The sequence below is a fragment of the Cryptomeria japonica genome, chromosome 8 (genome assembly GCF_030272615.1).
Source record: "Cryptomeria japonica chromosome 8, Sugi_1.0, whole genome shotgun sequence".
Lineage (NCBI taxonomy): Eukaryota > Viridiplantae > Streptophyta > Pinopsida > Cupressales > Cupressaceae > Cryptomeria > Cryptomeria japonica.
Genome location: NC_081412.1, coordinates 286,454,244 through 286,526,332, shown reverse-complemented (window position 1 = coordinate 286,526,332; position 72,089 = coordinate 286,454,244). Strand labels below are relative to the sequence as shown.

At 35.4% G+C, this 72,089-nt stretch overlaps 1 protein-coding gene across 1 annotated transcript; it reads left to right on the top strand.

Moving 5' to 3' along the window:
* Positions 1 to 15,922: 15,922 nt before the first annotated feature.
* On the top strand, positions 15,923 to 68,099 carry LOC131035858 (signal peptide peptidase). Its single transcript, XM_057967600.2, has 12 exons — positions 15,923 to 16,110; positions 47,745 to 47,860; positions 48,580 to 48,731; positions 48,818 to 48,903; positions 59,141 to 59,268; positions 64,186 to 64,236; positions 64,623 to 64,709; positions 64,848 to 64,917; positions 66,748 to 66,884; positions 67,032 to 67,109; positions 67,213 to 67,348; positions 67,530 to 68,099. Exons 1-11 carry the CDS (start codon positions 16,071 to 16,073, stop codon positions 67,315 to 67,317), a joined length of 1,050 nt encoding a protein of 349 aa, XP_057823583.1. The 5' UTR covers positions 15,923 to 16,070; the 3' UTR covers positions 67,318 to 67,348; positions 67,530 to 68,099.
* Positions 68,100 to 72,089: the final 3,990 nt, after the last annotated feature.

Here is a 72,089-nt window from a genome sequence, read left to right as displayed (position 1 = left end):
TTTAAACGAATTTTTCTCAAGAACAGCCAAACCCCAAAATTTGGTTTTAATTTTTTTGAGAATCCATTTATACAAACAAAATTGACATCTGGAGGTTTGGAAAGGAAGCAAGGAGGATTTAAGATCCATAGATTCAAACTACATCTCCTCCATTTCCCAAAAGCATAAGATCTTTCAAACTTCCCAAACAGATTTCTTCAAAATCAAAACAATTTCTGATAAACAAAGAAACCAAAAAAATATAAACCAGAATCTTACCTCATATAGCATTCCTGGAAAGGATCTGATGAAGAGCCCCAACCTGCAGCTCAAGAAATTTCTCCTCCTCCAAAACCCCCAAATTCTCCTCCAAAATATTTTTCCCCAAAAAATTCAATCCCCAATATTTTCCAAAAGTCTAGGTTAAATGGGAGAAGTTGACCAAAATTTATTTTTGGAATTAAAATTTTTATTTAAAATAATTCCTCAAAAATCATTATTTTCCAACTATATCAATAAAATAAATTTGCTTTTCAATTAAAAATTGATTTTTCCAAATAACTCAATTTAACCTTTCTATTTCCAAAATGCCAAGAAGATAAAATTAATTCTATTTCAATTAAAATTAAATCTTTCTTTTCATAGGCATAAACATAATACATTTAATATTTAGATTTAACCATTTAATTGAACTTGCTCTCAATTTAAACAAGCAATTCAAATTAATGATAAATCACATAAAGAAGTCCTATTTAATGTAGTCCATTAACCTTTAATGCACGAACACATATTTAATCAAATTAAATATTAAGGACTAATTACTTAATTTAACCATACACACCAAACACGCAAACCAAGAACTCCAAACAAACAGACGACCCGCAAACCCAACCAAAGGGAATACCGACGATGATTGACGATGCTCTCTTGAGCACGACTATGGTCGAGGGTCTTACGACCACCTAATCCAACTCTAAGGATTAAAGAGGTACACTCAAACCTGCAATCCAGGTGAAGACGAACCTCGCACTCATGCGGTACTGTACCTAAAATCTCCTGCAACCAAGAGTCATACATGCATACATATATAAATTTAATGAACACGTTAGCCCGAGATAATAACACGAAATAGGAACACTAAACAACTTGCATACAACTGGTGCAAAAACCACATTAACAGATATGCACTAAAATCAAAATATTCGACTATAATCATTATATTATGATAAACTAACCAAGGTCAAACCGAGATTAGGAATTGATTAGGGCAGGGGTACTACACACATCATGAGAAAGCAAGGAAAGAGGGGAATGATGGGCATTCGTATACCATTGTTTCATGCAACAAGTTGTCAATGATGGAAACTCTTAAAGCGTATCATCTCTACCTAGTCGTTGTTCATTTCAAAATATCTCGTCCTCTTTCTAGCCATGTCATTATGTTATCGAGAAATAGCATAGGGATGATGAACATTGTGTGCATATGGATGGTGCTAGATTTTCAAATCCTACGTCCAGTCCCAAGAATTTATGGAAGGCGTATAAATGCAATAAGATGTCACTGAGGGGATCAATACAAAGGAAGAGTGGTATGGATAAAAATGCACATGGTAGTACCAAAAACATCAAACAGAAGCATATGGAAACCCCTAGGCAAGGTAGGACTCGATGGACAATATGTGCACATTTGTATTACTCAGAGGAGAGGTTATCCATATTGCAACAATGAAGGTTATGAGATGAGGCTTTCTTGTCGATACAATCACAAGCTTTATGGTTTTCCTTTAATGTTGAGCTTTGTCTGTATGTGTTCAATGATGAAGCAAATGGAGAGTAGAGCCCGATTAGGTGATAAAGGAAAATGCAGACATAACCTTTTTATATGTGATATGTATTCAAGAAAAGCTTCACAATAGGTAGGGTTGTGGTGCCTTAAGAGAGGAGGTCAATATGCTGAGTAATGCCATTCATCGCACCTTGTGTGGTTCAAGTGTATAGACTTTCAAGTAGAATTCAAAGCTCCGGGCTCCAGTTTGAAATAAGTTAGAAGAAATCTCTATGAACATACAATGATCAATGCCATACATGGCAAGGCTTGCTTCTTATTATTTCAGAACATTGATTAGGGGTTGAGCTCATGGTGCGCATTTTTATTTGCTCATAATGGGAGTATGAGGTGAAATGCTCTTCTCAAAGGTAAAACTGGTAAAATATTTTTACCAAGTGGTTATTGTGTGAGCAAGAGAGGGTAAAGGCTCATCAAGGAATTTTGTTAAGGCATAAGTATAAATGTTTAATATAAAATCAAGAGTCTGGAGTAAATGTTATATTTCATGAAAATGTAGGTAAAGAGGGTCAAATTGCAATATTCACCCAAAGGGGTAAAGTGATGCACAGGTATTTCATCTATGCTCTGTGGGTAAAAAATTGTTAGAACATAATGGCCAATTGAGTAGATATCTTGTGGGGTATTGTTTTAAAAGAGAATTATTGGAGACGTGGGTACTCTCAGACTATGTTATAAGGAGGTGAATATTTTCATCAATTGAAAATCATTCACAAACATTGGAAAGTAAAATCTTTATAAGGGGCCAAATCGGGTTACTTTTCACGGTTCGTGAACTTGAAAAATTCTTACGTAGGGGAGAATATTCTCATTTGAAATTTTAAAATGTTTCTATTTCAAGAAGATGAAATATTCTTCATGGCAAGTAATGTTCAACTCATGTGACTATTCTAAGTATGTAAACGGTAGTGTGATCACATTGAAGGTGTGTTTCTCATCAAAGGGAGAAATACAAGAAAATACGAAAAAATGAAAATGACCAAGCACTTTCAACCACATAGGGGAAATTTTTCTATTTTATAACCCAAGAGAAAATCCACAGTGAAAGTTAACACTTTTTCAGCTAAGGAGGGTAAGTTTTTATTATTTGAATCTGAGTGAAAAGTGGGCTAACGACAGAGATAGACAATGAGCTACAAAAAGGAAATTTTTGGTCAAAGAGCAAAGGTTGAATGTGACAATTGGTCCTCTATAACTAAATATTTTTTTTAAAAATATCTATTATATTAGTTGTATACACCTAAAAATGGTCTGAAGACAATTAATTGAATAAGCAATTATTTAATTAATCCCCCTCCCAAATTTAATTGAATTCATCAACAACTTGATTAAATTCTCCCTTTTCATCTACTTATTAATAAATCTAAGGATTTATTTAACAGGTTCATTTCAATAGTCCCTTTTATGATCGAATAAAACATCACTTTATTTAAAACAGCCATGCTTACATGGTACTTTACGATCGAATAAAACATGCCCTCGAATGACAAAACTTCCACCATGTGAAGAACGACTTGCATCAATTCGACAGACAATTGGAAAACCACATTGTGCACAGAGTCAAAATTAAAGTTGGGGCTCTCATGGTGATCCTGGAAATAGAAAACGTTGATCCCTGTTTGTCAATTTCGCAATCGGTGGAAAGGGGACGGGCTACAGATAGGGTGCCAAACCTCAACGCACCGGTGCAGGATGAAGCCATGGGATGGACTACCTCCTTTCTGGCCTCCTTCGATGCCCTTGTAATTCAAACTCAGGAGGACGCCGCCATGGACGAGTAAAGTTATTTTGGCTTTGTTTTTTGCTACTTAAAATATGCTCCTTTTTTACAGGTGGAAAATTTGATGGCAATCGTTATGACCCCAAAAAAATTGACTGCCCCTTGTTTACCGGTGTTGGTTTATGCGTTTATTTCCATTGGTATATCAGAACCGACAACGGAGCCATCTTCTTAGCCTGTCGACTAGCACCGGTAATGGAGACTTTTCTTTTATGAACTGGTCACGAGGACAACATACCGGTATCAAAGTTCTGGTACGACACAACCGAAAACCGATCGTGGCAGCTCTTCAGTGTTCCGACAACCAGATTTCCGCTTCCCAGTCTTCATGATAACCAGTTGTGGGGGTCGGTTTTTTAAGGTTTCTTTCGATCTCGTCCCGACCTGCTACTCTAAATTTTGTCTCCAAGAGGCTCATTCTATGGGCAGGTCCTACCCATCTCTCCAGATCTTTAGGGGGCTTCTACTCATAGCATCCTTTCCTCTTTTTCATTGTATTTGAGCAAGGATATAGGGTTTTCTTCCTGATTCTTTCCCTATTGAGCTCTTGAATCAGCTTTCTTATATATATATCAGTGGCTTGCGACTTTTGCCAAAAAAAATAGTCCCCTTTGATTAATTAATTCAAATTAATTAATCCTTCCCCATTTAAAACATTTCTTCTAATCTTCTAATTAATTAAAACAAATAAATTTATGAGTTGTTGAGAATTAATTAGTCTTTTCCTATTATTTGAATTTTTAAATTCAAATTACCCACATGCCTCCTAACTTCTAACCACCTAACCTAACCACTTCTAAACCTTACCCATTCCATCTAACCCTGGGCTTAATTAAACCTACCTTAGCTTGCACATCCTAACCTCCTATGGTGTGGATACTCTCCCCTTGAGACACATGGCATTCTTGGGCCACATGTCCCCTCTCTTGGAAGCCTCTTGACACTTGCCTCCTCAATGGGTATCCAACATAAACCAGATAAAAGTATCAAAATATGCACAAACTTCAGAGATCTTAATAACGCATGTCCAAAGGATGATTTTCCTTTGCCTAACATCGACATCATTGTAGATTTAACTGCTAGACACTCCATGTTTTCTTTAATGGATGGTTTCTCCGGATACAATCAGATCAAAATAGCACCCGAAGATCAAGAAAAGATAGCTTTCACATGTCCATGGGGTAATTTCTGCTAGAACGTCATGCCTTTTGGATTAAAGAATGCGAGTGCTACATATCAAAGAGCTATGACAACTATATTTCATGACATGATGCATACATTCATGGAAGACTATGTGGATGACATATTGGCTAAATCATACAACAGAGAAGAACATATAGAACTACTAGAAAATATCTTTGACAGGTTAGAACAATACAACCTATGGCTAAACCCTAAGAAATGTGCTTTTGGTGTCACTTCCGGAAAGCTGTTGGGATACCTTGTTTCAGCTAGAGGTATCGAAGTAGATCCAGCTAAGGTTAAAGCAATCATGGAAATAACATCTCCCAAGACTATCAGTCAACTAAGATCACTCCAAGGAAGACTCCAGTCAATCAGAAGATTTGTTGCTCAACTAGCAGATAAATGTTAACCATTTACTCATCTATTGCACAAAAATGTTCATTTCAAGTGGGACCATCAATGTGAGGACACATTCAACAAGATCACGGAATATCTCATGCAACCACCCATCCTAATGTCACCAATTCTAGGAAAACCATTGTTACTTTATGTATCAACCACCGAAGCATCATTAGGAGTTTTGCTTGCACATCAGGATAATGAAGGAAAAGAATGAGCTATCTACTACATCACCAGAACACTAGTAAGATACGAGATCAACTATTCACCAACTGAAAAAGCATGCTTGGCAGTAGTTTTTGCTTCTCAAAAATTACGACACTATCTACTATCTCACTCCATCAAGTTGATAGCTAAAATCGATCCATTAAAATATTTACTCAGCAAGGCAACATTAACAGGATGACTAGCAAAATGGATCACGATTCTAAGCGAGTTTGATATTGAGTATGTTGACAGAAAATCTATAAAAGGACAAGTCATTGCAGACCAACTAGCAGAGGCACCCCTTCAAGATAATTATCCTTTACAGATTGAGTTTCCTGATGCTGATATCCTAACAGTCACCACAAAAACATGGCAATTATACTTTGATGGTTCATATACACAACATGGATCAGGAGCAGGTATTCTATTCATCACACCACAAGGTCATACAATCCCCAAAGCATACAAATTAAGCTTTCCATGCACCAACAACGCAACAAAATATGAAGCTTTGGTAACAAGTATCAAAATGGCTATAAAATGGAACATTACACAACTACAAGTCTTTGGAGACTCTCAGCTCGTCATTAATCAAATCAATGATGACTATCAAACAAAGGACGAAAAATTGATGCCTTATAAAAAGATGGTTGATGATATCAAGAAATACTTTGTAGAAATAAATTTCCAACAGATTCCAAGAAATGAAAACAAAGCAGCAGATGCCATGGCTACACTTGCTTCTCTCCTTCAGACACAGGAAAACCAACAACGTTATGAATTCCTGGTGGAAGAGTTGTTTTACCCTGCTCATGATTGTCCTGATTCCCAAACTATCTGTCACCTCGTGGGGCATGATTCCTCATGCTATGGCCAAACTTACACATACCTAAAAGATAACACCTTACCTCCCGACTTATTGAAAAATCAAAAGAGAAACTTTATTCGCCAATCCTCCCATTTTACTCTTGTCGCGGATACCCTATTTAAACAAGGTCTAGACGGTACTCTTTTAAGATTTCTCGAACAAGAAGAATATGAGAAGGCCTTACATGAAGTCCATAACGACATTTGTGGAACTCATTCAAGTGGTCTTACCCTTTCGAAAAAACTCATACGCTTGGGCTATTACTAGCCAACTATGGAACGAGATTGTTTTCAGATAGCTATAACATGCAAACAATGTTAGATCCATGGGAATTTGATTCATCCACCAGCATAAGAACTTCATGCTTTAGAAACATCTTGGCCTTTTTGCCAATGGGGTCTTGATCTAGTAGGAAATATAAATCCTTCTTCATCTAATGGTCATAAATTCATCCTTGTAGCTACAAAATATCAAAAAATACTTTGCAGAAATAACTTTCCAGTAGATTCCAAGAAATGACAACAAAGCAGCAGATGCCATGGCTACACTTGCTTCTCTCCTTCAGACACATGAAAATCAACAACGTTATGAATTCCTAGTGGAAGAGTTGTTTTACCCTGCTCATAATTGTCTTGATTCCCAAACTATATGTTACCTTGTGGGGCATGATTCCTCGCGCTATGGCCAAACTTAGACATACTTGAAAGATAACACCTTACCTCCCAACTTATCGAAAAATTAAAAGAGAAACTTTATTCGCCAATCCTCCCATTTTACTCTTGTCGCAGATACCTTGTTTAAACGAGGTCTAGACAGTGCTCTTTTAAGATATCTCGAACAAGAAGAATCTGAGAAGGCCTTACATGAAGTCCATGACAAAATTTGTGGCACTCATTCAAGTGGTCTTACCCTTTCAAAAAAACTCATACGCTTGGGCTATTATTGGCCGACTATGGAACGAGATTCTTTTCAGAAAGCTAGAACATGCAAACAATGTCAGATCCATGGGAATTTGATTCATGCACCAGCACAAGAACTTCATGCTTTAGCAACATCTTGGCCTTTTTGCCAATGGGGTCTTGATCTAGTAGGAAAGATAAATCCTTCTTCATCTAATGGTCACAAATTCATCCTTGCAGCTACAGAATATTTGACAAAATGGATTGAGGCAGTACCTCTCACAAACATCACAGGAAAACAAATTGTTGCATTTATCTTGAATTACATCATCTGTCGCTATGGAATACCAATGACCATTATCACTAATAATGGACGACCATTCAAGAATCAAGATGTACAAGAGCTATGTGAGAAATTCAAGATCCAACATAAATTCTCCACACCCTACTATCCACAGAGAAATGGGCAAGAAGAAGCATCAAACAAAACTATTATGAAAATCCTCAAAAAGACAGTGAATGATGCTGGAAGAGATTGACATATTCAATTAAACCCTGCTCTATGGGCCTACCATACCAGTATCCACACACCAACAGGTGCCACACCTTTCTCTCTTGTTTATGGATTAGAAGCAATGCTGCCAATAGAAGTAGAGATACCTTCTCTACGAGTATCATTAAAGGGTCTCATCCCAGATGAAGAACAATGAGTATCTAGATTACAAGAGTTATAATTGATTCATGAATGAAGACAAAATGCCTTTGATCATTTAAAGGTATATTAGCAAAGAATGTGTCGGAGTTATAATCACAGGGTCAAACCACATGTCTTTCAAGTTGGGGAACTAGTACTAAAAGAAAATCCACGCAACCAGGCAGATCGAGAAAAGAAAGGAAAGTTTGAACCAAACTGGTTAGGTCCGTTTGTGGTCACAACAGTATTTGGATCAGGATCATATCAGTTATCAACATAGGACGAAGATCTGCTCGACGAACCCATCAATAACATGCATCTGAAGAAATTTTATGTATGAAAAAGCAAAAAAAAAGTAAAAAAAAGAAGTGAAAAAGCAGAAAATCTAAACAAAAAAATCAAATATGAGAAAAAGTGCAATAAAAACAGATGGTGAAAACCTGGCAAACAAGCGCTATCTGTCCGCTGGCTCTTCCATCTATTAGTTCATGCATCTTTTCACTTGCTTTTATTTTCCATCAGCGTTGTTCATTATCCATCATGAAGCCTTTGTACATACATAGGCATCCTAGCTAATCTCTTGCCATGGTTTGGATCACTGAGTATATCATAACAACTTTGTTCCCAGGCTTGGGGCAAAATCCTGCACTTAGCTGGGGGAAAACTTCTTGATCATTTTGAGCTTAATCAAACAGGTAGAACAACATTTAGACAACTTTTAACAAGCAAAAACTAAGACACATCCAACATTGAACACGAGATCAAATTATCAACCATCAAACTATCACAAAGTCAGTATAAGCACATTCACACACCTTTTCAATGGATGATATCTTTTGGATAATGATTTTAACATGATTGTTCAACTTTTTTTTATCTTGATTTTCGCTATCATTGTTTCTGAGTGACTCCAGGATGTCTTTGACTAGAGGAACAAGGAAGGAACATGATATTTTTCTTGTCTGTTGTCTGGAAATTAATCATTCATATGTGCAAATTTGTCTCGGGACATGATCATCAGAGTATCATCGAAGACATTTCCAATTTGCATATTGAAATGATTAATACTGTCTATTTTACGCAAGCAACACTCAGATCATCTTGGTTCAATTATACCTTGATGCTTGTGCTAACTCGCCATATCAAAAACCAGGAAAGAAGTGCTCAGGTCATCATGGTTTAATTATACCATCAATGTTTGCATTCACTTCCCACATTTCAAAAGCTCAATGATGACAAAACACAATAATCCATTGACTGGTCCGATCGTAGCTTTGCATTGGCATTTGCATTTAGCTGGCATTTCATTCTTGCATGGGATCCTGCATGCTCATTTTATCCAAGGTTAAATCTATCACAGGAATCACCAAGGTATCATCACAAGTGTATACTCAATTAGACTGATGATTCATATCTCTCTAGATATTGTCGACCCAACGAAAATCTTATGCTACCCTCTCAACAAAATCAACATCAGCATATCCGAATCTTTCTGCAACTTGATATCAACAAACTGCCAGTTCTTTATCTAATCAACCTTATCAATTCTATAAATCAAACTTAATCAATTCTATCTTTGTCTTATACAGGATGTATCTTTCCCGAAACCAGACGTTCTGATCTATGTCTTATACGGGATATATCGTTCCTAAAACCAGACGCCTTGATCATCTTTGTCTTATACATGAGGTATCATTCTTGAAACTAGACTGAATCTTGATCTTATCAATCTAACCAATCAAGCTTTATCAATAATCAAGAACCACATCACCATGATTGTAGAACTCACACTTTCATCAACCACAGTTGCAGGATTCATTCAATAATCTATCGGGAAATCAATTTCGCAAAGATCCAAATACTCCAAAGATCAATTATCTCAATTGATCTCCTGAGGGGGCATCATCGTATTGTAATTTATCAATCAAGAGCTGGGGCATCCTATCGAACCAATATCATCATCAAAATGAGATTATTCTTTGAATCAATGCGTCATCACACCTCGCTTCAAAGAGGGGCAAAATGTATACACCTAAAAATGGTCTGGAGATAATTAATTGAATAAGCAATTATTTAATTAACCCCCCTCCCCAATTTAATTGAATTCATCAACAATTTGATTAAATTCTCCCTTTTCATCTACTTATTGATAAATCTAAGGATTTATTTAATAGGTTCATTTCAATAGTCCCCTTTGATTAATTAATTCAAATCAATTAATCCCTCCCCATTTAAAATCATTTCTTCTAATCTTCTAATTAATTAAAACAAATAAATTTGTGAGTTGTTGAGAATTAATTAGTCTTTTCCTATCATTTGAATTTTTAAATTCAAATTACCCACATGCCTCCTAACTTCTAACCACCTAACCTAACCACTTATGAACCTAACCCATTCCATCTAACCCTGGGTTTAATTAAACCTACCTTAGCTTGCACATCCTAACCTCCTTATCCTAACCTCCTATGGCATGGATACTCTCCCCTTGAGACACATGACATTCTTGGGCCACATTTCCCCTCTCTTGGAAGCCTCTTGACACTTGTCACCATAGAGATGACAAATGTTCTCTTTCATCCAACCTCTCTTGGAAGCCTCTTGACACTTGTCACCATAGAGATGACAAATGTTCCCTTTTATTCAACCTCTTATCCAACCTCCTCCAATTTCACCATTGATACCTTCAGACTCAATCTTGACCGTTGATTCCTACCACCTCACCCCTGGCCTTGGAAATCCTATAAATAGACCCCATTTTGGAGCAATAATCACCCCATCTCATTTGCATCTTATGCATTGTTACTATAGGCATAATATCTCTTAGCATGTCATTTGAGCATTGTTATTATAGGCAATTGCATTCTTAGATCTAGCTTATTTTCTAGCATAATTGTTGAATCATGTAGCTTAATCATTATCTTTTCTAGCTTAATTGCATCATTATCATTTCAAATCCTCCATCTACGTGTAGTCAAGTCACTGGAATTTGCTTATCTAGATCTGAGAGCAAATCTACACTCGCATTTATTAGGAGGCAATAGATCGATTAGCCATGGTTTTATCTTTATTTGTTTTAATTTTGCTAACCATGCTTGTAATGATCTATTGAGTGTTTTGTGTTGCAGCTACAGGTATACACTCCATAGGCACGACATTAGCTAATGCCTATCTCGCAATTAATTAAATTATAAATATTTTTTAATTTTCTCTTTCCCACGATAAATAAATAAAATTAGTATTTTATGTATTTCTTCTATTCATTTTATCCCTTCCATCTCATCAATATATGTGCTAATTTTAGGTCATACCCTCTCTCATTTTTTTCATCCATTGGTCTTTTTAATTAATCTCCACCATTAATCAAATGTTAAGTGAAGCATATAAATAAAACTTTTCACTCTTCATTTCAACTAGGTTGCATTGTTCCCAAGAGATTACATTATCTTCAAGTGATCATTATCATCTACAAGAAACCATCAAGTCTCCATTATCAAGCATCGAGTCTCCATTATCAAGTATCAAACTATCATCTTATCATGTTGATATCAAAGTTATGCTACAATTTTAAGAGAAAGCATTAATCATTTGAAAATAAATTTTGAGAGAAAGAATTCAAACAAGTGTCAAGTAAACAATTGAGAAATCTAAGGCTTTGATGTGGTATTATTGTTTAGCATTTAATTTTATGCATAGATCTCAGGCTTTATTAAGTATGAATGTGATTTTGGATCTCACATTGCATTATTTTCCAATTGTTTTGATTCACATTTTCATCCTTTAAACTTCATTTTGGCTCCATTGTATCCATTCAAAGATTCCTTGTGATGCATCATAATACACATCATAATTTGATCAACAAGTATAAATTCCTCTTATAACTCTCTTATACGTATGAACACTCTTACATTTTTTATGTGAGAAGCCCAACTTCAAGAGGCCATAAATTTTTATTTAGGAAGTCAGTTGAGACCCCCTTTATATATATATATATCTCAAAGAGATCCATGTTGTTGCAACTATCTTACTTTGGTTAAAGCTCATTTCAAATTTTTTTTTGGGACAAAATCAACCTCTAGAGCATTTTTTTCTTTTTGTGTTTTTCTTTTTGTTTTGTCTTGTTTTTTTTTGTGTGTGTTTTCTAGCCTATAAACTATTTTTTTTGTTCTTAATACTAGGATGCAATGTTGATACATATTTCTTAACATTGAAGATGGATACAAAAAATGTAAGAGCATTTGTAGAGTGCCCTACACCAATAAATATTTGAATGGTAATATTTTTTGGTGGGTTAGCTAGTTTCTACGAGAAGTTCATTAGAAATTTTAGTGGCATTTGTGCACCAATAACTAAGATTATGATGGGATATAAGAATGGATTTAAGTGGATATTACAAACAAATAGACACTTTTAGTTACTAAACAATATGGTGACAAAACAACCATGATTAATGCTACTAAATTTTAGCAAAGTATTCAAATTCAATTATGATGCAAGTGAAAGTGTAACACAAGCAATATCGAGTCAAGAAAGTAGTTTAATAACTTATTTTAGTGAGAAATTGAATGATGTAAGAAGAAAATACACAATGTAGGATAAGGAATTTTATGCTACAACTAGACAATGAAGAAAAAAAGGCATTACTTGTTGCTAAAAGAATTTATGTTGAATACAAGCTATCATGCATTAAAACATTTAAATAACTAGGGTAAATTAAACTAGAGACATGTAAGATAGGTAGAATTCATGCAAATATATTTTTATGTTGAAATGGAGAAGAAGAAAATTAAACAAGGTTGCAAATGTACTAAATAGAAGGAAGCATAAATAACATGTATGAGGGTAAACGTAGTAGGATTTGATGAATTGAAGCTTTTATACAATATTAGCATTGATTTTGTAGAAGAATGGAATTAACTAGTAAGTACAAACATAAGTAAAGCACTTTCTTATTTGATTTGTAGTGGTATGTTGTTTTAAGGGATTTAGTTGTACATTCTAAGAAACTTAAATAGGGAAGATTTGATCAAGAAGAAACATAACAATGCATTAGTTAGACATTTTAGAGTAGACAAGATAGTGGGCTTCGTAAGTGAAAACTATTTTTGGCCAAAATTATATAAGATGTTGAGTATATTTAGAGTTATAAGATTTGCCAAGTTGCAAAAGAAAATAATTAGAACGTTACATTGTAAAAACCATTACTAGTCCCAAAGAAACCTTGGGAAGAATTAAGTATGGATTTTGTGTTGGGTTTTCCAAGGACTCAAAGAGCTCACAATTCTATATTTTTAGTAGTTGAGAGATTTTCTAAGATGACATATTCAATAGTAGGTAAAAAGATAAATAATATAGTACATATAGGAGTTTTATTTGTTAGGGAGATTATAAGGTTCTATATGTTGCCAAAAAGTACAATTTCAAACACATATGCTAAGTTTGTTGGATACTTAATTTGAAAAACATAATGGAGAAGATAAAGATAAAGTTACGATTTAGTTTAGCATACCACCCACAGACAAATGGACTAACATAACTAGCAAATACAAGTTTGGGCAATTTGTTGAGATGTTTAGTAAGGGAGACGATAGGAAAGTGGGATTTTTCATTAATGCAAATAGAGTTTGCATATACCAATCTAGTGACTAGGGGTATAAGGAAAACACCATTTGTAATATCATATAGAATTAATCCAAATATGTAGAGTTGAGAGATATTAATAATGATAGAAGAGGATTACACGACTAGAAGAATTTGAAATTTATATGAAGATAGTACATGGGGGTTAATGAACCAATTAAAATGATGAATTTTAGATATAAGAAGGTTGATGATAATAGGATACAAGAGGAGTTTGTGTTAGGAGATGAAGTAATGGTATGTTTTAGAAAGGAAAGATTTATAGTTGGAACATACTTGAAGTTGAAGATGAAGAAATTTGGACCTTGCATAGTTATTAAAAAAACGATTCTAGTAATTCTCACAAGGTAGAGTTTCTTAAAGGTTTGGACATATCACCAATGTTTAATATTATAGTATCGTGAAGTAGAATTGGAGGAAGATAGACCAAAAAGAGAAAGGAGTGGATATGTTTCACAATAATAAAAATGATATAAATAATATTTAGCAAAATAGAAAGGAAGGACAATTGGAGATTCATCATCAATTTCTACAACCAAGGTACATTATTTTGGTTTCTCTTTGGTCACTAAAAAGTGAGGGTCTCATCATTATATTATATGAAGTGTTTGGTGCAAAATCATCTAGGGTGTAAGAACAATGACTTGGGGAGGGAAAAGAATTGCAATATTCATCTATAAGCAACATGAGCCCCTCATGTAAAACAAGGTTATTATGGTTCTTCATGTAATCCTTTATGCTAGCATTCAACAAGGAGAAAAGATACAATGAGAAATAAATTCTAATTTTGTGCCTAAAATGGTTGAGCAAAACAAAATGGTGACCATAAATTATAGCAACGTGATCATCCGGGAAAAAATATTGCATTAGTACCTTCAAAACCGTTGCCCAAATCGGCTTGATGGAATAATCATCATGCTCACCATTGGGATTCTTCACAAGTATTTTATTTTCCTTACCCTTGGGAAATTTCTTGATGGCCACCTCAGAATGATTCCTATCCTTGTAAATTTTGTTGTCATCCATTGACAAACCTGCAACTTGGGAAATGACCTCCTCAGTAATGTCGAAACTCTGGCCGAAGAGGGTAATGTGGCCATTCTTCCAACCCTTAGCAAACAAGGTAATGAATTTAGGGTCAAAGCCATGGAACCTATCCAAAAAGGGCATAACAACCCCTTTGTACAAAATGCTCCATATAGTCACATCCTACTTCATCTCATAGTAGTTTATGGGTTCCAAGCACTTTCAATCTCCTCCCATGGTCTGAACCTTGCTCAACTCCTCCGCCAGTCTCAAAAAACATAGAGGCACAACAATAAAGGCCAAGATGAAAATAGCTTAGAAAGTGTGTGAATAAACATACAAATTATTACAACACACCTCCAAACACTTCCACCTCATCATATTTAAGAAACTCTGTAGGACCAACATATAAATCAATGACATCAACCTCATTGAAATTTAGTGAGATCCATATTTCACACATGTATCCTGTCAAAGACAATCAATTTCCCAACACCCTTTGGAAAATGGCCATCCTCTTTCCAATACAAAATATTATCACTCTTAATCCCATAGTTTGCAAAAAAATTGACAACGCCATTCCCTTCTCTATAGGCATGGGAAATATATTTTTTTTCAAAAGATTTTATGATTTCCATGGAATCCTTAATCTAATTACATATATGGTGTAAGAAGGTTTTTAAATACCCTTAAGACATTGGATAATATTGTTTTAGTCTCCCTCAATTCAAACAAATTTGTTGTTCAAATGTCTAGCAAGACATAAATAATGGAGGCCGCAATAGCTTCTGCCAGGTGCTTGGCCTAATTTCCCAAGGGTAATTTAATCTACGTTGATTAGTACTTAATTACTTGGTTCAATTAATTAACCTTTTATTTGTTGGAAGGTTTTATATCAAACTCACACAATCATTTAGCTACTTGATATGGGAGCACAAGCCTTGGGTTGAAACCTCTTTGGTTGAGAGTTAAGGATTGAGGGATATCTATTCCATCAAAGTCAATCGAGGCACAATCTTGAGCATGTCTCTTATGATGTTCAAGACTTGCACTTAACAAGACATGCTCCTTAATGAGCTCATTCATAACCAATCAACTTCATAGATCGAAGACCTATTGACAATTAATTAAGCTTAATTATTCATAAGGACATATTATCAAAATGTACCCTTAATTTATAAAATTTAAATTGTATACTCATTAAATTTACATTATTTGTGTTCTTGATATCTAAGAGATTTGTCCATCTAATATTTAGAGCCAGTAAAAATATATTTCAAAAAGTTTATAGTCCAATTAAAGGAAATATCAAATTAATTCTTTGACCTAGTATAATAATAATAATAATAATAATAATAATAATCGAAATTCCTCATTTAGTAACAAAAGGTTTCACTAGGCTAATCTGCGAAGCCTTTTCTTTAATAAAGAAATTTCGAAACATCGATCTTATCGGTTGGATTTTTCCATATCAAACTCGAGAAAAATTCACGTCTTGCTATTTGTTGAAAACTAGGAACAGGGGATTAGAATTCCATTCTCGCAGAGCCATGAAGATCACCGAAAAGCTAGCAAATCTCGCTTTAGCAGGTATGTACAGCTCCGCTACAGATCTCGGTTATTCCTATTTTGTGTTGGGTGACTTCTCATTTGCATGCTCTTAACAGGAAATTCGCGAGACTCCGAATTTATTAATTGTTTGGATCGTAATATTTGATAGATCATTTTTGAAGCATATTATTGTTTCTTTGGATCCTCTGCTATTTGATGCAGCTTGGATCTCTCCTTGATCCAATTTGAAATACTGTCGTGGATGTTATTTTGCAAGGGTTTATATCCATTTCTATTTCTTGTTGTGGTTGTGTGATTACGCCCATTTAGTTTTATTATTTAGCCTATCCCTGATATTTCGTTGTGCGTTTTTTTGCGGTGCGAGGGAAGACTGGTTTTCCCCAGAAGTTGGAGAATTACGAGTTAGGGTTTCCAAACAACAAGATCAATATAATTCCTTGACTAACAGACAATAGTATGGATCCAGTTCTTGTGGAACTTCAGTCTATTTTGCATGTTATGACAAAAATATGGATAGAGATTTAATGCATGTGTTGTAAAGATTGACTGTTTAACAAAGTAAAGCAAATAGAACAACACACTTAATCTTTGTTATATGGTAGTGTCAAAGAAGCCTGTCATATTCTGGAATGTGGTATAGCTGCAAATCGGAGGGAGATTCTCATTGGCACTTGTGGGCTGAGAATCTGAGCATGTGGGTTTAACCCTTCACTGCCAAGGAAAAGGGGTTCACCAAACCAAGAAAACTATAAAATATAGAACACTTGAAGAAGTTTGCAAAAGTCAAGTGCTCTTTGACTAATATGTTAATACTTGCAAACTAGCAGAGAGGTGATATAAATTTGTAGGCTAATGGAATATTAACAAGTTTGGATTGACATCTTTTGAACTCTGACCAAAGAGACAAGACCAGGCACATGTTCCAAGTAGATATTGGTAAAATAGAAATCCCTCTTTTTGGATAGAGAGAATGAGAACAATTCTGTGTATGGGGTGTGTTTTAAAGAAATTTTTTATGGTTCTTTTCCTTTGGCGTTCTATGCTCGATGGATCACAATTGCAGATAATTTCTTTGGGTATATGCTGAAAGAAATCCCTATGCATCTAAAATTTTGAAATTTTGAAATATCTGAAGACTACTATTGGGTGTTTACAAGAGTAGCTCTCATCCAACCCATGGACTAATTTCGTAACATCAATCTTATCAGTTGGATTTTTCCATAGCAAACTCGAGAAAACTTCATGTGTTTTTTATTTGTTGAAAAGTGGGAATAGGGGATTAGAATTTCATTCTCACAGAGCCATGAAGATCTCCGAAAAGCTAGTGAATTTTGCTCTAGCAGGTATGGACATCTCTGCTACAGATCTCGGCTATGCCTAGTTTGTGCTGGGTGACTTCTCATTTCAATGCTTTTAACAGAAAATCTGTGAGACTGTTGAATTTATTAATTGTTTCGATCATAATATTTGATGGATCATCTTTGAAGAATGTTATTATTTCTTTGGATCTTCATCTATTTGATGCAACTTGGAGATCTTCTTGATCCAATTTGAAATACTGTTGTGGATGTCTTTTAGCAAGGGATTATATTTATTTCTATTTCTCGCGTTGTTTGTGTGATTACGCCCATTAGTTTTATTATTTAGCTTATCTCTGGATTTTTGTTGTGCTTTTTTTCGGGGGGCAAGGGAAGATTGGTTTTTCCCAGAAGTTGGAGAATTATGAGTTAGGGTTTCCAAACAACAAGATCAACATAATTCCTTGACTAACAGAGTTCCACAAGGAGTAGTATGGATCTACTCCTTGTGGAACTCCGTAAGGCTCTAGTTTATTTTGCATTTTATGACAAAAATATAGATAGAGATTTAATGCATGTGTTGTGAAGATTGACTATGTAACAAAAGTAAAGCAAATAGAACAACACTCTTAATCCTTGTCACATGGTAGTGTCAAAGAAGCCTGTCATATCCTGAGCTGCAGTATAGCTGCAAATTGGAGGAAGATACTCATTGGCACTTGTGGGCTGAGAATCTCACAAGTTTTGGGTCCAATCCCTCCTGGTCAATAAAAAGTGGTTCACCAAACCAAGAAAAATATAAACCAAAAGCACAGTCAAAGAAGGCTGCAAAAGTCAAAGTCCCTTTGACTGATATGTTAATACTTGCTAACTAGCAGAGAGGTGAATATAAATTTGTAGGCTAATGGACTAAGTTACCGATTCGGGTATGGGTACGGATTTGGCAAATTTTTTTTCCTCGGGTACAGGTACGGGTACGGGTACGTTCACGTTCGTGTGTATATATATATATATGTTTTGATGCATTTCATGCATCATAAGGGGCGAAATTAGGGTTTAGATGTTAAAAAATTATATTAAAAAAGGTGTTTTTTAATTGTTTTTTGTATTTTTATGACCCGTGGGCCCCATTTTTTGGAACCCACGGGCCTTGGTTCTCTTGGGTCCGCCCGGGTTTTCCCTGGGTTCCACCCAGGTCCTGGTTGGGTTCTGTGTGGGGCCAAAAGCACAGTCAAAAGAAGGCTGCAAAAGTCAAAGTTCCTTTGACTGATATGTTAATACTTGCTAACTAGCAGAGAGGTGAATATAAATTTGTAGGCTAATGGACTAAGTTACCGATTCGAGTATGGGTACGGATTCGGCAAATTTTTTTTTTTCTTGGGTACGGGTACATTTGTGTATATATATATATATATGTTTTGATTGATATATGTTTTGATGCATTTCATGCATCAGAAGGGGCGAAATTAGGGCTTAGATGTTAAAAAAATATTAAAAAAGGTGTTTTTTTATTGTTTTTTGTGTTTTTATGATCCGTGGGTCCCATTTTTTGGAACCCACAGGCCTTGGTTCTCCTGGGTCTGCCCGGGTTTTCCCTGGGTTCCACCCGGGTCCTGCCCAAGTGGCTGGGTTCTCTGTGGGGTCCCACAGAGAACCCAGCCACCTGGGCAGGACCCGGGTGGAACACAGAGAGAACCCGGGGAGAACCAGGACCGGGCAGGCCCCACAGAGAACCCAGCCACCTGGGCAGGACCCGGGTGGAACACAGAGAGAACCCGGGGAGAACCAGGACCGGGCAAGAACCGGGACCCGGACCCAGCCCATTTTGCCAAGAACCGGTATCTTAGCTAATGGAATATGAACAAGTTTCAACCTGCTCAGGATTGACATCTTTTGACATCTGGCCAAAGGGACAAGACCAGGCACATGTTCCGAACAGATTTTGGTAAAATAGAAGCTCCTCTTATCGGATAAAGAGAATGAGAACAATTCTGTGTATGGGGCATGTTCAAAAGAAAAGTTTCATGGTTCTTTTCCTGTGGCTTTATATGCTTGATGGGCCACAATTTCAGATAGTTTTTCTGGGTATAAGCTTAAAGAAATTCTTATGCATTTAAACCTTTGATATTTTTAAATATTTGAAGACTCTTATCGGATATTTACAAGAGTAGCTCTCATCCAAACCATGAACTAATTTATTTTTCAAGTATTATTTATGTCTAAATCTTGAGATCCACTATTTGGCATTTATGATTGCTTGCCAACCTCAGCTCTTATGTTTAACATAATAGGTTCGTTTTTCTAATTTTGTTTAGGAGCCAGCACTTGTTCTAATGAATACTTTTTCAAATAGTTTCTGCCTTTTTTTTTAAATCCCAGAAGGCATGCCATAGTTTTGATTAGTGTTCCATGGGGTCTGGGTGAGGTCCAAGACGTACTGAGAATTTGCCATCTTAAAGGGAATGTATCCTTTTCCCTTCTTCCAGAACTGCACAGTCTGCTCCTTTTGGTGCATAAAAATAAAACAAAGGCAGCTTATTAAGGAAAAAAATGCTAAGAGCCCCTACAAATATTAAAGGGGGAGGAGGAAAGCCATTGCAAATTCAGCACATTGTATTTACTTTTTAAAGTTTCAGCTGTTTTTAATTTGTTTATAACTGTCCCTTGCTGTCCCCCAAATTTGACAAAACTTTTTGCTAGCCCTAAAATTGTGGCCCCACGTCACCTGTCTTGGAAAGTTGTAGAAACACTGGTTTTATCTTATATGTATCACACATCCATTTTCATTTGTATTTTAATTTCTTGTAATCTATTTAAAGCAAACATCTTGGAATGATACTTCTCCTGCATGTTTGTTCTGAGACAGAGGCACATTTCATTTCACAAACTACCTTACATCATCACTGAATTCTTAAACATGTCATTGAAGTCTTGTAATTTTGTTATTTTGCACAGTTTTTTGCATTCATTATAGGAAGAGAAAACACATAGGAAAGTCAATTTTTACACCACAATTGCACATAAATGAGAAATAATTTATTATCAAATATTCAGGTGTTACACATGATTTCTAATATGGCTTGTAAAGACATTTGCTTCAACCAAATATCTCAACCACCCATAACATGTGGAAACACCCCAATTTGAATTCTTATGAATTATATGGTTTTTTTTTGTATTTTTCTGAATTCTGGAAACAAAATGAAATTAAAACAGTTAACTGATATTAAAGTGAATTAAACCCTCATATGCTGATATGAACCCTCAAATGTATCACAACTGTAGATCTAGCATGTAGATGTTCAATTCCAACCAATGTGTTTGTTGATTGTGCATAAACAATGATTATGAACCATCAGATCTGAAAACACACAAAACCTTCCAATAAATATGGTATGGCAGCGGTGGCACTTGGAGGTATGGTGGAGGTGTATGGTGGCGATGTGTGATAGCCACAAACTCTGAATAAAGTCTGATTATTATAATGATAGGAGCAAATAATGATTATCCTCAATTTGGCACTCCGAATAATAAATATTGATGATGAACAACAGCTACTTATGTTGATAAATGTTGAAAATTAGCAACAATGATTTTAAAAAAGTATAATTCAGCCGATTATTTACAAGTTGAAATTTTCAACAATTTTCTGTAGCGGCACTGTAGCAAGCTGAAAATGACATCATTTCTTTGTGCACAAATGTGATCTTTGAGTGGAATCACCTCTCATGGACAAAAGGGTCTTCATCCTCCTATCAAACCTTGGAAATTAAGAGAGTTTTCATCCTTCAAGATCTCTGAAATTTTAAGAGCTTTTGTCCTTGGATGAAAAGATGAGCACGGAGCTCAATCTTTGGAAAGGATTCAAAATTGCAAATTGACAAGTGATGATTTGATGTGAGCTTCAATTTTATAGGCACTTAAATTTGGCCCCTCTATTTTATTGTATTATTATTTGTTTTGCATTTTCCTTCCAAGTACTTTTAATAACATCTAAAATCTCTAAAAGCTCCTGTTTGAATTAAATTTTGAATAATGTAGAAAGCACGTTTGAAATATTACATAGCCAGGCTAGAGATCTTCTCTACGAATCTAATCCTAATAAAGGGACATGACAATCGACCCTTTGTAGAATTGCTTGCCCTCAAGCAATTGCAAACTTGGATGCTCAAGCATTATTGTGTCAACACTATGAATTGTGCTGTAATGTCCATAGAGTCTAGATCCTATTACTATGAAGTGAAGCAACCCTTGCTAAAAAGCACTATGCAAACTCAGATGTTCATGTATTATCATGCCAACTTTATGAATTATGCTATATCTCCATAGAGTCTAAATCCTACTTTTGTCAAGCAAAGCAATTTTTGCCAAAAAATCACTATGAGATCGACTATCTCCATCATGCACAACACTATTGTGCAACTCATTCAATTTGATCACTTCTTTGAAGAATGATTTGATAACTCAAGGAGAAATAACAAAGAATTGTATAGGATTAGTTAGTTTATCAACAACATGAATGAAAACCTTGGGGAGGTGGGTGATGTGATCACAACATTAGTTAATAAATTTACTGTCTTAGTTTGATGGCTCATCACAATGGTATTGCCCCTTAATTGTTTATGCCACTATTTAAATTGCTCTTTGTATTATTGCAGGTTCAGGTTGCAAAAAGAAGCTGTACGGCGATCCCTTATTTAGTTTCTCCAATTGGGGACTTGACATCTATGATTGAGTTCCCTTCGAATTTTTTCCAATAATCAGCCCTGGCTGAGGTTGGTAGGGAAGTCACAATAGGGTGTCTGGAGCATCCTTCCCTTCTAAGCCCAAGGGTGGGGCATTCCTTGCATCCGCTTGGCCTCATGGGAGTATCCGTCACCACCATGAGGTGGTGTGCTTAGAAGAGGACCTAATAACAGTTTTTTCCCTCCTTGTACTCCCTTCCTAACCTCATAGTTAGTTGCAGCAAATTGACAGAGAAATTGGAAATCTAGTCATTTCAAATTTTCACATAATTGCCTATTTTAATTTATTAAGGAATATATTAAATACATCATTACACATATATTATAGCCTGTACATCGAGCATTTGTGCATACCACAATTGAATAGTAATGCTACAGCTTGCAACAAACAATGATTTACTGATCCAAGTGCTTATATGTATGCTAGGGGTCAATTTGCTCTTGTAGGTGCTGCTGCTTGATCAATCTACTTTCCTTGCCTTGTCTTCCTTTCTCTTATTCAATGCCTTTCATTCCAATGAGGGTCTGCCTTATGTATCACTTCTATCTCAATGAAGTTTCGTGTCTTTTCCCCATGTACACAACATTCTTCAAGGCTGTGTCTCTTCACAACTATTTGTGCCTCTTGTTTAGGCTTTGTTAATGTGCTTAAGCCAGTTTCTTAATTGGCTTAGACAAATCACCAAATACATGAAGATAATTTGCTTAGACAAATCGCTGATCAGAATTTGATTTGATTAGCTGTTCTTAAACGTTCCTATCCCCCTCTTGGAAGACATCTTAGTTGTTTGACGTGGGGAGTTAATGCTTATAGGCTCTTCCTTAGAAAGTTGTGAAGTTTTATTTAATAAAACATTTTCTGAATGTGTAGATATATCTCATTTATTTATTATTAATTTGTTTTCATTTAAGGCAGGTTGTGAGGAGTGTCATGGCGAGGGGCATGACATGTGTGGCTGTATATGACTCATAACAGAGTTCAAAATCAGGAAATTTATGTTGGAGTGATCAACCTCCCAGGAGCACAAACAATGGATTTACCTTCACAAAGAGAGAAATGATAAATCATCAGCCAGATAAACTGTATTGAGATGATATGAAATGTACAAGTGCCTTGCTTGTAAAGGCAAGAGCGAGGATGCGAGCACTAATGAGGTGCAAGGGTAAGTAGGAAAGGTACAACCAACAGAGACAAATAATTATGCACTTAGGAAATATCAAATTATGATAACTAATACCTAAGTGGAATTTAAGTATATGAGTAAATACTTAAGTGCAACTTAGGGAGTACATGATTATGCAAAGATGCAATATGGGTCCCAGCTACAAGACCATTTTAGCTACCCATATACAATGCAAATGCAATTAATCTCTTACAAATGGAGAAAAGGAGAAAGTCTCATGGGACAAAAATCCTCTCCAAAAAAGAGAATAGAAACAAGATGCATGGATGGAGGACTTATTTACACCCCCAAAAGACTACATACATCATGTATATGCAATCAAGAATCTCCCTGTAGGAAGGCAAAAAGTAGACCAAATAGCCTCTCCATAATAAAGAATGTCTTGTGGAAATGGTGAGTGCTTGATGGCAAAACATATGTGATGTCCCCATCCATATGCTAGAACTCTAGAACCAAACAACTAAAGGAAAGCTCCTTGTATTATCTTTATAGATAATACAAGGCACAAATGAACTCTTACAAAGTTATATGAAGAAGGAAACAATTAAGATAGGCTCATTAAAGATTTAATGAGACGATGATTGATAAAGATTATAGATTTAAAGACAACACATATTTCAAAGATAATACAAGGCACAAATGAACTCTTACAAAGTTTTATGAAGAAGGAAACAATTAAGATAGGCTCATTAAAGATTTAATGAGACTATGATTGATAAAGATTATAGATTTAAAGACAACACATATTTCAAATTGCCCAAGAATTATACAAACTAATGAAAGGGAAGGAAACACTTAATAAGGAGCAGTGATTAATATATAAAGAGAAGCGATTAAGGTGAAATGATAAGCAGCGATAATTATGATGAAGAGCCATTGATCAGATCAGATCAGATCAGAACTGTTCCTTAGTTCCAAGCAGTAACATCATTGTTCTTGGTGATATGCATGGGGGATGTGCTTGATATGTATGCTTATTATATGAAGCCTAATAATGTTCTTATACACAATTTAATAGTAATATAGTCTGCAATATGTATCATAGTTATACTTAATTACGTAATCAGAAGATGTCACAGTGACCAGTCAGCAATCATGATAAGCGATAAAGTTCTACAGGGAGATTAGGTTGGTGATAACCGACCAATATAATTGTCGAGCGCAAACATTATGGCGAGCCATGTTAACATCGTGAGGGGATTATTTCCTTTCCTACTTCTCTTCCATACTTGGATTGCTCTATCAAGCAGTGGCCTTCTCAAGGTAATTCAGTTGTCTACATCTAAACAACGAATCTCTGAGAGCAACAAACAAAATAAAATAAGGAACGATTCATTACAAGGCAAGGCAACGATCAACAGGGAAACAATTACGGTGATAGTGATCATTAGCAGTGGTCACAACTGGAAGCAACACCTTATGTAAGTAATAGAGATTAATTGTAAAATAAAGACGTAAGTATATTAAGACAGTGACTAAGATAAGATGCAATGAAGACAAGAGATTAGTTCAATCACCTTCCTCTATGCTGATTGTCAACAACAGCATGACAGTAAGACTATCGCACCTAGTACCACGTGATTTGAGTGATTCCATGTCTCCATCAAGCAATATAAGTCAGCGGTCATTGTATATACTGCGAAGCCTCCAAATCAGCAATGAGCTTACAAGACAATCGATTAACACTACTTAGCAATCAACATAATATCATTAGTAGATCACCGCCTTGAAGACGTGTTATAGATTAATTAATAACGGAGGTGTGATTAATGTTGAGGAGCCCAAGACTATATAATGCGATTTACTTTGGTAAGGAGGATTAAAAGGCTGCTCTATATTACACTACCAATATACAAAGGGTGCGATGTGAATTAAGAGCTTGAGAAAGGTGCGGTGTCACATAAGGGAAGGGCACGATTGTTATAGATATTAATCATTCTTATAACAAGTGTGATTATAGTTTTAAGAAAATGTTTTTAAAAAGAAATCACAACCATTCGGTGGTTGTTAAAGGAACGTGACTTTTGTGAAAGGACACATGCGATATAAAGGAGATTAAGTTCAATGATATTTTTATCTTAGTTTCTTATTCAAATTTGGAATAGTTCAGAGTGAGCAAGGCCGTAGGCTTAAAAATCAGAAGCCTTTTATCTCCTTTATCCATATTTGGATCTGCTCTTTGAGCACTTGCCATATTGGTTATTATTGGTCACATATCTACAAAAAGGAAGATCAGAAACAACACCTTGTTGCAAGAGTTAATTGACTACATCAGACGTAGCAGTATCATTCTAAATTGCACAATCATATCAACATAATAGACACAGCAGTTATTGCTATAAGCAGGTTACAAGCACATAATTCTACCTCAGATACAGCACCACTGATATATATATCAGAATCAGCATCAGGCTAACATTGCAAGGATCATGTATTGTATATCTGAATATCTAAGATATCCATTGCATAAACATCAACATTCTTCAAATTAGGAGATAAGTCCTATCCTTTGAACTATTCTCAGAATTTTAAGTTAAATATCATAATAAAATGTCTTCAGTTTGGGTAAATTTTGTATTACAGTTCTCACTTTAAGTTGGACTTGTTGTTTCAGGATTAAATTAAGGAAATTCCCAGATGGGGACATTATAACATAGTCCAATGCCTACAAACAACATTTCTCCCCTTGGGAAGAAGATAAACTAAGTACAAATGCAAGAATGCTTCCCATTCTGGATAGGAATTAGGAATTGGAATCCAAATGTAGAATGATGATGTCTTTGGAATCTGTTCATATGTCGCCAATACCTTGGAAGATGATGCCACAAACTAATTAAGTACATACCCAATCATAAGAGAAGATGACAAACAAGATTTGACAATAGTCATATCATAAACATCATCAAATAGGAGAGAGAAACCCTCAAATGTGTCCTCCAAATCTGAAAACTCCTCAAACAATGAACCAATGTCTAGTAAATAGGAATCCCAATCAAGAAGACAACAATAATCCTATGAATTAGGAAAGATGGAAGTCTCTAGTGAAGGTGGATCAACTACCTTTGACGAAAAATCATGAACCTCTGAAGCATCTGTAACCCCCAAAGGATCACAAATATGGGTTATCTGTTATGAAGAATGAATGGGCACATGAGAATCGGGAAGAGGATCATTAGGGAATGGTTGAAGATCATGATTGCCATATAACTCCCAAATGCGAGTTCAAAGAGCATGGGCACTCAAAATGAATAAGTGACTCCAAAATGTCATAAGCCATATTTTCAAAAATAACTCTAAAGACTTTAGCCCTAGAGCCTTTCCAAATACTAATCTCACAAGATGTGCTAGTAATGGGAACTTCATTGTACAATTACGACAATAGATGGTGCTCACTAAGATGAGTGAGGATGAAATCACTCCATTGCCTATAGTTCCCCTACTCCAAGATAAATGAAACACCCATTTTCAATAATGATTCTTCAAAAAATGAAACATAGTTCCATCACTAATATAGAAACCTCCAAAAAAGATAAAAATTGATCTGTAGCAAAACATGGGGCCCTTTAAGGGTGACGAATGATGAATTGGCAATTACACATGCCAAGTCAGTTCCAAATCAATGCTATGAGTGAGTCACAAGGCCACTCCATTGATCTCCACAAGTCACTATGCAAAGTGAAGACCTTCCATGACCACATGAGTCTTTTACATGCACTAAGAAAGTGGACACATGGCTATAAAAGGCCCAAAAGCTTCTCCCACTTAGTGCATATGGGACTTTAGTGAATTCACATCAAAATTGTGAAAGGGGTCCACCTACTATTGAAAATAGTGATTTGTGCCAACCCTATGGTACCTTTGTTGAATCAAATTGAAGCTCCTGTGCTGAACCAAGAAACATTGACTTTAAAAACGCCAACATGAGCTAGGCAAGGGAGAATTTGATCTACAAATAAAGCGAGGGCTTGTCAACATGGGCAAACCATACATTGTAACACAAATAGATAAAAGGCAAATAATTCAAGGAAACCTCGTGTTGATTGCTTCTGCTAATGGAAATGATCACTGGCAAAATATGGGCCAATGAAGAATGGCAATCGATCATAGACTAGAAATCAGAAAGGAAAATGTGAGCCGAACAAATGCCCACCAAACAATGACAGTTGTCCCGTCCAAGCAATAAGGTACCAAACCATGCAAGAGAAACCCACAAAATCAAACAATTGCTGATGAGAAAGGATCAAGGAAGATCTGCCACACCCTATTTTGGGATCTCCACTACACGGGCCAATAGAAAGGAAGGCTGGGAAACGAAACAATGTGGTCAAAGCAAACAAAGACCACTAGTAGTTACGGCTTGATCTAAATCTCAATCACCTATGGATGGTGATTGGATTTGCTGATGCAATGAAGGATTCCCTGATTTGATAGAGGTACTGGTTAAAGAATGCTCAAAATACGGGTCCAATGCTTAAAAAGATTGCTGAAGTTCATTGGCAAAATGAGAACACAGGGAAAAAATGAGTACTAGATTTCTCGCCATCCATGATATGGTATCCAAACATTTAATGTGCCAATAACAAAGTTTGCCTCATGGGTGAGCAATACGTCGGCCAACACAAAGTGCTCAAGCTTAGCAACTGTTTTACCCACAGATCATAAAATATGTCAATTTGATAGTCATACAACCAAAATAATCGATCGACCAACTTGCCAAAACATAAAGCCACCTCCAACAATAAAAAGCATAGGCTAAGTATTGAGCTTAAACAAGGAGTGCCATTGATTGTATGCATTTGTTTGCGAATAAGGGAAGGGCTGGCCTTCTGCCAAGGCAAGTATGCCAGGTTCGATCGGTACAAACTTCAGCCAATCCGCAATGAGAAGAGAGTTGCAAACACTATAATGAATTCGCTTGTCCAATATGGATGAAGCTGGCAAGCAAAGGACAGATTAATACAAGGGCCGACTAATAGAAGCCGATCCAAGCAGAGAAGGGTCACTTGATAAAGAATTTGATCCAGATATGTCTAGAAAATCTCCCAAAAAAATATGGATCGATTTAGGGCAAATTTTGAGAACAATGAAACGGCTATAGGTCGCCAATAAACAATGCTCTTGATCAATAAATTTTTGCTAATAGATGTAGCCGTTATGCCAACCACAAACAAAAACAGTCGATGTGCAAACAATAAATCGGCTCCAATTGAAAATGCAAGTAGGTGAAATAGTTTCAAATGCCGACAATTGAAATCACCAGGAAAGAAATATTGGATCTGCAATTAATTTGGGGCAAAATACCTCAACTGCAATCAAAACTTTTCTGAAATTGATCTCAAAAAGAATGTTGATTAAGATTCTCAAAGGAGATGTTGCAAGTAGGCTTTGATACCATGTTGGAGTGATCAACCTCTCAGGAGCACAAACAACATATTCACCTTCACAAAGAGAGAAATGATAAATCAACAGCAAGATGAAATGTATTGAGATGATATGAAATGTATAAGTGCCTTGCTTTTAAAGGCAAGAGCGAGGATGTGAGCACCAATGAGGTGTGAGGGTAGGTACTGTTGTGACCATTTCACACATCGCCCCATCAAAATAGGGACCCCTTTTTTTTCTTTGGTCCTAGCCTCTTAGTTTAGTCTCTCTCCTTTTTGCAGGTGAAATGAGTGAGTTTATAGGGTTTGCGTGCTATGTCAGTTAATCAAGAGTCTAGCTTAGGAGTTGAATAAGATTGCTAGTAGCGACAATCCAAGAGTTCAAGGTTGCGGTTATCTTTGGTCGAGGTTGTTTCCAATAGCTTTCATCTCACAAGACTGAAGCGAGAAAATGAGCCAAGGAGATATGCAAATGAGCAATTTTAAGATGTTAAATCACCGTAGTCTCCAAGCTTCAAAACCACATTTCATGTTGAGTGATAGATGAGGGGATTTTCCCTTAGAGTGTATTGTTTGAGAATTAGTTAAGTATGAGTTATTCCAAGGGTGAATCTTTGTGCAATGAAATGATCGATAAGCTCATTTGTAATCTGCCTCATCTCTAAGTCTTCTCTAGGTTTTAACTTCATGACTACACAACTTGAAGCGAACTTCATAAGTGAGAGGTTTGGAGCGAACTTTGTGTTTGAAGGATATGGAGCGAAATTCATGAATAAGGAGATTGGAGCGAATTTCACTTTCAAGCATTCATAGACAAGGTTGGCAATAAAGGAACGAAGTGAAGGATTTGAGAGCACCTACTTCACGAGTTCACCTTTTGGAGCGAATTTCCTACTTCATGAGTTGCACTTTTGGAGCGAGATTCCTACTTCAAGAGTAGCACTTTTGGAGCGAACTTCATGAGTTGGGGTATTTGAGCGAATTTCACCTTCAAGGCTTCACAAGCGAAATGGAAGATAAAGAGATGAAGGGAATTTGGAACCACTCACTTCATGTTCAAGAATTCACAAGCGAACTTCAGGAGTTAGCATCTTGGAGCGAACTTCATGAGTTGCCATCTTGGAGCGAACTTCATGACTTGCACTTTTGGAGTGAACTTCATTTATTGCCATCTTGGAGCGAACTTCATGACCTCACCTCTTGGAGCAAATTTCATCAATGAGCATGCATAAGCAAGCCTACATGAGCAAAGTTGAAAGAGAAATGAAAGATACTTACGATCTCAATCATCATCATCGACTCCTATGTGACAACTACAAAGAAATCAATCGACTCCTATGTGACAATATTGAGGCACGCTATCAACAGTTTGCATGCTTTCACCACTGGTTGGGAGGACGCTTGCAAAAGTCGTGGAATTGTATTTGTTCTTGCAAAAATGTTTTTAAAACCTTTTTAATAAACTCACATTGTGTATATACCTACGGTAATCACGAGATCGCCTTCCTTTTAGATAGTTTGTTTGTAGTTCGCATTTCGAAGGCATGTCCGCTGTTTTATTTTTAATATCATTTCTTATTTAAGCCTACATGAGCAAAGTCGAAAGAGAAATGAAAGATGTTTGATAGTAATTGCCTTGAATGGATTCAATGCCAAGTGAACGTCATGAGTTGCCATCTTGGAGCGAACTTCATGAGTTGCCATTTTGGATCGAATTCATGACTTTGCATTTTGGAGCGAATTTCCAACTTCATGAGTTGCAAGTTTGGAGGGAACTTCATGACTTTGCATTTTGGAGCGAATTTCCAACTTCATGAGTTGCAAGTTTGGAGCGAATTAAATTATTCTGCATTTTCGAGCGAATTTCATACTTCATGAGTTCACCTTTTGGAGCAAATTCCTTAGTTCATGAACTCAACATTTGGAGTGACTTCATGAGTTAAGAAATTGGAGCGAACTTTGGGTTTGAGAGATTTGGAGCGAACTTTAGGTTTGAGAGATTTGGAGCGAAATTTATGTTTGAAAGAGACAAGCAAGCTTAGCAAGCAAGGCGATTGAAATAAGACTTCATGTGCACACCACTTAGAGCAAATTTCAAACACACTTCATGAGTTGATGATCTCAAATTCATTTCATGAGTTGACAAGTTGGAGCGAATTTCATGTTGGAGACATATGAAGCTAACTTCATACTTCATGAATCAACAAATTGAAGCGAATTTCATGCTTCATGAGTTAAGAGTTTGAGGTGAACTTCAGGTGTAAAGAAACAAGATCTAACTTCATGAGTTTCAAAATTGGAGCGACTTCATGAATCAAGAAAGTGGAGCGAAATTCATGCAAAGCCGAACTTCATGAGCTAACAATTTGGAGCGAAATTCATTATCAAAGATAGAGAATCATGAATGCACTTCACGAATTTAGATATTAAAGCGAATTTCATGAGTGGTGATTAGGAGCGAATTTCACATAAAATGCATTTCATGAGTTGACATAATGGAGTGAAGTTCATATGATGTATTAAAATTAACTAATGCATGACATAAGCGCCCAAAACAAATTTGAAATTAATCAAAAGGTAAATCGACATCACAAGGCAAGTTCTTGGTTTAATTTAATTCATGGCAAAGTCGGTCTTCATGGGGAAGGACACTTCTCACCTTGATCGCCTATAAAGGTAAGTTTGAAATAATAATTTCAACATCAAATCAAACAAGTCATTTCTTCTCTCTTGAGCTAATTTCATCAGCAAGCAATCTGTAGTGAACTTCATCAACAATCGGCAAATTTTAGAGTGCAGATCAGCGAAACTCATTAGGAAAGGGCGAATTCTATCATTGTCAACAACAAAAGATCAATAACATCTTCACAAGGGCAAATTTAGGCAGGTTGGAGGGCTAATTTCATCCTTCAGTAGCAGAAGATTAAGGAGCAACTTCGAAACCAAACAAGACTCTCTCTCGACAAGCGCTCATCAAGGAAGATTTGAAGGGAAGTGCATTTCAAAGCAGGGTCACGTCACATTGGAGCAAAGTTGGAGACACTAATCTTGGGAAGTTCGACACCAAGAAGTTCTGCCACCTATCATACATCAACGAACCTATAGCTACATCCAAGAAGATGATCAAAAGTGCAACAAGCTCATTGTAGAATGTGCTCAACACTATGATGCCTCAAGGAGAATCGTGGTGAAGGATGGGACAATACTCGCATATCTCTTAGAGACAACAATCAGCGAGACATTCCATCTACTCGAGCCCAAAGACACGATCTACATAAGCTTGGAAGGAGCTAAATCAGCCTACAATGATGATCTAGATGCTTGTGCGAAGATCATCGACAAATTTTGGTTAAAGAAGAGCAGAGGTGGAAGAAGCAGATGGCCCAATAGACTGCATAGGATAGATTTCAACGATGAATACAAAGACTTCATTACCTTACTCCATCGATTGGTTGGTGCACTTGAGGCTTCATACTTTGAGGATTGGATGTTCTACTTCATTGAGACTGTTACCCGTGACAAGAAGGCAATCAATTGGGCGAGGCTCATTAGCAATAGCATTGATAAGCAGTTATGGAGGCTAATGCGTACCAAAATGTTCTATATGAGCTCCTATGTCGTATACTCTATTGCGAGAAATTTTGAGTATCTAGGACTCATGTACACAGGCGTAGTAGGAAGGAGACTTGGAGAGATCACGGTATATGATTGTTATCCACAGCTTAAACATCCACCTAAACAACATTACAGGAGGGTAAATGGTGTATTTGCTATGCATATCATGAGGTAACTTCAAGGTGGGTTGCAATAGAGACTCTCCAGAAGTGCAGGCATTGGTAGAACAACATGGTGTGTGGTTTATCCTGTTTCCGAAGTTCACCTATATTAGAGTTCAAGGATCTCCTGTTCTTCCCTATGTGTTGCCACGCTACCCAATGAATAGAGTGGTACTACTTGAGGTGGTGAGACAGTTATTGGCATATATCAAGGCATATAGGCATAAGCATGGAGTCGGTGTTTCGTTTCCTATCACACTTGGAGATTCCATTGAATCAACCCCATCCATTCATGCAACAGAAGATGCCAAACAAGAACTAACACTACATTCACTCTAGCCATTCACAATTAGAGATTACTTTGACCCATATGGCAAAGTGAAGGAAGTTTTGGGAAGAAAGAATAGACATTGGTGGCATCTTGAAGATTATTGGATGAACATTCAAAATAATGTGGAGGTAAAAAAGATGTATTCCAGACTATCCCTTGACTTCATCAGGGAAGGCAAATTGTTTCATGTAGCCGATCAAGTTCAAGATAGTGGCAAATACCTTCAAGCAACATACGCCAAGGAAGACAAAGAAGTCAAATTCAAATGGGCAGATGTGGAGATTGACGACTTGAAGGAGTTAATGAAGCCAGTCTTGAAGTACACTCGCATATGGATAGATGTGCAACACCAAAAGTTGAAAGAGCAAAATATAGCACCGACTTTCCACTTAGAAGAAAGAGTAGATGATGAAGTTGAAGATAGTGCAAGTGGGAGCGCACCTCAACCATCTCAGTCAAGAAGATCAAAGAGAAAGGAAGATCATGGTGAAAGGGAAACATCGAGGAAGAAGCATAAATCAAGTACGAGTCATCCTTCCTCCTGACAAGAAGAACTAAGGATGGAAAAAGAGTTAAGTCAAGGAGCTAATGAATCAGCTGAGTCTACAGTCCACAATGATAAAGGCAAAGAAAAAGTATCTCAAGAACAAGAAGATCTCACTCATCTCATTCATGAGATCGAAGAGGGCGAAGAAGATAATGATGAAACTACTTCACCACCTAGAGATGAGCAGATGCACGAAGGAGCACAAATTCAAGAAGGGAGGTCTTACATTCCGAAATGGCTAAAAGAAAGACTAGCCCAGGAGGTGATAGTGGTTCAAGAATAACAAACATATGATATAGCGAGTCTTCTAAGCCAAACTCGTGAGGTCACCGAGAAGAGTAAAGCTACGAAGATGTCAAAGGTGATTAGAAATGATTCGGGATCAAGAAAGTTGCAAATAGCCATTCCAAGAGTTGAGAAATATGAAGGAGAGATTACAGCGGACGAGTATGATATGGAGATCATTGATTTAGGTCCACTCACCTCCGAGCAAGCTATAGGTGATGTAACTGATTCGTTGAAAGCAATCAATGACATGTTGAGAGCTGAAATAGAGAAGAATAGAAGATTGGTGCATGGAGGAATTATGTCCAACAATTTTAGCAACCATTGACACATCAAAGTCCGGTAGCTACACCACCTCCCTTGCTTCCGGCAGAATCAGTTGATCATATGGAGAAAATGAGGAATCATTACAATTGATGGATGCATGGATAGAGGATTCATATACTAGAGTAAGTAAGTTCATGAAGGGTATCATGGAAACACTCGATACAATTATGAAGGTCCTTGGGAGAACTCATGTCCTCATAGAAGCCTCCGAAGCATTTACTCATGCTAGAGATGTTATCATTCTAGTGCTTCAACTAATAAGAAAAACACCAAGGGAAGTCCTATCAAGGGAGAAGATAAGAAGAGAAGGAACTACACCTAGCCTTCTACGTTGGAAACTTACTTCGCACGAAGAAAACCATTTTTGAGGAGATTGGAAACGAATGTAGTCAAGTTCAGGATGATATGCACCGAATCCATGATAAGATAGTAGAAGTAGCACAAATTGTTTTGGGAAGAAAGATTGATCCTGAGACAGTTATAGAGGCTAAGGAGTGGAAGAAAGAATAAGAGTTATCTTCCATGGGGCTGATGGTATGATAACTAGGGAACAGTTGAATGATATGCTTGAGTTTGTAATCTTGGCAAGCAAAACTCAAGAACTCGAACCTGAATGGAAGGATGCCATCGTCAAAGCTTTTGACGAGGTCATGCACATGGAGGAGCACGTGAAATCTCAAAATGATATCCCGATTACTGAGATAGAGGACATGGTGACTAGATTCATCGAATATGCTAGAAAGGAATGTGAAAAAGGGAACCGGATTCTAGAAGACAGTTTGTTATGATCTCACTTGGCATTTCATTTCCTATTGGAGGATGCTTCCCCAATTTCCGTGTTGGCACATGCTATTTTCTCATTGGTTGTTTCTTGATGATGAATATCTAGATAGTGTTTTCATTTGTATCAAACCCTAATTAGGGTTTAGGTGGCAAGATCTTGGCCCTTGATCTTCATTCGATCTCGGCCCTTCATTGTATTTGGGAGTCCTATATAAACTCCACTCATTTCATTTGTAAGGGTTAACAACAATAGAATAGAAGAGAATAGAAAAGAGAGTAGAGTGTAATAGTGCTAGAATAGAGAGATAGAGATTTTAAGTGACCAGAGAAAGACTTGAAGAATTGTTGTTGTTTGGTTTATGGATCGATAAAACATTGAAGTTATGGTGTTTTCTATTCAATCCTTGAAGTCTATTGTATTGTAAAATTGCTTAAGTTTGATTATTGCTCAATCATTGACATGCATTCAACTGATGGTGTCTATGATTAGTAGTGATTTGAAAATCTTAAAACATCCTTAGAAGATTGCACTAGTTATAGTGGAGTTGTTCGTGTATGGCGATGCTACAACTAGTTGAGTTTCACTTATGTTGTTCTTCATCCATTCATTCTTAGGATAGTTTAGAACTTCTCCAAACCCTTATCTTTTGCCATTTTTGTCAATCATTCAGTAGTATTAGGAAGGGACTTCACCGTGTATCATTCACTAAGCACTTCATGAAATCTTTTAGAACCATAAATGCCCCTAGATGAAACAGCAATCACAACGACTAACAAAGCTTATCCACACGTAGTGACCCTAAATTCATGAACCTTTGAGTCTTCTCAAGTGATCCTTAAGCTAATCTTCAGCATTTGAGAGATTTTGTTCAAGAGAGGATAAGATACTTTAGGTATTTTATTCCGTGTTCGCATGTGCATAAAAAACACATCAATAGGTACAACCATTCGACACATATAATTATGCACTTAGGAAATATCAAATTATGACAACTAATACCTAAGTGGAACTTAAGCATACGAGTAAATAATAATTTACTCTAACAACCTAGAAATCAGCATTATAAAAATGGTACAGTAGGTATATTGAAATTCTTTTGCAAAATCAGCAGTATCAACAATATATAGGCTGGAAACAACCATACAGTGAGTGAAAATACTTCACTAGCAACAATAAACTGAAAATCACTCAATTTTATAATCACAGACACTTATATGGCTGCAAATTATGTAATGTAGCAGTTGGAAATAGTGATGGTGACAGTCACTAATATGTTTTCTTTGCAACATAATTGCAACATGCTATCACTCATAGTTTGCAGACTCGGACTCAGAGAGTACTCGGCAAAAACTTGCCAACCTAGAAAGTGCTAAAAATTAAAATTAAAAAAAAGAAGTATATTTTTTTTTGCAAAATTTATTTACAAAATGTATTAAATTAAAATTTGACATCTTGAAGAGAAAATGCATAGTATTATAGCAAAAAAAAAAGTGTGAAAAATGCATTTTAACCATTGTTTTACCTGCATCAGCATTTTTGCCTGCGTTTTTCCTATCTGTAAAAACTCGTGCAGCAAAAAAAAGAGTACTCGGCAACTTGGAGAGTACTTGCAGAATTTGCAATCTACTCTTCCCCATTATGCCTTTTTTTAATCTTTTGTAAGCATATTTAAATTTGAAACCATTCCACCAGGCTTATGTTGCTCTACTTTGATATTATTATTAACATTTCTGTAAACCTTTTTTGTGTTGTCATTTATTTCTTCAATAGTGAAGGTATCTCTAACATGTCTCCTCCTTCCTTATTTCTTGATAAAATTCTCTACTCAGTGTCAGTTCTAGAGGTATAACATCAAACACCATACTATGCTGATCCAAAATAGACCAAATGCTATAATGATTAAGTGTTTCACCAATGGATGAAGTTGTGGTTGTCACCAATTGATGTTCCATCCACTTTTCCATGACAAGTCTTGAAGCTCCATCTTCAGTGCCTTGAAGCACTACCTTGTTTTCCTTGGATTTCAATTTCATAGGGAACTCTTCAATAGAATGTAACCATTGCTCATCAATACTATGTTGGTCTCTCATAAACCCATGACATAGAAGTCACGCACACCTTGTCTATTATTATTATGTCCTCTCCTTTCCCAATCTTAATTTTTAGTGTTATTAATAAAATAAAAGTGTTTTTCAATACACACACACACACACACACACACTAATTTATGTATTTAAATTAAATTGGGGTAGAGGTCCCATGGGTCTTAAAGAGGTGAAGGTTTATTTTCACACTGGCTGACTCATTTTCACTACTCTATTTGATGTTTCTGCAATTTACATCTTGAGTTTCAAGTGCTCAATCGCTCAAGGACGAAAACCTTTGACAACAAATTCAGAGGTGAGCATGAGAACCCTCTTCCTCTTACTAGGCAGTTCTTTTTAGGTGCTGCAGTTTGTACTAATTTGATGAATTTGTGGCTTGTGGGGTGGTGGAATCAATTGTGAGCAATTTTGAGACTAACCAGACCAGTTGTTTACCATTCAACATAAATACCAGATTTACAAGCATTTGTGCAGCATTTTGAGGATTATAATAATCAGTCAACATATACCCCAACGCCATAAGGAGGATACAATAATCATCAACAATTGGCAAGCTTCAAGGTAGCAACCAAGTTTGGTGGCTAGGTGTAGTCATTTATTGCAGAATTTTAGGTTGATTGATGCACCCTAGAGTTTCATCCAGGACTGGAGTTGGAATTTAACTTCTAGTGTAGGGGATCCAACAATTCCATTCAGATTCGAAAGTAACTAGCCTGCAACACATTTTTGGTTGGTTTGTACAATCTCAGGCAGAGCTGGACAAGTTCAAAGGTGTAAGAAAAATTTATTAAAATAATTAAAAAATTGCCAATCAACTAGCAGATGTTTTTGAACATCTACAACAATTAGAAAACCTGAAATTTGGAGGCTGTCATACATTTGACACTCTCTAGAAGTCAACCATACAAGGTTTTAGATTTGTTCATACACCTATACTAGGTCATACAAGTTTCTTGTGAGTTCAAAAAGTCTAATAAATTCAATTGAGTATTTTAATTAATGAATAATTTTGTTTGGAATAAAATCATATTATTTTGAAAATATATTTGGTGTTTCTCAGCCACCTAAGGTTTACTATAAATTTTGAATTTTTGAAGCAGATTCGGTTTTGGTTTTTGAATTCAAATTTAATCATCAAAACCATTCATTGACTGTATATTACATTTAGTAAAGCTCACCCTAAGTTTTCAGCCTTGATCTTGTTTGGGGGACATTGCAGTGGTATCAAAACTAGTATTCTTGCCAGCCTGTGGACCAGTTTGTGAAGCAAATGCATGCAAGGGAGTGATAGGGAAATCATATATCAGCAAAAAGAGAAAAGAAAAGAGGAAACCATGGGTGATAGGGGTGAAGAGGCAAACCCTCAGGAACTCATCAGCTGTGAAAACAAGGAGCTGACTAGGGAATTTCAGCCTTCTATGAGAGAGTCCATGGTAGAAATAGCTTGAATTTTGAGGGGAATGAACTAACAATGAAGTGCTGCTAGGCCAAATTAGAATATGACAGAAGAAAACAACTTAGCTAATGATAGTCTCAATTAATCTCTCTTTGAAGACATTTTGGGCCAAATTTTTGTAAAGAGAAGGAGAAAATCCATTTGAAGAAGAGCAACAACTACCACCAAGATAGGAAGATAAGATGGCAAGGTTTCATGTTGATTATAGTGCTCTAAGCCCAACAATCTGCCATGCCATGTCTTTTATTGAGTATTATGAAAGGAAAACATTAAGTGGGCATAGATATCATTAGAAGCAGCCTTAGAAAGACATACAATATTGATTAGGGAAGATCACTGTAACTGCTAATGATGTATTAAATAATTGTTTGGTTAGGGCATGGTTGTAGAAATCAAATACCTACTTTTCATTGAACCCTATATATGAGGAGGAAGCCGTTAGGTTCGCTACCTTACACCTAGAGGGTGTGACTCATGAATGGTGGTACCATGACATGGTGACACAAGGGTATAGTTATATTACTACTCTAGAGGAGTTTAGCTAGAAATGGATATAGGGTTGACAAGATGGATCTAGAGATTCATTAAGAAATTTGTGCAATTGAGCATTATGTGGCAGAGTTTTGAAGGTTATCTATGATGGTTCCATGCTATGAAGAGGAGGTTCTAACCAAACCACTCAAGGGTTTGGTGAGGGCACTCGATCCAAGATCTTTGTAGGAGGTCATTAGGAGAGCTTTGAATTTGGAGGATTCAGTGGCTAAAAATAAGTCTAGCTCTAAACCTCTTCCAATAGGACAACAAAAGAAACCTTTTCAATAGCGCTTTCCTTAACCAAAGGTCTTTCGTCCAAAAGCAAACAAGAATGAGAATTCTAAAATTGATCTTTAGAGGAAGAACTTGTGTTTTTCATGTAGAGAGCCTTGGGAGCTTGGGCATAGGTGTTCAAACAAAGGATGACTACATTTTGTAGAGGTGGTTTTAGATGATGATTTAGAAGGAGAAGAACGAGAGCTTGAGATTGTAATTGATGAGATAGAGCAAGAGGGCAATGGAAGGGTTGCAAGAATGCACCTAGATATCCTCCTTTTTGAGTGCAATGAGTCTTGCAAGTTCATATACTGACAATATTGATTGATAGTTGGGCCACACACAACTTCATTGATCAGGGATTGGTCACTAGGATGGAACTAGGAGACATATGACTTTGAAGGATTTAATGTTATTGCGGTGGATGGATTCACGACCCCTCACACCAAGAGGATTGATCATCTTGACATCACTTTAGGGAGACATAGAGTACAAGATGATTTTTATGTGGTTGGCATTGGTGAGATAGATACAGTTTTTGGTGTGCAATGGTTGCACTCACTTGATGAGTTTACTCAAGCTTACCAAATTGTGGATTTGAAACTTAAATTTGAAGGATAAGAGATGATTCTTCAAGGCTTATCCAATAGAATCCCTAGGATTGCTTTGGCTAAAAGAAAGGAGAGGGCTTTTGTGAGACCAAGTAATTTGGGCAACACTTTGTTTGATTATAGATACAGTTTCATCCAAAGATGGGAGATTGTACCATGTAGATATTCAATCCATCTTGGATAAGCATAGCATGGTGTTCAACTATATTTTGGTAGGGTTGTCATTGGATAGATGATTTCAGCATGTCATTGAATTGGAGGAAAGATTGAAGCTGATCATTACTACACATTATCATCATCCTAGGAGGCATAAGGAAGAGATTGAGAAGGCGATCAAAGAGTTGTTGGATATTAGACACATTTGATCCAACTCTAGTTCATTTGCTTCTTCCGTGGTGTTGGTCAAGAAAAAGGATGTTACGACGAGGATGTGCATTGATTGTAGAGTTCTTAGTGAGAAGACAATCAAGAACTGGTATCCTGTTTTGAGGATTGATGAGTGTCATGGTGTGGTGTATTTCTCCAAGATTGATTTGCGGTTAGGGTACCATCAACAAGGATTACAGATGAGAATGTGCATAAGACAACTTCCAAATGTTAGTATGGGTGTTATAAAGTTCTTGGTCATGCCTTTGGGTTTGACTAATGTTTTGGCCACATTTGAGTTTTGCATGAATCAAGTATTCATTAAGTAGTTGAGGAAGTTTTTTTAGTTTCCTTTGATGATATAGTGATCAATAGCAATACTTGGGAGGATCATTTGAGACACATAGATGAGGTGTTTGGTATTCTAGAGTAGTAAGGCATGGAAATGATTTTTTGGTCTTTGCAGTTATTATAGGAGGGTCATTGAAGGATTTTCACAACTAGATGCGCCATCGATAGATTGACAAGGAAGGGGTCTTTCACTTGGAGTGATTCAACTTAAATGGCTTTTGACAAGTTCAAAGACGTAACCTCTTTTGGCGATTCCGGATTTTTCACTTCCTTTTGTTTTGGAGTATGATGCTTCAGGAGAGGGAATCAAAACAGTTTAATGCACAACAAACACTCCTTGGCATTAGAGAGTAGGAAGCTCAAGGAGTCAGAAAGGAGTTTTTCTATCTACATCAAGGAGATGCTAGGCTATCATGCTTATCCATTAACCAAGTTTAAATTGTTTTTGGTGTGTGGGATATTTGTGGTGAAAATGGATCACAATAGCTTTAGGTTCTTCCTCAATTAAAAGTATATGAATGATAGATAATAGAAGTGGGTAACTAAGCTACATACTTATGATTTTGATATTAAGTATGTTAAGGGAAAGGATAATGTTGTGGCTGATGTGTTATGGAGGAAGCTCTATTTGTGTTCCTTGATTGATATATTTGCTGTTTGGAGGGCTTCTATAGTAGCTAAGTATGCCAAAAACACATTTTTTATAAATATATTGAATAGTAAGCTATAAGATGACTGGTACAAGGTGGCTGATAAGCTCATTCTCTGTAAGGATAGGGGGTATCTTGTTCCAAAATTGAAGATGGAGGAGAATATTTTGAGGGCATGTCATGACTCATGACACACCATCAGCGGTTCGCTCGAGATGCTACAAGACCTACGAGCAAGTAAGAGTGCCTTTCATGAAAGGGACTCAAGGGTGATGTGTTGAAGCATGTAAGGGATTGTTTGGCTTGTCAATAGAACAAAGTAAAATAGGTATTTTCAGTTGGACTATTGCAGACCTGATCTCATTCCAAATTAGAAATGGGAAAGCATTTCTATGGATTTTACCATGGGTCTTCCACAAGTACATGGTAAGGATTGTATTTGGTGATTGTGGATAAACTTACTAAGTATCCTCATTTTTAGGCAATATCTTCAAAATATAAGGCTCCTTTGGTGGCTGATTTGTTTTTAGAGAGGTGTTTAGATTACATGGGCTGCCTAGTAACATTGTGAGTGACATGGACAGCGCTCTTGTTGCTTTGTTTTGGCAAGAAATTTTTCAATTGATAGGCACAGAGTGATTCCGAGTACTAGTTATTATTCTCAAACAAATGGACAAATAGAGATTGTGAATAAATGGATTGAAGGTTATTTGAGGAATTATGTTATAGGCAGCAAACAATATGGATTAAGAGGTTTCATCTAGGGGAGTATTGCTACAACTCCATAGATCAAATGTCTATAGGTATGGCTCCTTTCATGACACTCTATGAATATGATGCATTGTTTTTTGTGGATTTGATTATTTTGGAAAGTAGAGTCCTAGGGGCTAGGGATTTGGTTCAACCAGACTAAACGTTTTGAATGTACCATTGTTTCACGGTTGTTGGGGATGGGGAGACAGGGGGATGCAAGGACGGGGGGACAAAGGGAAAAAGTTTCGGGGACGGGTTTCAGGGACAGGGGGACTTGGGCCTGAGGGGGGGAAATGTGTTTCCGTGGAACACTGGAATGTACTCAAAGATAATCTATGGTAGGCTCAAAATGAGCAAGAGATGTCTGCTGATTGCCACCATACAAAGAGGATTTTTGAGGTGGGAGATATGGTATTTTTGAGGTTGTAGCCTTATAGGCAATCTTCCCTCAAAGGAAGAGGAGCTAAGAAGTTAAAGCTACTAGTTTATGGGACATATACGATTTTATGAAGGATAGGAGAGGTTGCATATGAGTTAGAACTGTCGGGAAACAAGAAAATTCACAATGTTTTCCACGTTTCATGTCTCAAGTGGGCACTTGGATAACATGTTACACCTTTGGAGCTGCCACCACTTGATTGAAAAATAAATTGAATGAATGATTCAATAATCGGATAATCTATTCAACAATATACAAGTGTATATAAAGAGATTACAAGGATGATGTTCTAAAAGAACAAGTAGTTTAAAGTGAACTACTAAAAAGCTAAACGCTAAATAAAGCTTAAAAGCTAATTAACTATAAAGAAAAAGCTAAATGCTAAATAAAGCTTAAAAGCTAATTAACTAAAAAGCTAAATGACCATTAAACAAGGAACTAAATATAGGTGACTAAAATATAATTAAATATTCTAATACCCTCCCTTAATGGTCATTCTATCTACTAACTACCCTACAGATCTTTTGATCACGAATGAAAATAACACTCTACTGCGGTGGAGACCCTTCCTGGATCTGAAAAGTGTTAATTACCAAGAATACCAGAATCCATCCAACCTAATGTTGGGTAACCAAACTGAAACCTAAAACCATTATTTTGAGGAAAAATCGGCAAACCCTCCAAAACTGAAGATACAAATCATCATTTTTGTGGAAAAAATCGAACAAAACCCTGAAACTTCGCATGGCAAGACCCAAAACACCATGTGGTAAGACACCAAACATCACGCGGTAAAACATCAGACATCATGCGGGAAAACACCAGACAACATCACGTGGTAAAATACCAGACATCACATGGTAAGACCTTGGTTTTTGAGGAAAAAATCAAGCAAAACCCTCCCATGATTTTTTATGGTGAAAAATCAGAAAACCCACGCAAGCTTTGTAGATGACAGATAATAATTTTTAAGGAAAAAATTCTAAACCTTGCGAACAATTTTTGAGGAAAAAAATGTGAAAACCCTAGGACCTGTAAGACGAGGTCTGGCCTAAATCAATCTGATCAAGGCAATGATATTTAGATATCTTGAACATGCACTGTTTCCAGGTGTTGTGGCAGTTGTTGAACTTCTGCCTGTGTTCCAACATGATGCTGGTCAAAGATGCCATCATGGAAACCGAGTTTGATCGAGGTCAACTGAGTGAAAGCAAGAGACAGAAGGATCTGATTTTTTTTTTAAATCAGAATAGAAGCAGCTGCACAAAAAATCTGAAACTCTGGAGGAGAATTCTGGCACGAATTCTAAGGTGCGAATTTCGAGGTTTGGAAGAAACTGAGAAATTAAAATTTTCTACAAACTTAAAACCTGAAATTTTTCCTGAAAATAATCAGAAAAAAATAATAATTTGCGGAAAATAAATAAATACCTCTAATTTTTTTGTAAAAAAATGAGAAAAATATTGATGATTTTTTTTTCCAAAAAAAACGCAAAAAAAAAAGGGGCAGAAACCTTAGGTCGGATGTACAATATAAACGGCGCCCAAAAGACACCAAAATGCTCAACGTCCACAAAATTAGTAGAAATCGCTGATTGTTTTTAAATTCCAAGGCAAATTCGTTGGCACAAAATTCGAGGCACCTAGAAAAATCTGAGACCAACCTAGAAAAGCTCTCGAAAAACCCACCAAGAATCTGAAATCAGAATGCAGATTCGACGGCTCACAAATCGAGGCACAAAAAATGATGCACCTAGAAAAATCTGACGACGACCCAGTTGAGGTCTCGAAAAAATAATCAAGAATCTGCAACCAGAATAAAATTTCGACTTGAACTGAAGGGTTAAAACCCTAGTCAAAAATTGCAGAAACCCTAGGAAAATTTTTAATCTGCAAAAAAAAACTCTAGGTTGTAGGCCCGAAAATCTCCAGAACCTTAAAAAAAACATGAACTGCTACCCAGCACAAAGAAATTCGCCCACAAACAAGAAACCCTCGAAATCCACAAAAAACCTTCAAAAAAGCAAAATCGTTTTTGTATTAAAAAACAATAAAAAAAATCTGGAAAATATTCCAGAAAGAAGGCCATGAATTTTTATTAAAAAATTCGCCAAACTTTAAAGAATCCCATCGACCCGCTCTGATACCATGAAAAATAAATTGAATGAATGATTCAATAATCGCATAATCTATTCAACAATATACAAGCATATATAAAGAGATTACAAGGAAGACGTTCTAAATTAAGAACAAGTTGTTTAAAGTGAACTACTAAAAAGCTAAATGCTAAATAAAGCTTAAAAGCTAATTAACTATAAAGAAAAAGCTAAATGCTAAATAAAGCTTAAAAGCTAAATAAAGCTTAAAAGCTAATTTACTAAAAAGCTAAATGACCATTAAACAAGGAACTAAATATAGGTGACTAAAATATAATTAAATATTTGAATATTGATGACAAAGGGAATTGATTTTAAAGATCGAGGCTCATCACTATGAGGGAGAGAAGGTTAAGGAACAAGGTCATCATAGAATACTTGGTGCATTGGAAGAATCTTCCTCTCAAGGATATTACATGGGAAGGAGTGGGGGTTTTTGATCATCCAAATCTAAAATTGCTTGAGGACAAGAAATTTCGGAGAAGGGTGGACTGTCATGTCCCCTCTTATTATCCCAATAATTAATTATTGATATTATTAATAATAATATAAAAACATTTTCAACACTATATAAATATATATTTATACTTAAATAAATAATTAAATAAAACAAAATATAAAATTTAAATTAAATTGGGGCAACACAAATCTTGGCGCTTAGATTTAGGTTAAGAAGTGTATGAATTTGCTTGATACATGTGTTGCATTTCTTTCATTGCTATTGACTATTATATTGTGAATTGCAAAGCTCTGTCTCAATTATAGAAGGAAATTTGTTCTGGTTTGTGGCCATTTAATTTCAGTTATTTGCTTTCAGGAGTTCTTCTCTTTTCACCCCACACAGGTTGGCTATAGTTAGAATAGATAGGGAATCGACCTTGTAATTGTGGAGATTGAATTATAGGTCATGTCTCATGCTTGATTGGCCATGTGTGGCGCATCTGTTTTGAACAAACATTTAGGTCCATCAATAGACGTTACAAACACAATTAGACACAACATTCTTAACACTAAATAACAATTAAATGACAAACTAACAAGACACATACTAACACACAAGAACTTTTAAATAACAAGTACTACAAAAGCCAACATGTAGCTGGTCACAAGATTAGTTTAGTGCAACAAAATATTTAATCTAGCATGTAATTCTACATGGATAGCAACCTAATAATTAGATGAGCCTGTTGGATTATAGCCACTGGTGGGTCTATTGCTTCCATTGGTTACCTAAAGTAATTTTGTTGTTTCTCAAAGGTATTAAATGGAAAGAGTTATTAATTTTTTCTCATGTACTATGAAATGCAAAGTGTATACAAAGATCTCAAGTACATGTTTAATTCTGGTAGGGTGTCTGTCAAAATCAAATTGATATATGCAAAAACATATTATACAGGAAACTTGCTTTTCGATGAATTGCTTGTAGGCCTTCCAGGTTATTATTACACTGTACTGAGGCTATTCGGATCTGAGAAACTAATATAATATTCTTATAAACCCTCAACCAGAGAGTATCATAAGTCAACAAACCATTTTTTTTAATGGGAGAGAGAGAGACTTCAATGCCAAATGCATCAAGGGAATTCCTGACTCATTGATGGTAGGGCATCTTAAACTGTACCTAGAAAAAACCTCACAGACTGAATGTGAGATCCAACAAACTGTGAGCTGATGAGACCATGATTTAAAATCTTGTTGCATGGTGTGCTGTTCAAATTTGATTGTCTAAATTTCACTCAAAGAGATATTGAGTTTTTTGTTCAAGCTATTGACCATTGCTCTACATTTTTTTTGTCATGCAAGTGTTCCCTCACATCTTGCAGAGAGGCTTTGATAAGCTTCACTCAACCTTCTAAGGATTTTTTCTCCTTTACTCTAATCACCCTACCAAATTTAAAACTCTCTTGGACTGGTATATCTAGGATCTTCTTTTGTGATTTTGATTTTTCACCCGAGTTTCTCTTCAGAGGTGTCAGCCATATCAACCTTTATTTTGTTTCCTTTCTCTCCATCTCCATCTCCTTTCTAGAGTTCTTTGTAGGCAAGATGAAAACTTTTTCCATGGCTTTCCTATCTGTCTTTCCTGTTTCATGATTAGGAATGTTCTGCAACTACCTTTGTTAGTTGAAATCACATTCTCATTGAGTAGTGGTCAATATTTGAAGAATTGATTGTGTCCTGGTACATCTTTTTTGATGGGAAGATTGGATTTTTAGTCTGGCCCATGCTAGTGAAGGTCACAAAGGTGATCTTCTCCCCTAACACAAGTTCAAATTTATTCAACATATTCAACATTTAATCAACTTAGAAGTCACATATTCAACTTTAATCAAGTTAGATTCCACAATGGAGGTCCAAGAGTGACCACTTGGAAATCTACCTTAGATGTCACTATGGGTATTAGAACTTGGATCTCCTCTTGAGAACCCTATGGCCTTGCCATTTGAGCACAATTCCTTTGATCCAATGCCTTGGTATCATAGTATTAGTAGTTATTTTATATTTCATAGGGCCAGAGTTTAACTTTCTTGTACTCTTTCCTTTTATTGCCATTCTAACTTATTTTCATTGCCTTAAATAATTTGTTCTTCGAACTATTACAGTGTCAAGATTTAAATACAGCATTAATAGTAACTAGGGAGTCCTCCACCATTGCTAAATTTTCAAGTTTCAAGCAGAGAATTACTTAGACTCTGAATTGAACCCATGAAATACTTCATTGTTGGCGGATGTAATTCTGTCCAAGGACATGATGACTAGGATTGCAATGTAATCCTGGATGGTTGTGGTTGCTTTACCGCATGTTGTATTATCTTTGGCATCTCAATGCAAACTTACCTACTAACTAAAAATCATATTTTTTTTAAATTGACGAATCTAAATATAGCTGATTTACATGAAAGGAAGACTCAAACTAAAATATTACTTTTAAGCTTATTATGGATTACATTATGCATGGGCAGTTGCAGTCCACCTTATTAATCTCAACTGTTAAAGTTGTGAAATGTAAAAAGCAATTTATGTAAACATTAAATAATGTAGGAGTGCTTTGTCAGATTAAGGGTGCAAGTTGTTTTATACACAAAAATGTTTTTTGTGATACTCATTATTTTTTTTCAGTTCCCTATATCTGTATTTTAGTTTATCACTTGCTTGTGATTGGATACCATTGACACTATATGCGAACTTACTATATAGATTTTGGCATCACATTTCAATGAATCTGCTCAGCTTAGCTGATCTGACAAATTTCTCAGGGACAATCTTATAAATCAGTTATAATGCTGTGATATTGCAGGCTTATCATTAGCACCTTTGGTTGTAAAGGTGAATCCGAATTTGAATGTTGTCTTGACAGCATGTCTTACTGTATATGTTGGTTGCCATCGTTCAGTCAAGCCTGCACCACCTCTGGTAAGTGTGGAGTTTTTTTTTAAAAATCTTGAAGGGTTTCTTTGTGTTTATTCCCTTCTTTTACAGTAATTTTTTTTTCTTGATTGAGGAATTTTAACATCCCGTTGTTATGTGGTGCATGAACTGATGATTTACTTTGGCTTAGATCAAATGACTGAGACGTATTTATTCTGCCTGATTCTATTGAGATTGGCCTAATTTCTTATTTCAATTTTTGAAACCTTGCATTTATCATATATTTTGAAAGACAAAAAAAGGTTAGCAATAGATAATGCCATTATGGATTCCATTGCAGAACAACTGCATAGATCCTTATGTTGTACTTGTAAGAAACACACGCTGATGCTTGCATTTTGGCTTTGATCACTATGAAATAGGTTACATTCCATGAATGGTCAATTTCTTGTTACCAGTGTTTTTTGATGTTTACATGATTTTCAGTTTTTTAGCTTTTTTTGAATTTTTGCTTTATGCAATTTGATTCACTGTTGGACTTGCTGAGACATTGCCATGACTAATGAAATAAATACTTCAAACTTCATTCATAGACGTATTTATGCATAAATAAGTTTCTTTTGTTGGAATCTACTTAATCCCGTCTGTGGTCATGGTATGAAGAATTTCCATTCTTGTATCTTGGTTTATAAATTTTGAGTTAGCAGAATAAAGTGGAGTATGAGATGGTATTTTGACTTAATATTTTTACCTTTGTTGTACAGGAGACCATGTCGAAGGAGCATGCCATGCGTTTTCCTTTGATTGGAAGTGTTGTGCTCTTTTCACTGTTCTTATTATTCAAGTTTCTATCAAAAGACTTGGTCAATGCTATACTCACTTGTTACTTTTTCGTTCTCGGCATCATCGCATTCTCGTATGGTTCTGCTACCTGATACTTTTTTACTATATTATGAAACTATGATTTTGAGATAAGTTTTAAATTTTATTTATGGTAAGCAGGGCCACCTTGTTACCTGCCATTGATCGGTTTCTTCCAAAGAAGTGGAATGAAATGACTATAAATTGGCATCTTCCATATTTCAGATGTATGTCTCCTGGTTATAAATATCCCCTGTATTTGTATCTTTCTTCATTGCATGTATACAATTGTGAATTTTAAAATACTGGTTTTTTGCACTTTACTCAGGTTCTCACAATCTAGGAACTTTCTTTCTGTTTTAATGTATCAGTGCAGCAATTCAATCCTAGACAACCTTATTACAGTATTTGTGAATCATTTACAATTGTAATTAACTGTTAAAATTTTTAACATTTGTTTTATTATTTATTGTGATTTTGCTTTATCTGTTTGACTTCTTCTCTTGTATGTTCTACTGACTCTATTTGATATATTATATAGACCATGGTGAAGTATCCATTTACAAAGATGATGTGATTCCCATATGGTTGATAACATTGTTGATTTTTTCTACATGTTCTAATTAACCAGTGGAACAATTCAACATTACAAGGATGAGGGCATGATATAATATTTTGTGAAAAAATTATAATAGCTATTAAATTCTTCAGCATTTGTTTTGTTACCTTTTTGCCTTCTTATTCTTATATATTCTACTGTCCATAATTGAAATATTATATGGACAATCTTCCAGGTTTCCATTATTAGTCACGTTGTAATGTTTTTTATCTGCTGTAATTTTCCCAAGTTACTGAATTGGAATCGGTTATGGGTATGGGTGCGTGACTGTGGTATGCCGGTACAGTAATCTGTTTTTTGATGCTGGGTACGTTTATAAAAAAGAGAGAAAAATCATGCATATATATTTGCAACTTAGAAATAGGAATTAAATTCAGAAATTTATGAATCATTCATATACTAAATAAAAATACCACACATATTGCAAATTTAAAAAGTAATGTACTACTATCTACTATATGAAATACATCTATACTTGTGGTACCCACATTCAGCAACAAGATTAGAAGAGAAGTGAAATCCTGATAGCAAGGACAAATAATATGTGGGTCCCAGCAGATGAATGGCATATCCTAAACTCTGAAGTTTACCTAAGCAACGAGAAAAGTGAGTCCTTAGGAATCATTATGAATTTCACCCAGCTAGGCCTTATGTGGAAACCATAGTTTTTGCAAATTTGAATAATATTATATAGTTAAACAGGGATACTGACATAAAATTATTGAAGCAATAAGGAGCCATTTGACCGCCAACAAAACAATCAAAAGAAAAAACCTAAAAGAAACCAAAATTTGATACTTGGATTGGAGCATCAGACGTCAGGTAAGTGGAAAATGTTTCATGAGCTTGAGGCTTAGGAACATTTTGTGAATCTTGAAATTTAGATTCCAGGCTTGTTTTGGTGTTTTTTGTTTTGTTCTATGAGACATTCACCATTTGTCTTCTTCCCGCATTGGAAATCTACATCCATTTTTGTCTCAATCCACTCCAAATTTTAATTGACTGCTACACTTAATTGCCCCTTATAGAAAAAAAACACAAATCTGCCTTGTTCAATATTGGTAAAGTATTTAATAATTTATTTATTTGAGAAGTCTTTCCTAGTCTTTTGCTTGGAGCTTCTTCAAGGCCTTAAATGGCCTCAATGTTTTCTTCTTCTTTTTTTCATGACCATCAAGGTTCTCCAAATCTTCTTTAATCTCTTGGGCTGATCTTTGCATATTTCCATCAGCTGTCACCTCCTTGAAAGAATGTTTAGCATGTCTCTTCACCTTCTGTAGGACTTCATTCATCTTAATCAGTGATCCATCTCCCTGGACTTTGCTTAAAAATTGTTTTGCTGAGTTCAAACATTTTGTGGGTTGATGTCTACCTCTCCATTTTCTTTTAAAGGACTCAAAGTAAACTTTCTCCCATCCTTCATAATGACATATGCATTCTCTCTTCCATCATGTATAGACTCTTGATCAAACTACCACAGTCTTCCCAACAAAACATAGCAAGCATCCATAGGTATAATATCTCACAAGATTTCATCTCTATAAGCACTAATTTGAAAATTGACCAAACATAGTTTGCTTACTAGGAGTTGATGCTCCTTCTGCAACCATGAGACTATGTATGGATCAAGAAGCTTGATCTTCTGTAGCTCGAGTTTCTTCACCATCTTCTTGGACACCACTTCACCATGTTTTAGTTACTCTATGTGTTCAGGTGTTCTTTGTTTTCTTGACCAATATAATCATTAGCCACATTCCTCTTAGTGTTGTCCTATTGCAATTGCGGGCATTAAAGGCTCTATAACAGTTTGACAAGTCTCTGCACATCTGTAACAAATGAATTCCTTTACTTCTTCCTCCACCTTAATATCCTCTTCTTCTTGAAGTTTGCCCATATCTGCTTAAATTTTGGCTCAAATGACTATTTTGAAGATTGTCGGCTTCTCTACATTGCTCTCTATTGCTATCAACTTATCTTCCTCTCGCTTTGGAGTTATTCAGCTACATTCTTGTCAACTTTGCTTTTGCCCTTAAGGCATATTGATAGGCCTCTTCTATCATCTTTATTAGGGCCATACTCATCTCATCTTGGATTGGTATTTTCAGTCTATTGATGTATCTTACAGCCTGTCTGTAGTTTCTTTCCCATGACTAGCTCGAATGTTGAGCCTGTAGAATTCTTTTATAGATTATGCAATAGCTTCAATTTGCTCAACTGGTAGTTTGTTGGTACAAACTTTGCTTTTGGTTTGCTACTATTTGATCCTATGATCGGATCTTCTCCTTCCCTTTTCTTTGTCTATCTAGTTGCACATGATCTCACTGTATGCGTGGGGAAATTTAGCATGAATATTAGACATAAAAGGTATCCACCAAGCCTCTAAATCTAATAAACGGATCCAAATGCAACATAATAAATGAATACAAATGAAATCAACAAAACAATCATAAAATTATGAAATGCATAAACCAATGTTGACTCCAATGCACTTGGCCTCCATTAATCTCCTTTTTGTGTGGATAATGGCTCTTAAAGTTGCACTTCATGAAAACCTGTAAAATAGATGCACAAGAATCACGAAGACACTGGTTATTGAAAAGAGAGGATTGATGTTCAATTTATAGATTTCGAAAGGATTCGATTCGATGTCGGAGTTTGATTTGAAGACAGGATGAATAAATGGTTGATATTCAATGAGACAGGTTGGTGAGAGACAATTATTGATTTTGACTGAATTTGATTGAGTAACTCACTTGATTGACCAGCTAAGGGATTTGATTGAGAGTGGAATTGAATTGACTAAGTTGTTAGAAAAAGTTGATTTCGAAAAAGTGGGAAGTGATTGACTAGTTAGAAAAGTAAATGAAGACTGACTGAGAGTCTGTAGCAGTTAAGAATTTCTACATGTGATGTAGGAAATTTAGAATGAAATGTCATCTAGATTGAATTTGGATTTTTGAAAATGTGAAATTGAATTGGAATTGCTGGGAAGTGAATTTGAATTGAGTTTGGAGGGAAATTAGATATATTTGAAATGAAGATCAAATGACATCTAATAAATTTAGGAAATTTGTGTAATGAGAGGACATCATTAGATAATTAAATAATTTAAAGAAATTATTTAATTACGGGGGAAATAGAAATTGAATTTAATTAAAGTGGAAAATTGAGATTAATTAAATAATTTAGAAGGGAAATGATTAATTGCTTAAATGATTAGAGGGAAATTTGAATAATTAATTTGAAATAGAGGGAGAATGAAGTCAGATTAATTAAATAATTAAAATTATTAAATTAAGAAAGAAGAAGAATTAGCGAAATTAACATTTGCAGGCGCAAGACAATTTTAAGTGTCTACACCTCTCAAATCCAATTCATGAGCTCTTTAGCAATTGAGCTCCTGTCGTAGAATGGAGTATCTATCTGTGGTTGATTCCCAACATGTGATATAGGGCTTAAGTTGGCTTGTTTTATAATCTTCCCTACCTCCTTATCCAATTGCTTCATCTTCTTCATCTTCTCTTTCTCAACAAGCACACCTCTTCTCCATGCAGTCTCTAAGTGCATTCAACCTAGCTGCCATTGTCCTCATCATCTTTGACATTTTACTATTTCTTTGAGCCAGGTCTTCTCAACTCGTTGTCACAGGATTTTTACACTTGCAACAAGAACTCTTATATCTCTCAATACCGACTCCTGCTTCAGCACCTCAAAGTGCTTACTAGCTTTGATACCATTCAATGCAGACAAAACCTGGGGGCCTAGAAGCACAACCAAGGTTTACAGTACCATACACTGTCAAAAAAAGTAAAACTTGGAATGACAATATTGAAAAAATATAGAATGGAATAGCATTGATTTCACCATTTTGTTACACCAATATCAATTTTCCATGATGCTGGTTAATAGCCGAGCTACAAAGCTTGACTAAAGATAAAACAAAGAAATTGAAGAACACTGACCAATAATTCATTATTCAGATACCATCCTTCCTAGTACAGGCATGCAGCCCAAGCTTCCTAGCTCTCATGAACCCTAGTTAGAACATGACGACCAGCATGCATGTTCTGCCCGGCTTCCTAGCTCTCATAAACCCTAGTTATTCTTAATGTTCTTTCGCTGGCACCTTGTATTCAGAATGAGGCTTGCATATATGGTTTCAACAATGTAATTGCCAAACATAATTGAGGCACAAGGAGTTGTTAAAGACCTTTTGTTGAAGACCACGCCTTAAGTGTAGGGAGTAAGGTTGGATATAAAGTATAATTGCTATCAGAGGAACTGCCAAGAGAACTTTAGCTCAAATGGTTAATCTGCCAACAATTTAAACTGTCATCAGCCTTGAAGGCACACAACTGGGAATATGTTGAAGCCTAGTGAATGGTAAGTGCCCAGTAAAAAATCTGTCCAGCAACAGCAAACAACAAATGTGTGGGTCCCAGCGAAGCAGTCAATCAGCAGACAAGGAAAATTCAGAATCTTCTTTAGATGCTTGTAGTCCCCACATCCAGCAACAAGATTAGAACATGAATGAATGCGCACCACCAAGGAGAAATACTAAGTGGGCCCCAGCAGATGAAAGGCAGATCCTGTATTCTGAAGTTCGTGCCAAAGCAAGGACAAAAATGTGGGTCCTAAGGAATCAGCAGGAATTTCATTCAGCTAGGCCTCATGTGGTCCTCACCAGTTCTCCAAATCTGAAGAATATTATATAGTTGAACATGGATGGTAACATAAAATTGCTGCAGTAATAAGGAGCCATTTGACCTCCAGCAAAACAAGCAAAATAATTCCTAATGAAGCCAAAATTTGATACTACTGTTTCTGGGTGACACAAGATCCCCTGAAGATTCAGATGCTTCTGCATTTATCTATCTTTCTATATATAACAACATCGAGAGGCATAACCTGCAATGACAGTAGGGGGAAGAAACATCTAATGTTGTGATCGTGAAAGAAAATTGAAAAAAGGAAAAAAGTATTTATAAATATAAATTTATAAACACATGAAAATTTAAAAATGTATATGAAGACCTACGAATGAAGCTATTAACAAGTAACATATAAATTATTAAACTTTTCAAAGGAAAAACAAAACAAAAGAATCATTGAAATAATGAATGGTGGCTTTCCAAAATGTAAAATCAGAAGTAACTTACAAAAGTAAAATAAAATTAGTATTAACTTTCAAATAAAAATAATATAAACAATGTGGATAAACTAAAGTAATTCTTAAGATTCTGTGTCCCTTATATGTATGTATTAAATAAAATAGTTTTAAGTAAAATAAAATAACTGGTAACTAAATAAAATATCTTTGTGTCTTTTGCTCATCTCTTTGTGTATATGCAGTGGTTTAAAATAAACATTAATTATTAATTCTCAAATAGAAAAATATAATCACTTGGTAAAGTAATAATTTATTTTCATTAAACAACAAGTTCCTATTTTGTATTTGTGTCATTTTGGTTTTCTTTTTCTAAATCTTGATAAAATTATGCATTTGAGAAAATAAAATAATATATAAACAACTATGAAATAAGTTATTTTCATAAAATTTTGATATGATTGAGATAGTTATATACTTAAGATATGCAGTAATTAATTTATTAAAATTGTAGATAACCTATTATAGATATATTAAACACATCGATCTTAACACCAAGAGCTATCAGTCTAGAAATGTCTATCTAATTTTTAAATACTAGCCTTAAACATTTGCAGCCCCAATTTTTTATCATACTGGGACAAATACTCACATACCCATACCTGTAACTGATTCTGATTCGGTATCTTAGTGTTAAACTGTTAAGAACTTAAGAAAGATCAATCTCCATTTTTACCTACCATTAATTCCCTCCAAAAGTTTATCCCTAATTACTTAATTTCTTTTGGAGAGGAAAATTTAAATACCAAGGTTTACAAACCCAAGGATCATAATCAATTGAGGCCATTCTCTATCAAGGAGTTATTCCCGGCTAGCCTTAAACCACACACACTAAGCAACATATTAAGCCTAGAGAATGTTAGTCAACTCTGAGTGTTTAACACTTTTAAGCCTAGAAGTGTATTCTTAGTGTGACCACACACATTAAACAACATATTAAACTTAGAAAATGTCAGTCAACTCTTAGTGTTTAACACTTTTAATCCTAGAAGTGTAAGCTTAGTGTGTGTGGTTTAAGCCATTCCTGAAAAATAAATTGAATGAATGATTCAATAATCGGATGATTACATTGAACGATATACACACGTATATATAGAGGTTACAAGACGATGTTCTATAATTAGAACATAACGTTAAAGTAAAAGATTAAAGAGCTAAACGCTAAATTAAGCGTGAAAGCTAAATAAAGCTTAAAAGCTAATTAACTAAAGAGAAAAAACTAAATGCTAAATAAAGCTTAAAAGTTAATTAATTAAAAAGCTAAATGACCATTAAACAAGGAACTTAATATAGGTGACTAAAATATAATTAAATATTCTAATACCCTCCCTTAATGGTCATTCTATCTACTAACTACCCTACAGAAGACACTACAAGTCTTTTGATCACAAATGAAAAGAACACTTTGTTGCGGTGGAGACCCTCCCTGGATCTGAAAAGTGTTAATGACCAAGATTACCAAAATCCATCGAACCTGACGTTGGGTAACCAAACTGAAACCTAAAACCATGATTTTGAGGAAAAATTGACAAACCCTTTTGCAGAAGAGTACCAACTCCAAAACTGACTGCAAGATACCACGGTTGCAAATGTTCGCCCTGGCAGGTGCGGCCCAAACTAACTGCAACAAAGCACAATTTTGAGGAAAAAACCGTCAAACCAAGAAATCTGTAATTTACAATTTTGAGGAGAAAATAAAAAAACCAAGAAATGTGAGGGTTACAAATCATCGTTTTTGTGGAAAAAAAGGGTAAAACCCAGATAATTAAAATCTTACGCGAATATCACGAATTACAGATGAGATAATTTTTAAGGGAAAATTATAAACCCTACGAACAATTTTTGAGGAAAAAATCGTGAAAACCCTCCCATGATTTTTTGTGGAAAAAATCAGAAAACCGACAAACAATTTTTCAGGAAAAAATCGTGAAAACCCTGGGACCTGTAAGACGAGGTCGGGCCTAAATCAATTTGATAAAAGTAACAATATTCAGATATCGTGAAAATGCACTGTTTCCAGGTGTTGTGGCAGCTGTTGAACTTTTGACTGTGTTCCAACATGATGTTGGTCAAAGATGCCATCACAAAAATGGAGGTTGAACGAGGTCAACCTAGTGAAAGCATGAGACAGAAGAATCTGATTAAAAAATCAGAATAGAAGCAGCTGCACAAAAAATCTGAAACCCTGGAGGAGAATTCTGGCACTAATTATAAGGCTCGAATTTCGGGGTTTCGAAGAAACCCAGAAATTAAAATTTTCTGCAAACTTAAAACCTGAAATTTTTCTTGAAAATAGTTAGAAAAAAATAATAATTTGCAAAAAATAAAAAAATACCTCTGATTTTTTTGTAAAAAACCAGAAAAATATTGATGATTTAAAAAAAAAAAAAGGCAAAAAAAATAGGGGCAGAAACCCTAGGTCGGATGTACAACATAAACGGCGCCCAAAAGACACCAAAATTCCCAACGTCCGCAGAATTAGCAAAAATCGCTGACTGTTTTATAATTCCAAGGCAAATTCGTTGGCACAAAATTCGAGTTGTGGAAAACGAGGCACCTAGAAAAATCTGAGACCAACCTAGAAAAGCTCTCGAAAAACCCACCAAGAATCTGAAAACAGAATGTAGATCCGACAGCTCAAAAATTGAGGCGCGGAAAACGATGCACCCAGAAAAATTTGACGATGACCCAGTTGAGGTCTCAAAAAACCCACCAAGAATCTGCAACTAGAATAAAATTTTGACTTGAACTGAAGGGTCAAAACCCTAGTCGAAAATTTCAGAAACCCTAGGAAAATTTTCAACCTACAAAAAAAATCTGCCTAGGAAGAGAAAAAAATCTGCTCTTTTTTTTTAAAAAAAAAACAGTTTTAAAAAAAATCTCTTCAATAAAAAACTTCGAAAAATTTTAATAACAAAAAATTTCGAAATTTTTAATTTCCATGCTCTGATACCATGAAAAATAAATTGAATGAATGATTCAATAATTGGATGATTACATTGAACGATATACACACGTATATACAGAGGTTACAAGACAATGTTCTATAATTAGAACATAACATTAAAGTAAAAGATTAAAGAGCTAAACGCTAAATTAAGCTTAAAAGCTAATTAACTAAAAAGAAAAAACTAAATACTAAATAAAGCTTAAAAGCTAATTAACTAAAAAGCTAAATGACCATTAAACAAGGAATTCAATATAGGTGACTAAAATATAATTAAATATTCTAATAATTCCGTTATTCCCTACCAAAAAAATCCCTAGTAATTTAATTCCTCTAGGAAGAAAAAACTAAATACTAAGAGATTAGAAACCCAAAGATCATAATTTGAGGCCACTCTCTTCCAAGGAGGGAGGGGAGGCAAACCCAAGAATCTTTTTATTCACGTAGAATCTCTGACAAGGTGCATCAATCAACCTCGGCATTTGCTTAAAGATTTTCTGTTTTATTACATTCTCTATAGTAGTTCAAAAACATTTTTTCCTCCAATAGTCCAACCCATCATATATTTCGTAAGCTTGTAAAGGTAATTATTAAATTTCCAATTTGAAGCATTTCTCTTGATAACCAATTATTGAGCAGCAAAGAATCCGCTTCAATAATTAATTTCTTGCACCCAACAGGGACAGTTAGGTTCAAACCTTCAAGAAGAGCCTTCAAATCAGCCTTCATTATTTGTTGAATGGCCTGAGAAGAAAGAAATGCCTCTGATTAAGTCATCCGAAAAATCTCTGAGAAGGCAATCTGCTCTAGCTAACCCAGGATTCCAGCAAGAAGCCCCGTCAAAATTGAGCTGTAGAAAAATATCTGGAGAACTTCTACAGAAAGAACTAGTTCTTAACTTTTGATTCTTGATTACTCCATTAACAGGGACCAGACTTTCAGAGTTAGCAGTGATGACTTTTCAAATTTAAAGTTTACAATCATTCTCAAAATAATCTCATTTTTTTTGTTCAGGTCTATTCATGTTTGGTATGGACTAGAAACTATATCAGGTGGAGTCGAATTTCATCTGTTTGATATTACATAGTAAGAGCAATCATATGTGTCATGTACCATATGTATTATGATGAACCTACATAAGAACTTGGAAATGTATGAACACGGTCTCAGACTCTCAAAGGAAAGGGGATGGCTAGGGTCCAATATTTGGTTGGAAGTTTGAGTGTGTCAACTAGAAACACAAAAACTAGAGGAAGTAGGCTAGTTGGTGTGTTGGTTTTGGGAAAATGATTTCTTTTGAGCTTAGTGAGAATAAAATGCTGGAAAGTATTCTGAGGTCTGGGATTTTCTTTGGAGTTCATTAGCTATTTATGGGAAGGGAATATCAAACATTATAAAAAAATTCTGGGTTCTACACGTTGTTTGGTTTCTTTTTCCTTGAAACTGTTATAAACTCTTGAGCCATGATATGCAAACTGTTTTCAAATAATAGTTTGATTCTTTCTTTCTGTTAAAAGATGTCTTATTTATACAACGAGTATTTTAGGAAGGAGGAAAATTCTTGATTGTATTTGCTTATGCTTTATAAATTATAATGATTTCATATTCAGGCAATTAATAGAAGCTTCTAAATCTAGATGAAACCTCGCTGTTTGGTGCATATTTTCTGTTTTGTATGGTATTTGCAGTTCAATTAGTAGCTAAGTTGTGGTTCTCGTTGTATTATTGCAGCTGTTGAGGTAGAATTCACAAAATCACAGGTTGTAGCTGCTATACCTGGAACATTTTTCTGTACATGGTATGCATTGAAGAAGCATTGGTTAGCAAACAACATTTTGGGATTGGCATTTTGTATACAGGTTTGTAATTGTAAATAGCATATCACTTTTGAAAATGTTTATGTGAATGTAGGGATTAACTACAGTGCAAAATTTTATTGTACGCGGTTTACACTCAGCTTCTAGTTTTACTAATGACAAAGCTTTGCAACTCAGATGGTAGTTTGTCATGGTTCTAACTTTCAAGTGTGTAGATTGAGTAGTGCTTTAGAGGTTTTATAAATTTGGGTGTTCCTATTTTCTTTTTCTAAATAATAATAATAATTGATTAAAAATTAAAATCTGAACATCTGCTATTATAACTTGTAACCATATTCTCTACTAGTGTAAACCGAAGTTGTCAAGCTGAGTATGGTTACCAGAGATACTTGATTGTAATTTCACAACTTTCTTGTATTTCAAAAATCATCTTAGGGTTCCTTATATACCATTTCAAATGTTTGTGCTAGTATTGTCATTGCCAGTTATCTATGATTATTGTCATTGTAGATAATTTGATGTTTCTCATTGCTGGGTGTTTGGGAATTGTGTTTAATTCACGTGCGGAAGGAGAAGAGGATGAAGCTTGAAAACTCTAGCTTGGAGAATGTGTTGTGGGATATAGTGATTTCACCAAGGCTTACAAGTCTATGTTTCATCACAATGAAAGATAGTAGTGAGCCAAGATGTGAAGTTTGATGAGGAGGCTTGATCATTTAAGTCTTAGTGGCCTCCTATGTAAATTGAAAGAGGTGAACAAGTTGTTGTCCCATAGCTGCTGATTCAGATGTAGTTAAGATAGGTTCAAATGAAGGATCAGAAACCTCATTACCTTTTAATATAATCAGGAAGCCTTGATGGCTTACTCAAGCATTGTAGGAGGCACATGAACAAGGAGCACTAAAGACTTCTATATGGGTGAGTTGTCCCCAAAAGACTGAGTTCAATTGCATTGATGTCTTCCATTGTTAATGTAGAGCCTTCTAGTTTTGAGGAGCCAAATTTGAAGTAGGTGTGGTAAGATGCCACAGAGGACGAGTTTCACTCCATTACATAGAGTGTTGTTTGGAGATTGTGGTGAGACTTGAAGGGAAGTCAGTGATTGAATCTAGGTGATTGTACAAGCTCAAGCACACGACAAACAAGAGCATTTAAGTACAAGTTAGGAGTTTAATTAGTCTTTATATCAGATTGATGTAAAGACAATATTCTAAATGGCAAGATAGAGGAAGGATTTTATGTCAAACAGCCTATAGGGTTTGAGGTTAATGGGTGAGAGACCCATGTATGCAGGTTGAAGAAGATCCTATATAGATTAAAGCAAGAAGCACATGCTTGGTGCTACTCACAAATTGATTAGTGATTGTTGAATTCGGGCTTCACCAGAATTATTGTAGATCATAAGATTTACTATTTATTTGATAAATCTGACCTGTTAGTTTTGGTCTTGCGTGCAGATGACCTAATCCTTATAGGTAGCAGTGTGAATCTCATAGCATGGTGCAAGGGGTAGTTGGTCTCCAAGAAGGACATCAACCTTGTTCAAAATTTTCTAGATCTTGTGTGGTAGGTTATGGTTGTATTATAAGTCCTCAAGTACTCTTCCAAATTTGAAGCTTATTGTGGGTTTAGATTCAAATTTGGTGTATCGTTCAATGAATAGGTTGCTGATAGATTCCCTAGTCTTTTCGATGAATACTCAACCTAATATTTGTTTGCTTTGTAGGGAATGCATTGAGCTATTTATGGTGGAGTCGAGGCAAATTCATTGGATCATTGGAAAACATATGTTTTGATACTTGAAAGATATAATTCATTATGTGTTGAGGTATGTGTTAGTTTTCATGATCAGATTAACCACAATAAACAGAAAACTAAAGTTGCACAGTAAAGCATACAAATAGAGGATCACACAACACAAAAGCTACCCTGGGAAAACCTCCCTCTTGGAGGAAAAACCCAGCAACAACAGATCCTCAGATCTAGTTATTATTCTGAAAAATGTAGATTCACTTACCCAGCTAGGGCACAATACAACAGCAGGAGATAATAGATAAGATCGGACTTATCTCAGTCCTTAGAATACATGAAATCACAGTGCTGATTTGCAAGCCTTTACACAGAAATCCGTTGTCCTTTTGATTGTGCTTCACTGCCCTTCAATGGTGGTTTGTTGTCCTCTAATTGTCTTCGCAGTCATCTTCTTGTCTTTGCTGTCATGGAGAACAAGTTCACTATCCTCAAGGTGTATTCATACCAGCACAGCAGATGATGTACTCCTTCAGTCAGATTTCGCATATGGAGGAGCAGAGATAGTTCGCTGATTGTGTGTGGTATCTGATTTTAAATGATACTTCATTTGCTTGCATTTATATATGATTAAACTCCCTTAATCACCCTCCAAGTCGGCTAGGAGGTTTTGGCGCCAAGGTTTATTTGAACCACATTTATTGCCGCCCAACTTGGGGCCTATATCCTTCACACGCTACAAAGTAACGGTTATAGGTTCGGCCCTACAATGAGGTTTGCACGTTACATATTGGTGAAGCCCTATCCTTGGGCACTGAGCTGGAGTATTACGCGTTTGGCAAAGATTAGAGGGCCCAGCCCTATTTAAGTTTCCACGCCACCTAAATGAATAGGTGCGATTTACAAAGAAAAGGGCCCAGTCCTTTTGGATGGGTTCTAATGTTGCCTTGCGGCAATTAGAACCCATCTCCTATTTATTTTCACCCTAGTTACAAAAACAACAGTATGTTGGAGATGTAGAGTTGATGTTGCATGGCTTTGGAAATTTAGACTAGGCAAGTGATGCTAGTGCTAGGAAGAGCACTTTTAGGGTTTGTTTCAACCTAGGGTTAGGTGTGGTATTTTGGCTCAACAATAGTAGTATTTAGTTCAACAAAGATAGAGTACGTGGTAGCCTTTGTTGATAGTATCAAGGCTCTATGGCTTCGAAGAGCACTTTGAGGTTTTTTCTCATACAAGAGTTAGTTGTGGTATCTTGGTTCAACAATAGTAGTATTGAGTTCAACAAAGGTAAGAGTACATGGTAGTCTCTGTTGATAGTAGCAATCTTTATGGCTTCAGAATTTAATCGCATAAGTAAGCAATCAGACATTGGAGTTGATGCTTTATGATCTGTGAAATATGGTGAAGTTCATGGTCTCGTGATCAATTGTTCATGACATAGGTTGAAGAGAAGTGTTCCGGGACTTGCTTTCATATGAAGGTGGCTTATGTTGGTTTCAAAAGTTAAGGAGCTTGTATACAAGGGAAATGTAGATGGATAATCTATAGCATCCTAGGGAAGACAGGACATGTTTGGAAACATCAAAACAAGGTAATATTCCAATCTTAACATTTTTGTTGCTTTCCATGTGGGTAAAAAAGTGAAAAAATGCTAGTTCATTACTCACTTATGTTCTTTTTAAAAAAAAGCTATCTTGTTTTTCCTGGTTTAAACACAGGTAAATGAATTCCATTCACACTTTGAGTTTGCTGTGTCAATGTGGTGTAAATGTTATGCCACTATGGCCAAAATCATGTTCATCTACTCCAAAATAGTCACCGTGCTTGTGATCTTGGTGATGAATTAGATCAATTATGGATCAAGAATGCTAAAAGCATAATGAAAATGATTATGAGTAATATTTACAATTGCTTGATGGATCATTATGAATTGCCATTTTGGAGGATTAGCAGTTTCCTGCATCATTCCACTTACTTTAATGGGTGCATGGACAACAATTTGGAGTCTAGACAAGGTTAAAGAGATGGTTTCAAACTGTCCTTTTAGGGTCTGAATAGAAACTGGAGGTATGAAAATGTCTAGCTGATCGCTAATCAGAAATATCTGCTAACGTGTGGAAAGTAAATTGAGGGAACTTAAGATAGTCTTTGAAAGATCTAAGGTAATGTAAGGCTAAAGTTCATCAAGGAATAACTTTGCCTGGCCATGGTCCACCTCAACCTACAAAGTAATATTATGGGAGGCGAGTTTGCCAAAACTCTTATGCAAACAATCCAGTGAATATTTTTGATGTATCCAGTTGTGCACTTTGTTTCTGTTTTGTTCCAGAAGAATTTTGTGTGTCGTGGATTTATTCAACTATTATCTGTGAATTTGGTTGCTGCTTATACTTCTGCTTTGGCTTACCATATCGATCCCATTTTGATGTTTAGTCACCCTAATTTTGTTGGGATCTGGATTCCTTTTGCATGAATTAGTAACAACGCATTGGTTGGCATGAAATACCAGTTCAGTGAATTAAATATGGTATCTGCAAAATCAGTCTAGCATTTCTGTTGATTTATAAAACTGTTTCTTCTTTTGAAATGCTTTCAATCAGCAATGTCTGGCTGAGAGCAATATCTGCGCTGTTCTTAATACTCTTAGTTCCTAGTTTTTATATCTTCAAGCTGTTTTTTCTGTTACAGTCTCATGCTGTTGTAATCACTTTTTCCTGGATGTTTTATGCTGTTACTTTTTAGCTATCAAAGGTATCTCTTTCAGCTTCCTGAGGATGCTTCTTAGGTTTTATAATTTGTAAACTTGTTATATATATATTTATAATTCCAAACTTTATTATAAAACATTGTATCGTTTCTTCTAACATTTGCCGATTCTAGTAATTATGTAATCATTCATTGCATAGTAAAATTCTGATGTCTTTAGCTTTATGGAGTGTTAAGACATGTGCAAGCAGTCTATATTTCTTTCCTAGAAACAAATTAACTTGTCCGCCATAATTATGTTTGTTATGCACTTCATCTTTGATTACCTTTTGGTTTTGGTTGTATGTTAAGTTTTTATGCTTATTCATCTGCACCTGATATTTTGTATGAAGATGTCTACCATCTGCATTAACAAATAAGCTGGAAAAAAAATCAATTGATTAAGTTCATGAAATATTAGATTTATAATATCTTGTGTGTTCCATGGGATATATTTTGCAGGGAATTGAGATGTTGTCTCTTGGATCTTTCAAAACCGGTGCAATCCTCTTGGTAACGTTGTCTCTTCCATATTGTTTCAATACTGTTTCTTATTGTGTCATATGTGCTCCTCAAAATTTACCTTAAAAATTCATTCATTTGAGTGAAGTTCAGAGTCAACATGGTAGTAGTAGACCAGAGAGTAGAGGGTAAAATGCTACAAGAAATTTTAGCTTAAATGTTGTGGAAAATAATGACTAAACAAATATTTAGACTTTACATTGTTTTTAAGATTTAGTTCGGCCTCCAATGTTTGTGTCTAGTATTGTATAATTGAAATGGTGTTTTGGAATCCTTTTCTTAGAGATTCCAAAAACAGGGCAGAAAATGATTTGTTGGAATCATTATGTGTTGCACCATGATTGAAACTTAACTTTGTTTTAGCATTTGTTTAACAGGCAGGACTTTTTGTATATGATATTTTTTGGGTCTTCTTCACTCCTGTGATGGTTAGCGTTGCCAAGTCCTTTGATGCTCCAATCAAGGTTGGTTTGTATATATTACCCAGCCAAGTAATTAGTTGGCAAAATATTTTATTGATAAAATTATTGGGTGATATTTTTCCACTTGATTTTTTTTTTTCAATTAATAGTTTAAATTTATGTTCTTTTGCTTTTCTGCAGCTTCTGTTTCCCACAGCAGATTTGGCACGGCCATATTCTATGCTTGGGCTTGGTGATATTGTCATTCCAGGTCAGTCAGTGCAAAGAGTGCCTTGTCTTTTAATTTGTAAATCAAATATGGAAGATTTTGAAAATTTGTGTTTTTAACTGTTAACACAATTTTGAGTAATATATGCCACCAACGATTAAACTGTAATATAGATTGAAGATTCAAAATATTCTTATACAACTAGCAAGGTAAATGGTGCTAAACACAATTTCATTAAAAATATGTATGCGCAATGAGAAGTTTCTAGTCTATGTCAGTGGTTTAGGTTTGGGTTTGGCAGTTTGCTTTATATTTTTACAAATTCAGTATGGATGGGTTCAGCCATTCTGATATATATATTCTCTTTAGAAAGGAGGGTCTTCAACTTTTCCAATTTCTAATGGTTTGGCTCTGAACCAACAACAATCTTGGAGATCCAAGTTGCCGTCAGAAGTGCCCTCAACCTTTTTTAATAGCTGTAGAAAGGTGCTACCAGGGCTGACTGATAGATACTTTTGCACTTTGTTTATTATTTCTCTCTTCTTACTAATATGCAGGAGCCTTTTGGCATTCTATAGGGCTGGCCTACCTATTTCAGCTACGCTCAGCTGCAAGCTCTTGTTCATTGGTGGGGTACTCCCCTATCGATGCATGGATCACTGGCTACTACACTGGCCAAGGAGTGCCAGTCTCAACAAGCATTGGACAACTTTTGAGTCGAGTGAGATATTTCATTGGCAACCTCTTAAGTGCTAGCTTGATCCACCTCAGTAGTTCTGAGTATTCGATCAATGATTGTGAGTAGCAGCTTCTGCTGGGGGGAGAATACAGAAATAACCACAAAACTGAATCCAGTTTTAGTAGTGATATTAAAACCATTTACAATAGCTCCTTCCTTTATCTCTCTATCGCAAAATCTTAGAGCTATGCTCATACTGCACGGCATCTTAATGGACAGGGCCACCAACATCCTGCTTGTCCTACAAAAGAAGTGGGACCTGTTGTGGCAGCCAGACCTCTATGGCCACTGGTTAAACCCAACCAGGATATCCTTAATTTGTAGATCAACGTGTTGAAGTTGGAAAACCAGACCTAATGAGGCTGCTTGCCTATGATATCCTGATAAATTGAAAATATGTTTATGTTTTGGTTTGCTGAGATGTTCCTGAGAAAGATATTTGCTTCTATGGTTTATATCATTTAGCATTACTCTGAAATGGGATTGACCTGGCAAACCAAAACTGTATGTGAAATTCAATTACTCTGGATTTAACTGGAAAAAAGTGCTGCTCCATCCAGTGCAACACAAACAATTTTTTAATTTGTGGGGGTCTTGGAGCATTCCCTATCATGAAACAAGGTACTGAGAGGTGGAGCCTATACCATCAAGCCCAAATTAGAGGATTTGAGGCCATACAGACATTCATGGTAGATACCATTTTTCATAATTTTACTGCTTTTAACCGAGCCCCAAATTTTTCAAAAAATGCACTCTTAAAATTGGCTAGGTTTTGTTTGATTTTTCATTGAAAAACTCTGTTTCTTTTGAAACCTGATTTTGACCTGGGTCTTTCCTGGGTTTGCCCACAGCTGCACCCAGGCCTGAACTTTTGGCCCAGGAACATACAGCTGAATGGTCAGGCATGGGGACTTGGAGCAGAACCTGGCTTGTTCTGGTCCAGGACATATCTTGGTCAAATAGTCAGGCTTGGGCCCTGGGAGTAGAACCTTGGTCAGACCAGTCTGGGTATGGCAGAGGTTCCTATAGGATCTGATTTCACAGATTCTAGCCATTAATTAACCATGAAGCTCAATTTTCAGATTACATCTCTATTTTGCAAGAAATTTCATCTTTTACATATCTGTTTGCAGGAATTTTTGTGGCTTTGGCTTTGCGTTTTGATGTCTCAAGAGGAAAGGGGGAGCGATATTTTAGGAGTGCATTCTTTGGTTATTCAGTAGGTCTTATTGTCACAATCATTGTGATGAACTGGTTTCAAGCAGCACAAGTAAGTTGGGGAGAATTCATTTAAGGCATCAGATAAAAGAAATGTGTGGTGGAAGGCTCTTATTCTACACATTGTGGCAGAATCTTGCTTTTCATTGTTTCTGTCATTTGTATATATTCTTCAAAATTGTCATTTTGAAATTTGCAGCCTGCCCTTCTATATATTGTTCCTGGCGTGATTGGATTTTTAGCAGTACATTGCATTTTGAATGGGGAAATCAAGCCTGTAAGTGTGCATCTCTTAACAAGATTTCCTTGATTGCTCATTAGATGAATTTTTCTGTTGATGTTTGACACAATAATGAGTCTAATTGGATTATATTTCTCAGCTGTTGGAGTTTGATGAGTCTAAGACATCTGCGGAATCAAGTTCAGCTGACTCCTCATCACAAGTCAATGATTCAGCTGGCAAGTCAGATCACAAATCAGATTAACAAGATAAGGAAGGCTATGAAAGTAGTCATGGTAATTTTAAAAAATTTACGTGGTTACTTATTGTTGATAACATATATATATACTACCGAGTAGAAGGAAATTAAATGACGAAAAGAATTGATTAGTTTTGGACTAATTGAATCTGTTCTATTGTTTCATGAATACATTGCTTGGTGAAATAATGATGGATTGATGTCCATGTGATATACAGGAAGTTTGTTCAGTGCTCGAGACTGAAGGAGTTTCTTTCTTGACATCATATTTAATATTAATTAATCAGTGCAGGCCAATCTGTGCTGCTGGTATTTTCCTTTCAAAAAACATGGTGGGAAACTGGAAATTTTAAATGTTTTCAAATATAATGGGATTTACTTTATAAAATTTTCTAAGCAGTTTAACCAGAGGGCACGCGCCTTCATTTTGCATGGCATGTCCAATTTTTTCTATATTTGGGAGTAGCCCATGAGATATGATTGATTGAGATGGTTAGTGGGCTCCATCTTTGCTTGGACATGTGCTTTTGAGGAAACTAATGGAGAATATTATTAACAGCAAGGATGATTGTGGGCAGGCGTCTTAATTAGGACAGTTATTCTCGGTCCATTTGTTTCTACAAAGTATTGATCAGGAGAGATGATGCCTCAAATTTTATCAGCCTCCTATTTTGTATTGATACAATTGATTACATTCATAGATGGTAGATTAGGATTTAGGAATTTTCAATCAATTATCTGCTGATATACCATTTCCCACCCATTCTTACAGAGTTTTTTAAATTTAATGCACAGCTTCAAGTTCTCGCAAAATAAAATTGGTTGCGTGGTTTGGTCTAAACATGAGATGTTGTCTATAAATGGTTTTTTGACCTTCTGCAAAACAATTCACTTTGTTAGTTAATGGTAATTCCTGTTTGGTCCAGATATCCATAATTTTTAACCAGAGGGAAGAATATGTTTTGCAAATTATAGCAGTAGTGCGATTAAAGATTTAATTATTTCATCACTTATAAATAAAGAATTTTGAGTGTATTTAGTACATATTGTGTGATATGAAAAGATTTGATGTTTATTCCAACTGCCATAGAAGTTGGAAACTCCAAAGAAAATTTTAATCCTCTTTGAATTTATCTTTGTACAAAATTCCATACCTATTACTAATCTTCTCGAAGATGTGCTATCTGTCACGAAGTGTTTAAAGATAACGTTATTCAGAGAAAGGACACGGTTTAAGAGAAGTTAAATGCGAGTCTTTGGTCTTTATGTCTGATTTATAAATGTGTCCATGCATGGTGAAGAAACCCCGATCTGAAGAAATCAAGGATATATATGCCGAATTATTGGCTTTTCTTCTTGTGAAAAATCTGTACATAGGCTTCTGTAGAAATTGAGTGGTTCTCAAAGATATCTCCAGAGCAATTGTAAAAGACATTACGGTGCGTATTTGGGTAAGTATTAATTAGGAATTCATGGATATTTGTCCCAAAAAAGTAGATTCTGAAAAATGGGTAATCCTTTTGGAATCCTCGAAGGAATTGGGAACTTGGAATTTCTCCTAGTAAGCTTCTATTTAAGTGAGCAGAGTTTTAGTTGTCTTTTTGGTTTTTTCTGGCAGAGTAGGATTGTATATGCAGTTTTGGGCAAAAAGTTTTGATTGAGAAAATGAATCCTTTTCCAAGTTATCTTATATGGTGTTGGTATATATAGTTTCCTCGGAAATTTCGCAAGCTTTATTTTTGTTCGAACATGTTATGCAGGGTGAATTATTTTGTATGTTAAAGGCTACGAAGGTTCAACTATTATTTTTATGTTACAACCTTTCCGGAAAGCTTCTGATTCAGGGTGGCAGCAGATTGACCGTGGGAAATTTCCTTTTAGGTATGACCTATATCATAATGATAGCCTTCTCGAGGGAAAGAATAAGGAAGAACTCCAGAATCAAACATAGCAGGAAAGCGCTTCGAGGGTTGTGTTTCATAATGAAGGTTTTGTTTTTAGTGAGGTAAGCAGTATAAAGAGAGCATGAAGCACAACAAGGCACCAAAGCACAAGGAGCTACAATGAGACTACAAAATAAAAACTTACAATATAGCGATCTAAAGGTTGGGGTGATTTAAAAAATTGTTTCAAAAATGGTTGTGTAGATATCTAAAATCATCCTTCAATTAAATAAATATTTTTTTATTAATTTAATTATTTTGTTTTAATGTTGGTCTATTTAATTAAATAAATATTTTAATTAATTTTTTATTTTTTATTAATTTTAAATTAATATTTATTATTTATTTAATCCTATTCCTTTTTTTTTCAAATTAAATAAATATTTTATTTATTTAATTTATGTAGATTTTCTTCTATTAATTAAGTAAACATTTATTTATTTAATTCATTTATCTTTTTTTTTTTTTTTTTCTCTTATACATATGACACCACGTTTCCTAAATACCTACTCTTTAATCCTAGCTTTACATTTTAATTTAACCCCATAATCTTTTTTTACCTAACCTTCAATCCTATTGAGTCTCTTTCACCTTATGTGATGTTGGGCCTTCTATTTTTTTGGATGCTCTCTATGAAAGAGGCTTTGTACTCTTTTTTTGTTTTATAAATGAGCATATTTATATTTTTTTCAAATCATTATAGCATATATCATCTTTGTATCATAACTTTACATCATCATAACCACATTCGTTCTTCTTTGAGCTTGTGTAAGTGCAACACAAATTTTTGAGCAACAACATCAAATACAAGATCATAGAGGATAGGACAACAATAAAGATAAACCTACTTTGTATGTGAATGGTATAATCTTTGTTATTTCATTGTGATTTGCATGCATTGTAGATCTCTATTGATGTTGTGTTGAATTAGTTTGTAGACTTGATTAGTATTTGGATTTTTTAGTGTTTACAAATAGAATTCAAATTCAACAAAAATAGGTTGTATTTCATAATCAAGGTCTTGTTGTGAGAGAGATGGGCAAGGAATTTTTCTCCAATCAACTAAAGTGAAGAAATATACTAAATGATCCTAGTGGTGGGTTAAAACATATTGATAGATGGTGCATGAGATTATTGTAATGGTTCTCCACTTTCAAATTTCGGGTCAACCAAAGTTACAACTAGTTTATGACCCTTAAAACACACTTGTAGCTTATAATCTTCCAAAAAAATTCGTTGCCTCCCTTTTCATTTGCATCGTCTCTAACAATTCAAAGAAAGGTAAATTTTTTCCCAACAATGTTAATTGTTCCATACCATTCAAGTTATGGGGTCAATTGTAGATATCCTAGATACTTTCTAAGTGACTGGATAAGGTTTCCATTGAAAGCAAGGTGCTAGTTGAATGCTTTCAACAAATAGAAATTACCATGCAAAGTGGTTTAGAAACTATGTAGTTATAATTTAAGAAACAACACTAGATGGCTAATCTAACTATGTAGTTATAATCTAAGAAACAACACTAGATGCGTAATCTAACTAGATAATACAATTTTTTTATTTATTTTTAACAATGACACCTTTACTATTAATTTTTTATAAAGTCAAGGGCCAATCCATAATAATGGTTGGTTGTCACTTTTTGACGAAATCAAGATAGTGAAGTCAATATTTTGCACAAGATCTTCACTTTACGAGACTTGTAGTAACTAAATGATTAAGAATTTGAAGATGAAGCAAACTATTGATTTGTTAGATATTTTGTGTAGTTTTTAATTGTGATTTTTTTCTTTTGATAACTTGTTTTTTTATAGTAATGGACATTTTGAAAAGAAATGTTCATGTCATCATAAATGACATTTTTAATAGAAGGATAAAATTCTAATATTTAAAATACAGATTTGTTACACAAATATTTAGTGCATGGATATTTTTTCAATTTTTTTTGTTGCATATATGTTTTCTAATTAAAAATAAATTGTGAATTTTTTAACATAATTTTTGATAACTTGTTTTTAATGGTATTGACATTTTTTAAAAGTTATCTTTTTTTTATAGAAAGGATAAAATTCTCATTTTTGAAATTACACATTTGTTACACCAATACCTAGTGCATGTAGATATTTTCATAATTTTTTGTTGGATATATATTTTCTATTGAACTTTTGACGTTGGAGTAATTATAATTTACACAAAGGTGTATGGCATCAAAATTTTGGTTAAAATGAGGATATCAATACATAGGAAAAAGATATTTTATTTTACTATTTTTTCATATATGTAAAACAAAGATTTTAATAGTTGGTAAAAAACCTACATTCATTATATATGTATGTACGTATGTATGTATGTATATATCATTACGAGGGTAGCTCGCTTTATTTATGATACTCAAAGATAGATACATTAAGCATATTACTACTCCTTGGATGCATTAAGTATACTTCTTCACAAAGAAGCTAATTCTTGCACCAAAGTCGTAGATTCTCCGTATTTGCTCATCAGAGAATAAGTTCTCTATGACAAAAACCAAATTCATTGAGGCAAAATCATCATACTTAACACACTTCTTGAAGGTTGCCAATTATAGCCTACTACTAGTTGACTCCCCACTTGACAAACTCATTCTTTAGATCCCACAATCTGCATCATTGGACTGAAAAAATATTTATAGATCATCCCATCATGTATGTGTGTGCCTCCCCCATAGCATCTTCTGAGCACCAAGAGTATGAACTGCCTTACTTCCTCTTCCTTGTAGTTGAATAGCCTTCTACACCGCTCTTCTAGTATTTCTTCTGCATAGTTACAATTGGCTCCAAATACGAGCACCAT

Excerpts from the sequence above, each read along its gene's own strand:
- LOC131035858 (XM_057967600.2), top strand. The coding sequence starts at position 16,071 with ATGAAGATCACCGAAAAGCTAGCAAATCTCGCTTTAGCAG. Across the intron at positions 16,111-47,744 it reads AGCAAATCTCGCTTTAGCAG|GCTTATCATTAGCACCTTTG; the intron begins GTATGTACAGCT and ends GTGATATTGCAG. Across the intron at positions 64,237-64,622 it reads AAACCGGTGCAATCCTCTTG|GCAGGACTTTTTGTATATGA; the intron begins GTAACGTTGTCT and ends TTTGTTTAACAG.